The sequence below is a fragment of the Bidens hawaiensis genome, unplaced genomic scaffold, assembly GCF_021521415.1.
Source record: "Bidens hawaiensis isolate Kalapana, Puna unplaced genomic scaffold, B.hawaiensis_p1.1 tig00024994_1, whole genome shotgun sequence".
In the NCBI taxonomy this organism is placed as follows: Eukaryota; Viridiplantae; Streptophyta; class Magnoliopsida; order Asterales; family Asteraceae; genus Bidens; species Bidens hawaiensis.
In genome coordinates, this window is record NW_027493968.1 from 91892 (window position 1) to 145794 (window position 53903).

At 36.8% G+C, this 53903-nt stretch overlaps 3 protein-coding genes and 1 pseudogene across 6 annotated transcripts; 1 reads left to right on the top strand and 3 right to left on the bottom strand.

Annotated features, from left to right (window-relative positions):
* Nucleotides 1–30995: 30995 nt before the first annotated feature.
* Nucleotides 30996–33044, top strand: LOC143570493 (serine/threonine-protein kinase 52-like). Its single transcript, XM_077056130.1, has 6 exons — nt 30996–31403; nt 31601–31722; nt 31802–31998; nt 32098–32272; nt 32376–32510; nt 32593–33044. Exons 1-6 carry the CDS (start codon nt 31085–31087, stop codon nt 32797–32799), a joined length of 1155 nt encoding a protein of 384 aa, XP_076912245.1. The 5' UTR covers nt 30996–31084; the 3' UTR covers nt 32800–33044.
* A 124-nt stretch (nt 33045–33168) lies between these two features.
* LOC143570502 (bidirectional sugar transporter SWEET5-like) lies at nt 33169–34544 on the bottom strand (annotated as a pseudogene). The gene is made up of 4 exons (XR_013141941.1): nt 34320–34544; nt 34073–34234; nt 33574–33693; nt 33169–33493 (listed from the first exon to the last, which is right to left on the bottom strand). The product of XR_013141941.1 is annotated as a bidirectional sugar transporter SWEET5-like (transcript).
* A 7419-nt stretch (nt 34545–41963) lies between these two features.
* Nucleotides 41964–44244, bottom strand: LOC143570494 (protein DELETION OF SUV3 SUPPRESSOR 1(I)-like). Of its 3 annotated transcripts, none has more exons than XM_077056133.1 (3): nt 44138–44244; nt 43862–43983; nt 41964–42263 (listed from the first exon to the last, which is right to left on the bottom strand). In XM_077056133.1, exons 2-3 carry the CDS (start codon nt 43971–43973, stop codon nt 42133–42135), a joined length of 243 nt encoding a protein of 80 aa, XP_076912248.1. In that variant the 5' UTR covers nt 43974–43983; nt 44138–44244; the 3' UTR covers nt 41964–42132. The 3 variants fall into 3 exon arrangements, with proteins under 3 accessions (XP_076912248.1, XP_076912246.1, XP_076912249.1); XM_077056131.1 differs by having other exon boundaries at nt 44117–44202; XM_077056134.1 differs by having other exon boundaries at nt 44134–44152.
* A 909-nt stretch (nt 44245–45153) lies between these two features.
* Nucleotides 45154–49226, bottom strand: LOC143570495 (aldehyde dehydrogenase family 2 member B4, mitochondrial-like). Its single transcript, XM_077056135.1, has 11 exons — nt 49017–49226; nt 48356–48490; nt 48136–48278; nt 47897–48050; nt 47589–47818; nt 46766–46855; nt 46509–46680; nt 46275–46414; nt 45777–45914; nt 45618–45679; nt 45154–45530 (listed from the first exon to the last, which is right to left on the bottom strand). Exons 1-11 carry the CDS (start codon nt 49111–49113, stop codon nt 45257–45259), a joined length of 1635 nt encoding a protein of 544 aa, XP_076912250.1. The 5' UTR covers nt 49114–49226; the 3' UTR covers nt 45154–45256.
* Between the last annotated feature and the right edge of the window lie 4677 nt (nt 49227–53903).

The following is a 53903-nucleotide window of genomic DNA, read 5'->3' on the forward strand; positions in this document are numbered from 1 at the left end:
ATCATATATCATTGTATGTGCTTATTCTACTACTAAAATAGTTTTAAGACAGATTTCTAATTACGAAATGTTTTGGATTTAAATTGTGTTTCAAAATAAATGGTAAGTGTGAAATTAAACTTTAGACTCATCATCATAAGTTGACCCGTACTAGCATTTATATGTTAGAAGATGTCAATGCATAGACGACTATCATAGAGATACTTTACGAGTTTTATTTATTAGCCAAACTCTTATTTATGTGAGTTAAGTTTGAACAAATGTAGTCTTGAAAAATAAGGTGGGACGCTAATTTAAGTATAAGTATATATATATAAATGTATATATGTGTGTGTGTGTGAAGTTTTAGTATGAGTTTATAAAATATAGTAAACATAGAATTATATAAAAAACGAATTTAAGAATTTAGTTTGACAGAAAATTGATTGTTTACATAATTATATTTCTAAATAAGTTTCGTTATTAAAAGTTATCTAACTATATTCTAATAAAGTAAAATAATTGTATACACGTGTCGGTATATGGTTAATCCTTCAAAGTTTTCCCTTCAAAAAACTAATATATGTCATAGATTAATAATTATTCACTTTACTTTTACACTTCATTTATATTATATCTAAAACATGATTAAATTATTAACTTTTTTTAAACTCTATTTATATTATATTTATACACTTTTATAAAAATAAAATTTTACATTTTATAATCTACTATACATTGTTAAAATATATTTAACAACATGCTTGGTGACATCCAAAAATCAACAACAAACCGCGTTTGTTAAATATTGAAAATAATATAATTTTAAATGATATCAATATGTTGTTATACTCTATATGTTGTTGAAGATTGTAGACAAAAAAAAGACAAAAAAAACTCTAATATGCTTTCAATTTACGAAGTAATTTTTTTAATCATTAAATTATAAATACATGCTTAAAAGTTGATCCAGTTTTTTAAAAATAAATTCATTTATCTATTGCTTTTTTGTACATTGTCATATAAATTTATAAATTATAAATATATGATTTATATCTATCTATCTATTTTTTCGGTTAATTTGGTAAACTATACATATATGTGTTAAATTGTAAGAATAGTATATATCAATCAATTTAAAATATAATAAAGTTTATCATATTTAGTTTATTGGGTTTTTTTATCAAGGATTGCTTCGGGTTTTGTGGAACTTAAATTTGTTTGTTACGGGTTAAAAGTTGGTAAATAGATCGTTTGGTACAAATTAACTCTATTTGGTTCAAATTTCTTACGGGTAAAAAGGGGAATCTAAATTTTTAAAAAATTTTGAGAATGCAAATAGATTTATCGTCAAACTTGTTACGGGTTCAAAGTTCTGACTTGAAAATGTAAAACAAATGAAAGTTACTATTTTAAATGTGATTGGATTTCGAATTTATTTTTAAGGACATTTTTGAAAATAGTCAAAAGATCGGGATTATGCATATTGAGTATTTTTCAGATGACTATTAAAATTTAAGAAAAAATGACAAATACTTCCGACATGCCACCTCTAGACTTATCAATGCTTCTAACTTTTATAAAATTAGAAACATCTGTGTCAGCATTTACTTTTCCTTGAATAGTGATCAGAATGTTATATGTGAAGAATGTCGTACAAAATTATGCTAAAGTGAAGCAAAACATTGAACGGGTTAACCTGATGTTTTTTTTTTTTGTCAATTGACAAGGTTTATAAACCCCTCAAACTTATCAAAATCTTTTTCATTGTGTAGCTCAAAACTATTATTATATGAGAAGTATTATTCGAAATTAGTTTAAAACCAAATTTCTTTCAATTATACATATATGATACTGAGAATAACTTTCAACAGATGGAATGTTCTTGTGTATGTTTTTGCACGTGTATTATTTTTGTTACTAAGTTTTTTTTTTTGAAAAAAATATTATTTTGTGATATAAATAAAACCAATTTATATATAATGATACAAGTATAGATGGAATTGTTTTTAGAAACGAGGTATATATGAGATTCCTAATCACTGGGGGGGGGGGCTTTGTTTTTTAATCACAAATAGGGTAAAAAAAACTCGCCATATGTAATACATTTTTCTATATACATGATGTATTGCTTTATTTGTAACTTAAATATTTAGATAATCTCGTGTGTTACACGAGCTCTAAAACTAGTAATAAGTATAAAATTAAAATTGTAGTATAACTAATCAATTGTATTGTTAACTAATTAGTATTCAGTTATTTATTTATTTTTATTTAATCACATAATTGATAAGTGTGTGTGAAAAATAAGTAAGATAAAAGATAAATTTACCACGACAAGCATTTTAAAATTAATGTAAAGAGATAATTTCATTCTCGTTAAATGTATTGACTATTGAAATACAGAATAGAAAACTAAATTAAAAGGCAACGTTTTTATGTAGATTTTTTTTGATTATAGCGATCGGTACCTTTAAATTGTCTATGAAAAGTTATAACATTATATCCAATACGTGTCAATATCATTTTGAACGTATTTTGTTTTTTTTTTTATTCTTACAATTGTTGTAAAGAGTGTAAATATCGTAACAAACAAAATTAATACTGATTAAATTAAGTTCACCCACGGATGAAATTTATATGATGGATAAATAGGTAAAAACTAAAAAGGTAAAGTGAGGACAATAAAGGAAGAAATCGAGGACCAAAGTAGTGGGACCCATAATGTGTCATGGGTGTGTCGGACTCCTTCCGTATACGGTCTCTCTTTTCTTTTTTGGAACTAGTTGGGGCCATGCTCGTTGTGTTCCACCCTTCACATTTGGTCAAAATCCACACATTATTAACCCACCGATTTAAAACACACGACAACAGAATCACTTTTGTAGTGATATCAACTTGATTGATAATGTAATGCCATTTCTTAGAAATTAAATTTAAGAGTTTAGAGTTTTATTGTGACCAAGTGAATAATAATGTAGATTTTAGAGCATTCTCATCTCATTTCTCATTCATATCTCTATAATTACATTAAAAAATAATATATTTCTCTCTCCTGTTCAATTAAATAGTAATTTTTTATACATTTATCATTACAGTTTTCTCTCTCCTCTACTCACAACCAATTCAATAAATATTAAAAAATAAATATGGGCAAACAATGTTCCCCAAATTTACAAAAAAATCACTACATTTCTCTCTCCACCTTATAATTTACACTCACAACATCACCCTATAATTTATAAACTCCCCACACATAAATAATTTGATGTTTGTTAGAATAAAAAAAAATTAAATCACTTTTTCTCAAATTTAAAGACCTTTAAATAATTATTTTTTCTGTTCATTTTATCTTTAAATGATTTAAAGAAAACGGATGTTTTGTAACCTTTTCTTCTACTTCTTGTAGTTGTTTCTGATTGTTTTATTGTTATGTTATTATTTTATTTATGATATAGATTTATATGATGAGGTTTATTAGTATACTAGCTTTAGAAACCCGTGTATTACACGGGATTAATTAATGTATAAATTACAATAAATAATATAATACAAATAAAAAAAGATAATCAAATCTCTTTATATTATGTAAAACATGTATTACAAATATAGTCGTTTTATATCATCAAATATATTTGAATTTTAAATCAAGAATGTGTTGTTCTACTATCGGTATACAATAATGAAGCAATGCAATTGGAATCAACATTTAAAATAATGAGGTCTTTCGATGTGAAAGATGTATCTAAAGTCTTTCACAAAAATGTTTTAAATTCCATACCCAACCATAGATAAAAAAGACACCATATTTCCTTTTTGAACATATTTCATGTTGTCCTTATAAACACACGATTGTTTAACTATCACAATATCTTTATAATAAATATAAAAAATAGAAAACTTCTCTATAATTTTTAAAATGAATATTTGTAAAAAAATAAAAAAAAATATTATAGTTTTCTTTAATATGAAGATATCTTAAAAAGTAAATGTTAATGTACTATTTAAATATAAATTCTTTTATGTATACATTTCAAATTTAAAGTAAATATATTTATGACACATAATTATTATATAAATATTTTTTATATTAACTACGTTTAGAGCATAATTTATGGCATTAATAATTCAGTCAATGGAGATTGACCAATTAATACGGTATATTGAATTTATAATCAATACTATATTTAAAACCAATATTTTTTTCTTTTTCATCAATAGATGAGAAGTGATTTTGACGAGAATTTGATAATGAGAATTAATCTCAGAATGTCATGTCAGAATTATTTTCTTTTATTAGTATATATGTAGATATTAAAGCATTACGAGAAGGAAAAAAAATAAACTTAAATTGTTTAATATTTTTATAAATCATTTTATTTTTCAAATACTAATGTGTATGTTCTGTACATAAAAACCACCAAACTGATTTGTTCATATTTGCTTACTTTTAACCAATAATCTTGATATGCATAGATTCTTTATATATATGAATTTGCACAAAAACAAATAAGTAAATAAATAAATATTGCATTATACTTGGATTTTTTTAAAATATTATAGATATATGAAAAATGAATGTTTTATTTTGTTACGTGTGTTCTTGAAAAAAAAAAACCTTTGTATTGCCTAAGACTCTCACATATATACAAAATCATGATAAAGGGGAAACATGAAGAGAATGAAATGAAATATACACTAACAGATATGCAAGTGGTAAAAATACTAGACTTGAAACAAAAGGCCCAACTCAATGAGTCATGGAGGATACGAAAATGCCAATTTCTTTCATGAGATCATTAGAAGTAGTATACGACTAAGTCATATAGACTGTTCGACAAAAAATGGTGTGTGGAACTCCTACCCATTGTTAAACCACACAAAACGTAAGACTATGGTGAAATTATTCTCATTTAGGTCAGAACTAGGTAGCCTTACACTTTACAGTTCATCCCAGTTAAAAGCATCATCACATGTTGAAGAAATGAAGCAAATAACTCAAACAAAAATATAAGTTGGGTGGTTTGGAAGAAAATGGCTTCAAAAGAAATGGGTGGGATGGTGGTGGAGAGTATCAACAACATGAATCTTGCGTAGTTGTCAAATGGTTTCTCAAGTTTATAACAAAAGGATCGAATCATTAGGTGAATATAGTTGCCACTATTAACAATATTGAACAAGAGTAGGGAGTAGGATCGGTTGATCTTATAGGACACTTGGAAGGAGACATAGGTCAAGGGATTGCGGTTTGTTTTGGTTTGAGTACCTTTACAAGTTATTTTATTTCGGAATGAAGATCAATGCTAAACAATTATCAACAACGAAGGGATTTGTCAGGAGGTGGCCCGAACCAACTCCTCCCTATGCGATTTTAGCGGGGATGCGATTGTAAGAACATATCATTTGGTGCTTTCTTGTTCCTTAGCCAAAGATTTTTGAACTCGGATTAAGTTTTTATGCAAGCTACCATCTACTAGTGATAATTCAGTGAAGCACATACTTCTCATTCATTAAAGACTCAAAGTTCTCACCAAATCCATTCAAACTTAGGAAAGTTTTTAAGATGATTTCTCTCGTCTATATACTGGTTTCTTTTGAAAGCGTGAAACGGTACATTATTTAGTGAAAAAACATCCAAGATTACCGTGAAGGTTAAATCTAATGTATTTTCATAATTTTTTGGGACTAGCTTATTCCTAGTGGCATAATAAAATCGATTACTAGGTTAAATCTTATTTTATGGAAACGTAGCATATTTAAATAACTATATTATTATTATTATTATTATAACATTATGATTTATATATACTTACAAGTTAACTTTTTGTGTTGATCAAAATTTAACTACGTATTAACTCATGAAAAATTTATGAATTGGTTTTAATTTAGTATATCCGTTATTTATTTATTTATTTTTAAATGACTAAACATCTGCATATTGTAGGGTTTGAACCACTGGCATCCTTACTCTCTAACTATCTTACCACCTTATCAAAGTGAGAATGACGGTTGTAATTTAGTTAATTGTTAAAATTAGTTTTCGCCCAATTTTATCTTGACATCATAAAGTGTTCGCATGCCTAAAGCTAAGAAATTATTGATAGAAAAGTTGAATGTGCAACTATGAGAACCAAATGTTGAAAGATATGACTAATCGATACCTAACATATTAGTATGTTGTATCAAAGTCTTTGAGATTACACCTATATGTATTAAAAAGTCAATAACAAAAACGAACATGATGATTTGTGAAAGTACGTGATTAAAATCACGATCAAGAAAAAATGACATGTCAAATTACTTTGTTCACATCTGACGTGACTAAACGGATGCGTTGGAGGAAAAGTGTGTGGTTGTTTGTTTGTCTTTGAATTCATCTGAAGTTTTAAGATGAAGATGCGTGAGATATTATCCGCCGTTGATGTTTGTGGTGTCTTGCATTGTTTGGAATACGATAAAAAATAGTTTATTATAAAATTATGTAGTTATAAAAAAATAAGTGGGATATTGAAATATAAGATCGTTTTGTGAATTATGCAAATGAAAAACAAAATATTTTTAATAAATGAGTGGAAGGTTGATATAAAACCGAACTAACATGTTTGTGGCGTTTATGAGTTTAGCTATGCGCATGCTCATGACTAAAGAGGTTTTCTCTATAACGACTTAAATCACACAATTTTTTTTTATCACATAAGAGATTTGAACTATCATTACATAAAAATGCAAGCCTTATTCAACGATATGATTCTTCTAAAGTCAAAGACAATTTGGTAATGACCTTATGTTTAAAGAAGTGAAAATGGAAATTCTAATTTATATTTTAACTATTATTAATGGTAACATATAAATATAAGTAATATAATATAAGCAATCAAAATATTTGTGATTTTTCTTCTTGTTATATATTTAAAATAGCATACTACGAGGTTTTGCCCCAATGGCCAAGAGCATGATGGATGACCCGAGTGTACCGGGTTCGAATCCCGATTCCGGCCGGATTTTTCCAGAGTATTAAAAACATGTCGTGCCTTCGGACGGGGAGAGCAAACTGGGTTTTTGATTATGAGGTTGTATGTCTTATATTTGCTATTAGAAAGGGGAACATATAACAAAGTATTCATCGACAAACTTTTGTGTGGCTTTGCTACACGACCGAATTCGGGTTAAGCATGAATGAGGTGTTCAAGCCTTCACGATCCGAATTGATTGCTATGGAAAGAGGTTCGCATAACGTGTTTGCCAAGGACACGTGATGCAGCGGTAAAACGATAACGGAGATAGGATCACGTTGATTCAGTGAATTCCCGTGATGATCTTCCAAAAACCCCAAATCCCACCCAAAGGTCAGGGAAAATGAAGAGAAAAACAATTATTATTAAAATTGAAGTTTAACTTTTCAGATTACATTCCCAGCATATAAAAAGACTTCCTAAAACGAAATGGGCCCAAAAATGGCCATGGGCCAAACACAAACCCAAAAAGAAAAACGTAAAGGTGACGAAAAAACAATAAAATGCCCAAAACTTTATTTAGAAAATGTTTTTGGGCTTTGGACAGAGGCCAAACCACCGTAGGCTGGTAATGAGCTTGAAACGGAGCTTCGTGGGCCAAGTTATGCCCATTTTCATGCAGCCCCATTTGAAGCGTGATATTGGGCCTCCAGAAACATAATGGCCCGGTCTTCTACACTTGGGCCCATATCAGCACGACTTTACATTGAACGACAACATATATTTCTTTACTTGTCATGTACAAATAAACAAAGTGAATCCATTTATAATACCATGTTATTTCGCTGGTTGTTTATTTGTTTTTCAATATGTTGTTGGCTATTTGTTTTTCAAAAGATTACCAATTAATGACGACATGAGTTATGAAATTACAAGAGTTTATAATTAATATTTCATGTCTTTTTGTTTAATTATTAGAAGCCCAATAGTTTTCTATTTCTTTTAAATAGTTGAGATTTTGTGATGTAAAGAAATAAGATTTGGAATATATAAAAAAATCATTTCCTCTCTATCACAGTGTGTGTTAGTGTGTGAAGGACCTAATTATCGGTATTCTTTGTGAATCAACGATAGTTGGAAGAATTGATCCTGGTATTCGTGTGAATCAACAGGTTCAATTATTTATCTTATTTACGATCTACGTCTTTTTTTGAGAGTTTTGGGAAGTACTTCACGGGTATTCTTAAAATCAACGTGTTTGACTTCCAAACTTTATCACCATGCTGCATCAGTTTTACCGGGAACGCCAAACCAAACTTGGACGCCAGCGTGGATCCAAATCATGTCAACATAGCTAGCCTGAGTGGGGTGGTGGGGCGCAACTTGGTCACGCAGTGCTAGCTTAACCTTGAAAGTCACCGTTGGAAAAAAAAAGAGTAACATCATTCGGTACGTCACGTAGTATTTATTAGTTAACAACAAAATTGACAGTATTTATTTCTTCAATTGGGCGTGTTTATTACTAAAGAAACCGGGACATTTTGTCTTTGGGAAACTTTAATGTCTAGACCACAAACCGATACGCAACATTCAATCAATGCTCAACTAGACATGTTTTATGTTAGGTTTCTGTTAAAAAATGATTCATATATATGTTTTTGCATAAGAATATAAATATAAGAACTCGCTTGTAAAAAAATCTGTAGTATGTATAACATATTTGTAAATAGTTCAAGCAAAAGATACAAAATATTTGTAAATAGTTCAAGCAAAATATACAAATAATATGTAATTGGTTTCCTATATAAGAAGTCTATATTAAATGCCACTATATTGTATCTGTAACTTAGAACACTTAATGCGCTAATTGTTGGTTATGATGGTATGTTGTTTATAATAAGTGTGTTATGTTAACAACAAACACCCGGAGCCTCACAATGGAGATTACTTTTGGTAAATTTTCGCAACCCTTCGAGAAAACCTCAAAAACATCCCTTAACCACTCCCACCAGAAGGGGATACTTTATGTTCACATGTATATCATTAGGCATGTTTGCTTATTTATTTTATGTAAATGTATTATTATAAACGTCTTAAAATGCGTATAAAATTGATCAAGTTTTTTCAATGTTTTAAAAACTGATTCTTACCGTACATGATTTTGGTAAGGCAACGGGTGTTTAGAGCCCGTTATATTTGGTTTTGTTTGCTAAAATATCGTACCGCTGGTTTTTTTATAAATACCGGTTTAAACCCATAAATTTTTGATATTTTTTTGTAGCCTATATTTTTAAAAATTATTTTTAACCTTGCTGATAAAATTGAAGTAACTAAACAAAGTAAACGACGATTTGCTAATAAACTAATTTTGTATCCTGCAAATCTAATGTAGGTTTCTTTACATCTTTTGTAACTGATTAAGTTTGTATATAAAATATAAACTTTCTATTTGACTCGATCATTGTTCATGTGATGTTTAATTCATGTATGATGTTTATTAATGTACTTTAGATTATTTTTTAAGTTGAAGTAGTATTTATTTGGAATTACTGGATAAATATTCAACCCGGTTAAACCTCCCGATACATATCCTGGTTAACCGGTTGTACTATTATTAAACCAAATCCCGTATGAGTAATATACCGGTTTTTAAAACATTGGGTTTTTTAGTGTTTTTTTTTTAATTTTTACATGTCCACTTTATATTTTAGAAAGCGAGTCACAATCAGTGTGAACTGTATATAACTGCAAAATATAATTTTGTGATATATACTCCTATGTATAACTGTGACATAAAAGAAAAGAAATGTTTTGTTTATTTCTAAATTTATTAATATTAATATACTATACTAGACAGAGGGAACTAGGGAAGGGGCCTAGGCATGGGATCATATGAGTAACCATAAAAACCATAATTGAGATCACATGCAGCCACGTGACGTACGATATGGTACAATAACAATACTGTTACCTTTATTATTTATAGTATTATTTAATTAATTAAGAAAAATAAAAAGAAGAAGAAAAAGGCTAGTGGAGTTGCTAACAAAACACAACCAAACAAATCCAATATGAAAACATCACTCAAGAATTTAGATTTCGGGTTTCTACTTTTATTTTATTCAAAACTAACTAACTAACAATTATAAAGGATGCAGTAAAAGATTCCGTTGAGATTCTAGTTGTTGGAATATTTTTATACTACATATTTTCTTTCTGTTTTTAACTATTAATTTCATTCAATCAAAAACATCATACAACACTTAGCAAGAAGCTGATAAACACACCAACGAAAGAAAAAGAACCAAAACTAACAAAACTACACCAAGACCACTAACCAAAAATAATTGCTTAAACCCCGGCACAAGACGAGCCCTCTTGAACTACCAACGAAACTGATACGGACCCCCCATGATGCACAACTATTGGCTCCATGTTCTCTAGTCAATCCCATGTTTATTTGCATTAGTTAGTTAACTCCTTTATTTTATTTTTAGTTATTTCAATTCTAGAAGTATTAGTGGGTAGTTATACCACTAACCTATCTTCCTTATTTCATGCATATCTTACGTTCTTGTAAGCCTATAAAAGGCATATTTGGTTTTTGATGGAGAACATGAACAATTTAATCAAAACAAGTCTCTTTACATTTAGTATTAATTTATTTTAGAAGGAGATTAGCCAATCTCGAACTTGGCCTCTATCATTTGGTGCTTTCATTCCTCGAATCATGCCTCCCCGCAAAGAAACCACATCTACCGACGATCCTCTGCAGGCTCTCCTCGAGAGGTTAGATCAGTTCCTTTCAACTAATGCCCAAATCACAGCACAATCTTCTGCTCAAGCCAAAGCTCAGTTAGAATCCTTGCAAGCAACCATGAACAAGCAATTAGAAATATCTAACAAACTCCTAACTTCCCTTGTTAAGGACAAGGACGCATCCTCCTCTTCAGGATTCGATTCTTCGTCCTACAACCCACCACCACCACCACCACCCGGCAACAGCTACCCAAGCAAAACTCACTGTTTCTCCAAATTTTTGTTGTACGGATTTTAGAAATTACAGCTCGTTGAGATTCTCAATTTCGCCACAAACCACCAATTTAACATGATATTCATGTTTCTTTAGATTAATCCCCAGGAGTTCACCCAATTTGACCGTCTCATGAGTCTCGTTTTCTACTAATAGTTCATCTATAACCGAAGGATCCAAGTCTATATCTTCATTTGTAGCTCCGTCTTCGATACCACCAACATGCTGCCCACAACTCGAGTTTTCTTTATCTGATCAATCAAACTTAAAATTTCAAAGAATGAATTTAAAATTTTATTTTAAACTTCTAAGTTGGGTTAGCATCTGAACATAATATCGAATCCGATTTTCAGAATGAATTTATAATTTCAGAGCGATTCGACCTTGAATATTCAAATTCAATTTATAGAGGACACACGTTTTGTATTTATTTTTTATATATTTCTTGTAATTCACTTTATACGAATCAATCCAAATTCGAATCATTCTTGAAATTCTAATGCCACCAGTTTTGAAATTTTCAAATTGGAATAGTCTAAAAACCAATCTAACAAGCATTATGGTACAACTAAAAGGTGATCATAATTCGAAATTAAAACCGAATGAATCTATAAATAAATAGGTTTCTAAGGGTCTTATGCATAGAATTATATATTCACCTTTTTTCCTTCTAGTTATAAATACTAGACTATCCATCATGGAATAAGTGAAAGGTGGCAAGGTGAGATGGGCAAATCACGAGTTCACGACACATTAGCCATGAGATGTCAAAAGGTTTTCAATTTCACGCTCTTTAGAGAGTGTTATGGGAGAGGTGAGTGAAATGGACAAAACACCATTGAGTGGGGTGACTTGAGGATGTGTTATTGGTTATAATTAATTGAATAATTAAAAAGAAAAACAAAACAAAAAAGAACAAAACAGTGGACGACGCCCTTTAGTGGTACATTGAAGGACGTCGCGCCCTTTCACCTGCATGGTGTTAACTGTTTGTCTGTTATGATGTTTGGCGCCCCCACTTTAACGCCATGATAACGGATGTTCTAACACATTTCTTTTTATAGTACTACGATATGTCGATGTTAAGCCATTAAGGTTTGAAGTGACCTCACAGGCTAAGGCCCATCAAAGGTCTGGATCCAACCCATTCATGTGGATGCGGTCTTTGTCAAGGCCCAAGGGTCAAAGAGCCTCATAGCTGTGAGCAAAGATACATTCAAGCTCTCTCTTGTTTGAATCTAAAAGCATTATTACACTTAAATAAATAGTTTGTTGCTTATTACAAATTTTGCCACAAATCCTCACTCATTGATCATCAATTTGACACTAATCTTACCACTAATGATTAGTTCCAACTAATCATCATTTCCCACTAACCACCAATTTGCATGTAACCTACTGTCATCCATGCAATTCCAAAACATATTTGATTAAGCTTCTTAGTGCAATCCGCCATAGGCTCAACTCCTTGGACTCTGCCACGCTTTGCCCCTTCACCCTTTGGACCCATAAGTGTCGTCAAGTTATGCTCATAAATAATTACATACCGTTAACAAGACATGTGTAGGCAGGGGCGTGCCACTCACAATTGAGGGGTGTCCCCCGTCCCCTGTAAAAAAAATAATTTTAGTGTTAATATACCGAAAAATTCCCGACCGAGCCTGTAAAATTCTGGCACCGACCCCTGTGAAACTTTAAAGTCGTACCCTGTATAATTTCGAGACGACCCCCATGAGATTTTGAGACTAACCCTAACAAAAAATACAATGACAGTTTTATAAATATAATTATATGAACGTTATATAAACAATTTTTCCTATTAAGTTTGACTTTAATATTAACAAGTCCATTAGTCCAATATCTAATCCAACTTTTAAGTCCAAAACCCAATTCAAACCCTACTCAATTTTTAGCCCAAACCCCAAAATCTCATTCTAACTTATAAATTTTTTTTACCGTCTCTACTGTCTCACTTCGTCCTTTCGATCGATGATGACTACATTAACATACTAACGCCAAGAAAAAAAAACAAACATGAAAAATCGCCACTATTATGAGTATGATTGCTTCAATGTAGTTCTAGATTTGCAAATCCAAGAGTTTGGGGACCGTTTTAACGAGGTAACATCCGACTTACTTGTTTCGTTGAGTTGTTTGACTCATTGTGATAATTTTCGGGCATTTTCTATTCCAAAAATATTACTAATAGTCGAGTTGTACCCATATGATTTTGATGAAAATGATAAAAGAAGACTCCCGGTTGAACTCGCGACATACATCGATCATTTGAAAGGAGATAAACGATTTAAAAACTTGAATGGTTTGGCAAGTCTTGTTCAATTGATGGTTCAAAACAAAGAAACACCATTCCTTTGCATTGGTGTATCTTTTATTAAAGTTAGCTCTCGTATTATCCGTTGCAACCGCAACCGTTGAAAGATCCTTTTCGGCGATGAAGCATGTGAAGTCCGATTTACGTAATCGAATGGTGATGAAAATTTAAGCGACAGTTGTATTTGTTACATTGAGAAAGACTTGTTTGTCAATGTTAAAGTAGATGATGTAATGGTTAGATTTCAAAAAATGAAAACTCGTAGAGAACAACTTTAATATATTTGTTATCTAATATTTTGTTTGGTAATATTTTATATATATATATATATGACCCGACTCGACCCGACCCAATTTGACCCGACAGTTGTATTAGTACCGACCATAAAAAATCCCGACCCCTGTAAGAAAATTTTCTGGATCCGTCACTGTGTGTAGGTAATACAACATACACATATATATATATATACATACATATGCAATTTATATTTATATCATTTTCTTTCATTTATTTTAAAATATTAGGAATAGAAGGATAACTATGTGTGTTTTTGGTATGTAGGTGTCTATATATATGTATGTATGTGTGTGCATGTATGTGAGTAATTCCTATGTTCACTATCCTTGATTATCATAATACACTAGTTTTCAATTTATGTAGGTTTTAGTGATTTAGCATTGGATCGATTTTAAATAATTTGTATACCTTTTCTTCACCAAAAGAGAATTATAATAGTAAAGAGAGGACAAGACCATGTTTGATATAAACCTATCACCCAACATTAATAAACCCACGCGAGGTACATTCAAACATCACTCACTCTAAATTAGATTATTTATGTTTAAATGTTTATCACCGTCGTCACTATACCAAACTCAAGTTGCCGACTATATTTATTGTTAAACATTGACATTTACGGATCAAATATTAAATGATCACTAATTGATACTTTTTAATATTTATTGCTAATTTTCCATAAATCACCACCCCTCAATATTTTTAACATGCTGGACAGCTAAACAAGGAATGATGACATCTTTTCTAACAAACAAATTTTTCATCTAAAATCCTTCAAATCTTGTATAAGGATTTGAACCTATAACATCATATTTTGTGAGGGGTGTCCATTTAACATATTGCATATAAATATGTAATAGTTTTATGTGCATTCATAACCCGTTAATACGAAGGTTGCACACATTAAACGTTTTTGTCTTGTTTAACACAACTTCGGTAGCATATGAGTTGTCATTCGGAAAATTCAGTGTTAATCTAAAAAAAAACCTTGACCCTAGTTGAAGCTAACTGAATCATCCAAACCAAAGCAGCTCACTGATATTAAGTCATACGAACCGTTTATATTTTTTAAAACGCTAATACTAACTAGTTGTTATTATTTAAAAACCGGTCAAACCGTTTAACATCAAAATCGAATCGTTAAACCAAACGATTAGGTATGTTGTTCCCGAAACAATAGTTGACGTGGTCAACTTTTATATCCCTAGGTTTGATGATGGAAATTGTGAATAAATACAAACATGGTCAACTTTTATTGTTCTTTTCATTTTATCTTGATGAAATTAGTTGCTTCATGGTTCAACACTTTCCAATATGGCCTATACCATAAGAACCTTAACCATATAGAGGAACCCTAGTCTAATGCGTGTTGACCCAAAGACATGTACATACTTCCCTGGATAAGGACATTTTAATGTTTATCCATTTTATATCTTCAAATACAAATAACTAAGGCTTCTAGTCGTATAAATCATAATTATGCTATACGATGATCAATATACTAATGATTGATAATTTGATTTGAATTGTCTTATTATATTACTTATAATAATGTTATTTAATTAGAGTTGAGTGACTCATAACATGATATAATGTGTGTTTGATTTTTCTAAATTTCAAAAGTTTTATATTTGACAACCATATCTAGACGTCGGAAGTTAATCAGTTATCATCTGAATCCGAGTGTAGTATAAGTTTATGTATATAATTTTTTGTTTACTTAGCCTGTTTTTAGGCGCTGTTTAGTTTGGAACGACAACTTTTATTAGAAAATAACATTACTTGTTTTCGGACACTATTAAAGGAAAAACTGTTACTTGCTTGGCAAGAGGTCTGTTAAGACTTTTAAGAGTTCTTACATCTAATATAAAAAATAAAAAAAAAGGTGGTATTATCATGTGTGCTTCAATAATACATTAGTCTATTTAAAGCTTATTAATATAAAAAATTAAGGTGGAATATTGAAAACGATTAATATAGCATAAAGGGGAATATTTTTTATTTGTATATAGAGAGAAAATAATAATTTAAATAAGATAAGATGATTGGAAGAAAGGTGGGCCAGGAACACACGTTAGGTTTCAGGCAAGAGGCAACCCCATGTGCCCACATGCAGTTCAACATTTCACACACAAATGGCAAAATCTTATCATAAATTTATAAAAGGCGGCAAATATAGTGTAAGAAGTATACAAATGAGTTTTGTCTTTCAATTGCGAAAATGATTTTAAACCAGTCAATATTTATGAGTTTATAACTTATATATGAAAGCTGAACATATAACTAAATGATTATGAGGTTGTATGTCTTATATTTGCTATTAGAAAGGGGAACATATAACAAAGTATTCATCGACAAACTTTTGTGTGGCTTTGCTACACGAACGAATTCGGGTTAAGCATGAATGAGGTGTTCAAGCCTTCACGATCCGAATTGATTGCTATGGAAAGAGGTTCGCATAACGTGTTTGCCAAGGACACGTGATGCAGCGGTAAAACGATAACGGAGATAGGATCACGTTGATTCAGTGAATTCCCGTGATGATCTTCCAAAAACCCCAAATCCCACCCAAAGGTCAGGGAAAATGAAGAGAAAAACAATTATTATTAAAATTGAAGTTTAACTTTTCAGATTACATTCCCAGCATATAAAAAGACTTCCTAAAACGAAATGGGCCCAAAAATGGCCATGGGCCAAACACAAACCCAAAAAGAAAAACGTAAAGGTGACGAAAAAACAATAAAATGCCCAAAACTTTATTTAGAAAATGTTTTTGGGCTTTGGACAGAGGCCAAACCACCGTAGGCTGGTAATGAGCTTGAAACGGAGCTTCGTGGGCCAAGTTATGCCCATTTTCATGCAGCCCCATTTGAAGCGTGATCTTGGGCCTCCAGAAACATAATGGCCCTGTCTTCTACACTTGGGCCCATATCAGCACGACTTTACATTGAACGACAACATATATTTCTTTACTTGTCATGTACAAATAAACAAAGTGAATCCATTTATAATACCATGTTATTTCGCTGGTTGTTTATTTGTTTTTCAATATGTTGTTGGCTATTCGTTTTCTATTCAAGGACACGTATTCCATTCATTATGAAAAAAACGAACATACTAAACTTATTTAGCGAGGTAATGTTTGTTTATGGGGTAGTTAACTAGCTAGACTTGGAAGTCGTTAGAATAATATCAAATGTGTCGTGGATCACATGTTTAATTGTAGCTCGTGGTTGGCTCGCAAGGTTTGGATAAACTATCACAATGCTGAGAGGCACATTATACTTTCTAAAGGCCATTTGACTACTTTGATTGCATTGTATTTTTAAGAGCTTTTCTCAATTTTCAACTATCTGAAGGGTGTAATATATGCTAGCAAAATGGTTGAAGATGATTAATCAATGCATTTTGGGCACAACTCATGATTATAAACAACTCAAGACATGTCCCTTTTAGTGTTGGAATAGCTATGTTAGAAGGTTATGTACCTAACCTTGTGATTGCCGCGCAAACATTTGACTTGCAATATGTGTGACCACCCTAATATGATCATCTCATGTCTATTGAGAACGAATCAAATCAGATGGATCATCACGGTCAGCATCAACATAGCCTTCTAAATTAACAGGTGTATGTGAAGCCGCAACATTTATTCACGACTAGATTTGGTTATGGAAGTACTTAATACTTAATACGTCGCAGTAATGTCTATTAAGTTGACCCTTGGGAGGAAAGGCAACTCACACATACCACAAAATGAAGTTATGGTCAAACTTGGGAAGCTATAATAAGACTATAAGGGTCCTCAAGACAAGACTAGGAGGAAAGCCAAACCTATTGCCGCTATCAAAATTGTATGATAGTACATGTCTGAGACTTATGGAAGATCATGTGGACATTATTAACATATCATATAACGAGAACACGAGACCATATGTTTTAAAGAAGAAGATTGTCTTCTTTCTCCTCATGGAAAATGGACACCGAGCACTTGAAGAGGTAGGTCCCAGCAGAGCCCAGTTGGACCCGCAAGACTCACCTTGAACAGGGACGTCTGCGCAATGACCAACTGCTCCAGCAGGACCCACCATGCTCAAAGAACCTTACGCGCAGTACGTCAGCTGTACCCGCAGGGAAAGCCTCCCAATGGTGAAGTACCCCGCCTGTTCCCGCAGCTGCGGATACAAGCCATCAGGGAAGGCTACCCGCACTAACAGCAAGGCTACACGCACAAGGCATTAGCCACTTCAGTAGTCACATGAAGGAATGAGCAAGGCGGGAATACTCCCGCCTAAATGAGCCAGTCCGTATGCTTCTGGAAGGTCTTTCGTACTATACCTACCAAGGTATGGGCAAAACAGACAATTTGACCAGAGCAGCCCATGAACCAATCACAGGGTGACAGCTCACCGACAACAATACGAGGAGGAGCACCCTCTAGTACTGTTTGTCACTATTAGCCGCTGCCTACTCACCAACCCTTACGATGGGACGTGCGCAGCCTGCAGTTGGTGGAACAGTGCGTAGCCGGCAGTAAAGGAACAGTATACAGCCGACCTTTACTGTTGGCCGTAGCCTATCCACCAACCAGCATGGCCTGTGCGTAGTCCACTGTTGGTGGAACATGATTACTATTCAGCCGGCTGTACCTTCTAGGAAACCTACCTTCGGCTATAAATACTCCAACACCTTGGAATTGTAAGGACATCATCTGATATCTCAATCTTATCTAGCAATCTCTTAATATACACTTATATTCAGAGCAATCTAGTCTGATTCTCACGCCGGATGGTGGTCACAAGGAGGAACCCCCCCCCCCTTCTCAGTGACGAGCTTACGGTGTCTGTTTTGCAGGTCTCCAGAAGAACAACCTTCTCTGCTGGACCTCATCCTCGTGGGAAACATTACTTAACCCCCGGATTATCTATAATCTGCCCGTGGGTTCACTTAGTGTTTCTTCATTGGCGCCATCCGTGCATAAAAGCTAGAACTAATTTAGTTTTTCAAAATTTCTGAAGAAATGGTTAACGTTACTCCGGTCCCAAGGCCAGTAACCGACCAAGAAACCCCGGTAACCACAACCCCAGCAACTGGGGGGAACACCGGCGGTTACACAAATCTTACGAACACTACCCCGACTACCCAAGCCGGGGCAAGTGCAGTAAATATTCCACTGGGGTTCACTGATGCCCGGTTGGAAAAACGAACGAGGGTCCCTCGCCAAACACTAGATCAAGTGAAGGCGTGGGCCGAAGCACGTCAGAGAGAGTTCCAAGCTGAATTGGATGAACGCTTGCGTTCAGTTCAACAGGCTGACGAATTCGGCAGTACTCGCCAACATCTCAATATGAACAGTGAGGGCGAGTACTCAGACGACGACAGGGAAGAATCCGATACCGACGCAAACCCTCGCCATAAGGCGAAAGGGAAGCGTAAGGAAACGGACTTCCAGCCGAAAAGGAATTTTGGGGAAGCTTTTAAACCAACGAATGCGGAGAGAAACCCGCGTGACTTCTCCAAAACCTTTAGGCCAACTGCTACAAATGCAGGAAAGTCAAAGTTCGCAAGGGACATTGCGGAAGCAATCGCCCCGAGAAGTGCCAAACAAATGTCCAACATTGGCACTTATGATGGTCTATCCGACCCAGATGACCACTTGAACAGGTTCATTGCGGGGGCAACCGTCAGTAATTGGACGGAACCCACGTGGTGTTACATGTTCCAGATGACTCTGGTCGGAGCGGCCAGGGCATGGTTCGATCGCTTGCCGGTCCACCACATATATGACTGGGCGGACTTTCAGAACAAGTTCAGCCAGCACTTCAGCCAACAGAGGAAATATACTGAAGAACAGTGGACGATCCTCAACTGCGTTAGAGAGGAGGATGAATCTTTACTAGACTTCATCACCCGCTTCAACTCCAAAAAGCTAAGTCTCGGCAACATAAGTGAAGATCTGGTTCGCGCCGCTTTCATCCAAGGCGCCGAATACCCAGAGCTTATCCGCACATTGACGGGTAAGGATTGCATGCCATCAACATGGGATGCCATCATGACGGCGGCCAAGCGCTTTGCCGAGACGGAAAAGCAACTGGGAAGGGATCTTCTCCAGAGTACACACCTCTACACGCAGAGGACAAGAGAGAACAATGTTCGGATCGCCCGGCAGAACAAAAAGAGGAAGCTAGGTATCTGGCAGTCAAGGGTAAACTTTGACACCTCATCCAGCTCTCACCCTCTTGTTGGCGGAAGAAATCACACACACCCTTCAAGCCAAAAGCACCGGTGGACGCCACTCACCAAAAGCGTCACGGAGATATTTGCCACTGAAAAGCTACCGTGGCCAAAAGCTCCAATGATCCGGCAGAGACCTAATGCGGATCAGAGCAAATCCTGTGACTTCCACGGGACAAAAGGTCATGGTACGGAAGAATGTACATCCTTGAAGGATATTGTTGAAGCATTCGTCAAGGATGGAAGACTGGCACACATGGTGGCATCAATCAAGAAGGGAGGACGGAACGACAACCGGTACCGAGGCAACGGACGAAAGCCCGTTGACATCAGCATCAACATGGTTCATGGTAAGATCAGAGGAAGAAAAAGGCGAACGCCAGAACCATGTGCGTGGAAGGAAGCTGAGGTGCGCTTCTCGAGAGTGCCAGGAGGACCCAGCAAAGAAGGTCCTATCGTCATCAAAAGCCAGCTGGGGCACTACATCACTTCCCGCACTCTTGCTGACAACGGCGCCTCGTCAACGGTGATGTACAGGCAGTTCTTTGACAAGCTAGATGACGAAGACAAGGAACGCCTGGAAACGATCTGCGCCTCGATGGAAGGGTTTGATGGCAGCACAAACACCCCCCTGGGTATCCTATCTTTCCCCGTCACTCTTACGGATGGGAAACACTCCCGCACAGAAGATGTGGACTTTGTCGTGATGAGAAAGCCACACCACACATACGACATCCTCTTCGGGAGAGACGGGATGGCAAGATTCAACGCCGTGGTATCCTCAGTCCACGGCATGATGGGATGGCCAACAGCTGAGGGTGTAGCGATGATCACCGGCATTCCCCAGGTATGCATCGCATCTGTCTCATCTAAACCCAAACCAAAGATGGCTAAACCAACCATCACTGAACCGGAAATATGGGCCTTCAATGGCAAGTACCCTGACCAGGCCGTCACCATTGGCCCGACAATTGTTGATCCCACACGCACCTTACTCAAGCGCCTATTACAAAAAAACGCTGACATCTTCGCGTGGACACCAGCTGACAAGACTGGTGTGCCCCGAAGTAAGGCAGAGCATAAGCTCAAATGCGATCCGGCTGTTACGCCGATCGTACAAAAGCGCAGAGTAATGGGGCCAGAACAAACTAACGCGTGTAGAACCCAAGTCAAGGAACTCCTTGACGCAGGCATCGTACGCGTTAGTAGATATCAAACTTGGGTTGCAAATCCCGTTATGGTACCGAAGAATAACAAACAATGGCGCATGTGCATAGATTTCAAGGACTTGAACAAAGCATGCCCCAAAGATTGTTATCCGTTACCCGAAATTGATCTTAAGGTGGACTCGTTGGCACCGTTCCGCCTTAAATGATTCCTGGACGCGTATAAGGGGTACCATCAAATACACATGGCCGTTGATGATCAGGACAAAACCGCTTTTCGGACGCCCGATTGCACATTTTGTTACCAAATGATGCCATTCGGACTTAAGAATGCCGGGTCCACATACCAACGCCTGATGGACAACCAGTTTCATGCCCAAATTGGGAGGAACTTGGAAGTCTACATGGATGACTTGGTCATCAAAAGCCCTGACCCAGAAGCGATGTTGAAAGACATCGAAGAAACTTTCAACACGCTCAGGAAGATAAACATGAAGCTCAACCCGAGCAAATGTGCCTTTGGAATGGAAGAAGGGAAGTTCTTGGGGGTCATCGTCACTAAAGATGGCTTCAGAGCGAATCCTGAAAAGGTCGAAGCCATTATCAAAATGGAATCACCTACTACCATCAAACAGGCTCAGACGCTGAATGGACGACTAGTGGCACTTAATCGCTTTTTGGCAAACCACGCGGATAAGTCGTTTCCCGTCGTGTCAACGTTGAGAAACTGTTTAAAGAAAACGCACTTCCGCTGGACACCAGAAGCGGAAGCAGCTTTTCAGGAGATTCGGTCACGCTTGATCGAACTCCCAACACTCACAGCACCAGAAGCGGGAGAGGAATTAATCCTATACCTTTCCGCAATAGATAGAGCAACCGGGGCAGTCCTGCTAGTAGAGCGAAAAGGCATCCAGATGCCAATCTATTATGTCAGCCGTATCCTAACAGACGTAGAAACCCGGTACTCTACCCTCGAAAAATTAGTCTTAGCACTTATACACGCTTCACGCAGGTTAAGACGATATTTCCAGGGTCACCCAATCACCATTCTCTCCAACTTCAAACTTGCAAACGTTCTAGGCAAACCCGAGTTATCGGGACGCCTAGCCAAATGGGCAATTGAGTTGGGAGAATACGCGATAAAGTATAAGCCAAGACCAGCCATAAAAGGCCAGGTTCTGGCCGACTTTATTGCAGAAGTGCCTGCATCGCGGGAAAAAGAGTGCCAGGAAGAGGCTCAACCCTCTCCAGCACAAAACATCAATGATGTCTGGCGACTCTACACTGATGGGGCAGCCAATAACGAGGGTTCAGGCGCAGGGCTGAAACTAACCAACCCAGCAGGCCAAGAATACACTTACGCTATTCGACTGGATTTTCCAAGTACGAATAACGAAGCCGAGTATGAGGCATTCTTGGTTGGGCTGAGAATTGCGCGTAAGATGGGAGTGAAAAACTTGGAAGCCCACGTGGATTCCATGTTAGTAGCCAATCAAATCAACGGGACGTACACGGCCGTAAACGACACAATGGCCCTGTACCTCGCACAAGCAAAATCCCTTATGCGCGATTTCAATGACTGCAAAGTCATACACGTCAAGCGAAGTGAAAACAAATCTGCGGATGCGTTAAGCAAGCTTGCATCATTAGCCTTCACCCACTTAGGAAAGGATATCCGCATTGAACTCCTCGAGACACCTTCGGTCCCGCACAAGGAAATCTGTGTCATCCAAACCGGCACGGAAACGTGGATGACACCAATAATAAAATACCTTGCGGCAGGTACACTACCAGAATCCAAAACACAGGCAAGAAAACTACGCTGTAAAGCACTGAATTATCAACTCATCGATGACATCCTTTACAGACGTAACTTTCTTGGCCCACTCTTAAGATGCGTGGACAACCAAGATGCTGACTACCTCCTAAGGGAAGTACACGAAGGCATCTGTGGAGTACACGCAGGTCCCCGCACTGTTGTAGCTAAGCTAAACAACGCGGGATACTTTTGGCCGGGGATGCATACGGATGCACTGGCATACATCAGAAAATGCAGGTCTTGCCAGCTTTACGCACCCAACACGCACCGCCCGAAGAATGAACTTGTTCCAGTCACTTCTTCATGGCCATTTCAGAAGTGGGCCATCGATGTGACAGGCCCATTTCCTACAGCAGCAGGAAATGTTCAGTTCCTAGTGGTAGCCATCGACTACTTCACCAAGTGGATAGAAGCAAAACCCTTAGCCCAAACAACCGCAAAACATATCAAAAAATTTATTTGGGAATTTATTATTTGTCGTTTTGGACTTCCACAGAATTTGGTGAGCGATAACGGCACCAACTTTGCTGACAAGAAGCTACAACAGTGGCTGAAAGAACTTCAAATCACCCACACCTTTACCTCAGTGGCACACCCGCAAGGTAATGGTGAGGTGGAAAGAGCAAACAAGAGCATCGTCGAAGGCATCAAGAAAAGACTCTTGGAACACAGATCCGGCTGGGTGGACGAGCTTCCGCACGTCCTTTGGGCAAACAGAACGCTGAAGAAGGCCAGTACGGGAGAAACCCCGTTCAGCCTCACTTATGGCACGAAAGCCATGGTCCCGGTCGAAATTGGTTTACCCTCACCAAGGATCTTGATTCAGCCAGAAGACAATGATGCGGAAAGACGGTTGGATCTTATGCTGACCGAGGAACGCAGAGACTTAGCCGCAGTCCGTGAAGAGAACTACAAGCGACAAATGCAAAAGTACTACAACACGCGGGTAAAACTCTGCAACTTCAATGTAGGAGACTACATACTGCGTAACAACGAGGCTTCGAACCAAGAACGCCCAGGAAAGCTGGCCCCGGTCTGGGAAGGGCCATACATTATCAAAGAAGTCCTGGGAAAGGGCGCATACCGGCTCGAAAGGCTCGATGGCACTCCCATCCCAAGAACATGGAATGGAGCTCAATTACGCAAATGTTATATGTAGATCAATTCCAAACTTGTAAAGAAAAGGCCTAGAGCCACTTCTAATGGAAATGATTCTCCTTTCATAATGTGTTAACTTTACCTTTATACTTATGAACTTCCCACACTGGTGCCGGTATTCACCGCATAAATGGGGGAAGAAGTAAGTCGTTACTTGTGGAAGGCGGCAAAACCCTCATAAACACAACGCTAAAAATAAGGAAAACCTACACGCAGGTCAGATGTACGTAAAGTTTAGCCATCCTTGTAAGTGCAAGTGACGGTCTTACCCGCACAATCACGAACAAGGAGGCAAAACTTCAACCTATCATCTACCACGTTCAAAGGTTATCCTAAAAAAGGATGAGGAAAACCTACACGCAGGTCAGATATGGGTAAAGTTTAGCCATCCTACTGTGCAAGTGGCGGTCCTACCCGCACAATCACGAAAGAGGAAGCAAAACTTCACACCTATTATCTACCACGTTCAAAGGTTAACTTATTCTAAAACACTTGGAAAATTGCTAATTTAAACTAAAGTATGCAAGTCATATAACGTTTATAAAGCAAGGAATCCAATGAAAGAAGCGGTCTTAGCCGCACAAAGATTTATATTTCATAAATATTCGTTACAAGAATGGCCGGGTAACTACCCGCCTACAAGAAAGTAAATCTATACAACTAAATCTATCCTAGCAGCGGGAAGGGATCTTCAGGATCAGGCTTCAGGGCCACTTCCACTTGGACCAGCGCCGTCAGTAGAGCGTGGCAGTTCAAGGAAAGCCTTAAGGATAGCTAGCCCATCATCAGCAGCAGCAACTTCATTCACCTTCTCCACCACCGGATGCGGGAAGGCAGCATACTGGTTCACTGCTTGGTCGTAAATAGCTTCAGTATCCACATTATACAAAGGGAAGTTGGAAGGCGGGACGCCTTTCTCAACGAACCCTAGACCAAGCAGGAAGCCGGCCCGTTCCCCATCCTCGTGAGAAGCGTTGAGGGCTGCGCTCATAGCATCGTCGTAAGATGTCTCTGAGAAGACCCGATGCACAACCTACAAAAGAAAATATACAAGTGTCAAAACCTTTTCTATTTACAAAGAAAAGCGTAAAGACAAGAAAAGCTTACCTGAGACAACGCTTCTCGAAGAAGCCATTCCTTGGCAACCAGAGCTTCCTGGAGGGCAGCTTGAGCTTCGTTACGGGCGCGATCGGCTTCACTCCTGTTAAGGTTGGCAAGCAACACTTCTTTAGCCGCAGCCTCTTCGACACCCTTTAGCTTACGCTCAGCATGGTCAAGCACCCCCCTCTGGTCCAAGATTTCTTGGAGCTTTTTGGCGTCTTCCATCGCCAAGGCATCATGAGCCTGCTGGAGAGCCTCTAATTTGGCTTTAAGTTCTTCATTCTCCACGCGTAGAGGCTCAGCAACAGCTTCAGCCTTGGTGGCCCTCTCGGTTGCGTTCCTCGCAGTTTCCTTAGCCAGCCGAAGCTGTTCATTAACAGCTTGGGCAGCCTTTGAACGGGCCTCGAGTCGAGCCTGAACTTCAAGCTCGAGGGCCTTGAAGGCCTTCTCCTTCTCCGCAGCCACAGCGGCAAGTTTTTGGTTCTCCTCCCGGACAGCCCGCGCCTGAGCTACTTCCTTAAGGCGAGCTGCTTTTAACTTGTCGTTTTCACGACAAAGCAGCTCGACGCGCGGCTGCATCCGGGCCAGGAGAACCCGAAGCTCATTGGTTAGCCTACCCTCCTGGTAGCTAGCCATGGCTTCCCCCAACGCACCACTGGAGCAGCGTGACTAGCCCATTCCACGCACTCCATAGGGGTGCGAAGGGTTGTTCCTCGGCGAATGTTCCATCGTGGAACATACACTTCATTGGAATCCGACACTGCAAAAAACACAAAGCAGTTAGGAAAAGATGATAAAATATATATATATATATATATATATATATATATATAAAATGGGCCAGAAGAACCCTACGCACCTGTAGGGTCAATAACAGGCCGATAGCCGCCGAACCCATCACCTGAACCCAAAGGAAATCCATCCAAGAGGTTAGGCAGATGGGAAGGTGGCAAAGATTGGCGAGAAGCCCCATGCGTACCTGATGGACCGGCCGTCGTTGCCGATGGCGGAGGCACGGTAGCAGCCGCCGCGGTCGCCGCCGCGGGATCCGCAGCAATAGTAACCGCCGGCTCGGTGAAAGATGCTGTAAAAATAGCACTCACAGCCGGCGGTGACGTCATCTCAGCTGGAACAGTCGGCTCAAAGGAGTGAGCAACTGGACCAGCGGAAGCAGGCGCAGGCGCCTGGGTCGTCGCCTCAGGTAGGCTGACCAAGCCTACCGTCATTGGCGGGGAGGTACTACTCGGCGCTCCACCCTGGAATGCGTCAACATCCACGCCTGCGTAAAGAAGAAAAGTGTTAAAAGATATTAAGCTATGAAGATAAAAGCTAAAGGAAAGTTGTACTTACGGGTTTTCTTGAGCCTAAAGGTACGGAGAGGCGGGGACGGACCCGATGGAGCCGGCCTCTTTGCGCCGGTCACCGTCGTCTTCTTTGGCTCTCCGGAGGTGACAGTCGCAACCTCCGGAGCGGTGGTCTTATCACCACCGGGATTCCCCGCCACCTCTTCGCTCTCGGTCTCCGAATCAGACCGAGGCGCTGGATCGGCAGTGGAGGCCTTCTCCTTCCCCTTCCCGCCGGCAGCCTTCTTCTTCCGCACCAACGGAGGACCATCTGCGGATTCCTCATCAGAACATACGATTAAAGGAATTCCAGCAGAGGTTTCAACATTGAGGGGTCGAGGGTCGAATAGCGCCTTACCTGGCCGACGGGCGCTAAGGATCTCATGGCCTAGCGGATAGACCTCCACGAACCGATCCGCCGTTTGTTCTAGGATGGGCAACTCGTTCTCGTCTAGAGCGCGAGTACCCATCCGGGCGGGACCGTCAGCCTCCCGCGGATTAAGGAGCGACTGCAGGTCATTCCCCTCTGAAATAAACAGGAAATAAGTTAGAAGCAATTCAGAATCAACAATAAGAGACAAAGCATACCGTAAGGAACAGAGTTCGAACCGTATTCGAGGACGATTGGGATCTTTTGCGCATCGGCAGCCTTCCACACCCGGCTCATCCCCAGCATCACCATCCCGGACTCCGCAAACCGGTAAACCGGAGATTGGACCCGAGATATCTTCGCAAACCATTCCGCCTCCTGGTAGTTGGAGGCGTGAAGGCTGAGAAGTGCTTGCCCGTTCTTGAATTTCATGGCAATGGGGATGGCGCGAGCGGATATGAAGAAGAACTCCCTCTTCCACGCGCGAAGACTGCGCTCGGTCGCGCAGATCTTTAAACCCTTAATCCGGGTTGTCAACGTGTACCACCCCTGGATGCACCTCCAAGTGTAGAAGGTCATCAGGCGGTCAACATAGGGCTCAACGCCCAGTATCCGGCACACCCACTCAAAGTGGCGAATCTTGGCGATCGCCATGGGGTGCAACTCGGTCAAATGAACACCGTGCCTCTCAAGGACACGGTAAACAAACTTTGTCAATGGGAACCTAAGATTCCCATAGACAAAGAATGCAGCATAAACCCCGATCTTGCCTCTGGGGGCATCGTATACCGTCTGGTGGGGTTCAGGAAACTCAGGCTCGAGAGACTCGAGCATGAACTTCCTGACGACGTACCGATACAGATCGCCAGGCAGAGCACACTGGCATTCGCCAGCAGTACTCTTGTCATCGACTGTAGATTCGAGATCACGAGACATCTTGCAAAAGAAGAAGAAAACGATTTCGGGAGAATGCTTGCCTGAAAAGGTGAGTATTCGCCGGAAATCGTAAAGAAGATGAAGAGGAGTGAAAGTGTGGATTACAAAGAACCCTCTCCCCCTTTATATACTAATCGCAATTAATGCGATGAAATTAATGCGGAAGAGAGAGAAAACGAAGGTGCAATGAAACTATGACACGTGGCAAAAAGCAAGCTGGCAACAGCTGTTGACAGGACGCATACCATTAATTTCGCGGCCACGCGCCCGAAAAATCGCGCCCACGCGCCTGAAAAAGCGTCTGGAATGACCATGTACTGTCACGTCACCATAACTTCCTGCACGTCCTGACACACTCAGAAGAAACCGTCGCACGACGTTTCAGAGGTTTGGACTGTTCTTATCCTTTCACCAACTCTTCGAATTTCAAAATTCAAAATTCAAAAAAGATTCAAAAGTAAGCGGGAAAATACCCCTTACCTTGGCAACCAAGTAACCGTAAGACGGATGCGGGTACAGTGTTAAGGCAAAACCCTTCACATACTTAGCACCCGCAGGGAATTGACGCCAGGAATACCTTGGAAATAAAGTAACCGTAAGACGAGTGCGGGTACAGTGTCAAGGCAAAACCCTTCACATACTTAGCACTCTGCAGGGAATTCAAACCAAGAAGGATCTTCTGGGCCATGCTTGCGGAAACGGGAATAACATCCCCGCACGACGGGAACGTCGAGAACTATATTGTTTGAAACTCCAAGATGGAATTGGTGGTTTTAGCATAATTGATCACTATGTTGAAAACTACCAAGACCCCATGGAGAATCCATACAAGTGGGACTCAACGCTCCTGACGTGCGAGGAGGTTACAAACCTACCCGCTTCACACCCAAAGATCAAGCAGAAAAGTCGGGAATTTCTGCGTGACATCAGGAAAACCGCGGGATGAATCACCACGGAAAACCGAAAAACTAAACCCTTTTCAAAACCCCATGCTAAAGTCCAAAAGTTCACCTCACTTATTAATAATTCATGAGAAGAACATTGGACTGGGGGGACTTGAAGAGGTACGTCCCAGCAGAGCCCAGTTGGACCCGCAAGACTCACCTTGAACAGGGACGTCTGCGCAATGACCAACTGCTCCAGCAGGACCCACCATGCTCAAAGAACCTTACGCGCAGTACGCCAGCTGTACCCGCAGGGAAAGCCTCCCAATGGTGAAGTACCCCGCCTGTTCCCGCAGCTGCGGATACAAGCCATCAGGGAAGGCTACCCGCACTAACAGCAAGGCTACACGCACAAGGCATTAGCCACTTCAGTAGTCACATGAAGGAATGAGCAAGGTGGGAATACTCCCGCCTAAATGAGCCAGTCCGTATGCTTCTGGAAGGTCTTTCGTACTATACCTACCAAGGTATGGGCGAAACAGACAATTTGACCAGAGCAGCCCATGAACCAATCACAGGGTGACAGCTCACCGACAACAATACGAGGAGGAGCACCCTCTAGTACTGTTTGTCACTATTAGCCGCTGCCTACTCACCAACCCTTACGATGGGACGTGCGCAGCCTGCAGTTGGTGGAACAGTGCGTAGCCGGCAGTAAAGGAACAGTATACAGCCGACCTTTACTGTTGGCCGTAGCCTATCCACCAACCAGCATGGCCTGTGCGTAGTCCACTGTTGGTGGAACAGGATTACTATTCAGCCGGCTGTACCTTCTAGGAAACCTACCTTCGGCTATAAATACTCCAACACCTTGGAATGGTAAGGACATCGTCTGATATCTCAATCTTATCTAGCAATCTCTTAATATACACTTATATTCAGAGCAATCTAGTCTGATTCTCACGCCGGAGGGTGGTCACAAGGAGGAACCCCCCCCCCTTCTCAGTGACGAGCTTACGGTGTCTGTTTTGCAGGTCTCCAGAAGAACAACCTTCTCTGCTGGACCTCATCCTCGTGGGAAACATTACTTAACCCCCAGATTATCTATAATCTGCCCGTGGGTTCACTTAGTATTTCTTCAGCACTTTTCTTTCCATCTTAAGCCAAGGCCAAACTTTCAATGTGTGAATTCTCCAATGAAAAGAAGACCGATTGCACTTTAAAGTTACACAATTTAGCACTTTCACCAATATATAAGAGGTTATGCTTGATCATGGACATGTTTACCTGAAAAAAGAACCAAATGTTGTCAAGTCCAATAAGAGCAACCTTCATTAGGGCTCAACTCTTTCAAAATATGCTCTTCCGAACCCTATGAATGTAGTTCCTGATGTTCGATAATAATTTGACCCATCCTTTGCAAACCAAGTATACCATCAAGCACGCATTTGTAGTAATTTGTTTGAAGGGCTACATTGAATCATTGATGGAACATAGAGGAACAACTAGGAACAATTAGTCTTGTCTTCATAAGAGGCTTCACACTGGTAAATCTATTGTTGGTCTTATATAGAAAGTATATTCGATAACTTGTTTCCCGAAGATGAAAAAGCGCCAGGTAGTATCCTCTTTCAAAAATGATCACATGCGTCAAGAAAACTTATGTTTGTACTAGAGAGACGTATGTTAGTTATTAATCATGAAAATATTGTTAACTGCAAATGAAATATTATTTGTGTAATATAGATTTAACGAAACTATAGTCTACGAATAAGATTTTAGCTGTAAAAGATTTGTTTTTTGTATCATGGATCAAGCATGCTAGCCGTGACCAGGATTTTATATACGTACTTCTTGATAATCATTTCAAGAAAAAAAAATGTTTCTTACATTATTTGTTGGCAACTATATACGTAAGATTTATTGTTTATAATGGTATGCAATGTTCAGTCACGAAAGTCGATACTCGCTCACCTCCAACAAGTAAAGAAGTAAGTGGTTAAGGAAAATGAGAAGCACCTTCTATATTCGAACCGACAAACACCACTGCCAACAACCTCAAATATTACTATGTATGACTGCAACCTAGTTATCTGATTAAAATATACTTTAATTAAAAAAGTAACGGTAGTCATTTTACGATACTAAACAAGTAGAATCCCAGACTATAGTAAAAACCTACCTGAGATGAAATTAATGTCAAATCTTCTTTTAATCAGCAGTAACAATAATTACCATTTAAAAAAAAAACAATTGACCTGCATTAGAAAATACAGTCGGACCTTTTAGATATCGCCACATGTGAATCTACTTTCGAGTTTTAACTGTATTATATTTGTACGTATATATTTGTATATTTATTTATATATCTCTCTCCATAAAAGAAATACTACTTGTGGATGGAAGCCTCTCAACCCAAACTCAAAATCACCCACAAAACCCCAATTTCTTCACCACCGGAATCTATAACACCGACGAGATGACGGAAAACAACACCACCACCACCACCACCACCACCACCAATAATAATAATGATGGATTTGTGAGAGCAGATCAGATTGATCTAAAGAGCATAGATGAACAGCTTGAACGTCATCTCACCAGAGTATGGACCATGGAAAACAAAAAGAACAACACCACACAACTCACCACCGCCGTCAGACCACCGTCTAAATCCGTCGTAACTAAGCGCCAGGACTGGGAGATCGATCCGTCTAACCTAATTATCAAAGGTGTCCTTGCACGTGGCACATTCGGCACCGTCCACCGTGGCATCTACGACGGCACTGACGTCGCCGGTCAGTTTTTCTCATTTTCCCCAATTTTTAATTAATTATTCCAACCTTAATTGTGTTTAATTATAATAACAACAACAACAACAACAACAACAACAACTAGCAAGTGGTTGAAATTAGGGTTTCGAATTGGGGGTTTGAGTTTTGACTACAGTTTGAAATTAGTTGTTTGAGTGATTATTATTTTATCTTATTATCAGTAAAGCTGTTGGATTGGGGTGAAGAAGGACACAGGTCAGAGGCGGAGATACAAGCGTTACGGGCGGCGTTTACGCAGGAAGTGGTGGTGTGGCATAAGCTTGATCATCCTAATGTCACTAAGGTCATGGTTTCACAGTTATGAAGTTGAAATGCTAGTCAAACTTAATTATGATGTTAACTGTTATAATTATGTAATGCAGTTTATAGGTGCAACAATGGGTTCTTCGGATCTTCAAGTGCAGACCGAAAATGGTCAAATTGGATTACCGAGCAATATATGTTGTGTGGTGGTTGAGTATCTTCCCGGGGGCGCTTTGAAGTCGTATTTAATAAAGAACCGAAGAAAAAAGCTGCCTTTTAAAGTTGTTATCCAGATTGCACTTGATCTCGCAAGAGGGTATGCTGTTCTAAAGATTTACTAATATTTGAAGAATCGAATGTTAATAATCAAGGTCCAAAATTATGTTGTTTGACTTGATCTGTTGACTTTGACTAGGTTAAGTTACTTGCATTCTCAAAAGATTGTACACAGAGATGTGAAGACGGAGAATATGCTATTGGACAAAACTCGGACCGTTAAAATTGCTGATTTTGGGGTTGCTCGTGTTGAAGCATCTAACCCAAATGACATGACCGGAGAAACCGGGACCCTTGGCTATATGGCTCCCGAGGTCTACCCTCCATCTTTTATCTTTTAACTATTGAAAGGCTTTTTGATTTATTTGTTTTTAGCTGTTAATCTAATGTGTTTGGTGGTTTGTTAAACGATTACAGGTACTAAATGGGAATCCGTATAATAGGAAGTGTGACGTGTATAGTTTTGGGATTTGTTTATGGGAAATATATTGTTGTGATATGCCATATCCCGACCTTAGTTTCTCAGAAGTAACATCGGCTGTTGTTCGACAGGTACATGTGCATTTAGTTATTTATGACATTTTTTGGTCTTGTAAAGATGTTGTTGGTCTAAATATGGTAAAAAAATGTGCAGAATCTAAGGCCAGATATACCTAGATGTTGCCCGAGTTCTCTTGCTAATGTAATGAAACAATGCTGGGATGCAAATCCCGACAAGCGGCCTGAAATGGATGAGGTTGTTACACTGTTGGAGACAATCGATACAACAAAGGGCGGAGGTATGATTCCAGGCGATCAAGCTCAAGGTTGTCTTTGCTTCCGCAAGTATCGTGGGCCTTAAAGACATGTACCTTCAACCTTGTGTTGAGGTGATTGTACATTGTTATTTAAATATTGGAAGATTCAACCCGGTTTTGCTACTTTGAAAAAACAAGTAAGAAAATTTACATATTCCTTAAATTGGGAATATGTTAGATGATTGATATTTGTATCATTTAAAGCGTTATGTTTCTGTTTACTGGTATTTATATTTGATGCGTAATTAAGAAGTATTGACGATATAAATATATAAAATTGTGTTTTGTTTTATTAATAAGATCACTTAATTATCGAGTATTCATGTTCTTGTATTCTTACTTTTCTTAGTACATTCATATCAAACTACTGAAACTAATAATCAATAAGAAAATGTTAGTTGGAAAGAAAATTTGCAAGAGTATGTAAACCCTAATCATGTACTTTTTTATTTCAAATGAATCATTTTTTTACCCTCTCAGAACATGACTTCTCAATAGTTTCAAAAATCCCCTGAACTCTATGCAGGGATGCATAAACAGCATGTTTAGATTCACAGATCCATAAACATCCACGGTTATTACTGAAAGAAATACGTCCTGGATCGATGCTTAGACGTTGGATTTTGACGACATTTGAACCTCACTTTGGTCATCGTCATCCCAGTTCGTGGTCCCGTAGTAAGTTGCATACAATATGAGTTGAATTATAGCTGATATTGATCCTAGAGCATTGGGGACCTATTTTAGGCATGAAATATGTCACAAAAAGAACATAAATGTAAAATCATACGAATTAATAACACGAAAAGACTGGTTACCAAGATGTAGGGATCTAACGGCATGAGAGCATACCCACACCATACGACGCTGTTGACGAAGCTGGCAAGTGATAAAGTAAAGGGCATGTATTTGACACTTCTTGTCTTGATCACCATTCTCTGTTTTCAAGTATATTTTTGAGTCAAGAATAATTTATATCTATATACCTATCATGATTCCTTGACATACAAGATTCTAGTCAATAGTTGCTTATGGTATTAAATTAGTTAAAACTTAAAATAAAACTTAGTTAGTTAGTTAGTTAGTTCCTTGACATACAAGATTCTAGTATAAATAAACGACCTATCGTGCATTAACATTTGTAAATTATCATCACATTTTCTAAGTTTCACATTCTCTCTACTTTTCGCTTATACAAAGTTTACATGGTATCAGAACATCTAATAGATCACGAGAAACAAATACTTTAGTTATGTTAACCATGTCTATATTTTCTTATATTAGATAGATTTTCGGTTAAACAAAATTGACACTTACCATGACAGTCAATGGAGCTGCATACATGAGTATGTTGAAGACGATGGCAATCATTCCAACGACCATAGATCTTGCCTGGTAGGTGTGGAAACACATTAACGTAACCACAACAAGGACAGCTACGAAAATGGCTTCAATAATGAGAATGATTATGATCTTTTTCTGCATTTTTAAAAATTTAGCTTAGATACAAGTGACAAAAATTTAAAAGTGAAATAAGATACAAAGTGGATAATTGTGAGCGTACTCAACCACCCCAAGTAGAATATGTGAAGAAGATTGCGATGAAGATGGTTTCAATGGTTAATCCAACACCGTTGATCGTGATGACCAAAAGACTGTTAGGATGGACAATTGGGAGAGCGTAGAACATCCACACCGCACAATTTAAAAGCGTGGCGACGTAGAGATCAGGCTTGAAAGCTTGAACTGACTTTGCTCTGATAATCCTTAGAAATGTTGGCCTGTAAATTTTTTGTTTCCAAAATTACACCAAAGTTTTGGTGATTAAAACTACTCAAAATTAATTTCAAATATGGGAAGATATTTTTTTTTCTTGGTATGAAAATCAGAAGAGAGGCTTTTTGATGTAAAGTATTAGGTGGGCATGTATAGTTACATAAACCTAACATTTAAAGGTTATAACTTGTATGAAGTTAATCTGTTTGTGGCTTAAAAATTATTAAGTTCATGTTGACTATTTATTTATTTTTCTATTTACATTTTGATATTATTAACGTAAATTTTTACTTTCTTAGTTCTTTATGCGTCCAATTCGTTTATGTTTTTTATTTTTTATTTTTAACAAAAGTTGAACAAAAAAACATAAACAATACAACTTTTGTACAAGTAAAGATTAAGTAAAAGAGATTAAGAAAGTACAAGGGGGAGAGAAAAAGAATGAGTGAAATGATGCTCCCTGCATACACGAAACCGAACAAGTTAAACAAAAACCACTTAAAATCGACTAATTACATTACTACATAAAATAAATTCAAAATATAAAATGTTTAAAAAAGATGTCCTAACGAACCAAGTATTCCAACAAGGGTTCTCATAGCGGCCGGATCCATTTTATCGTCTTTCAACCAATGAACACGAAAGAAAACACGAAGAGTGGATAGAGATGATCAACAACGAAGACAAATATTCAGAAAATTAGATCAAACCCGAAGCAAAAATGATTTAATGGAGAGTGTGTATGCAATGTAAAGGATCATAAGTGAGTTAGGATTGTACTTATACTAATAATAAGTTGTTTAAAATGAGTCTTAAATTAGAAACTGAAGAACATTTTCTTCGCTTTCTTCACAATTCTTGATGTGACATGTTTTCCGTACTATTAATATCCAGTTTTCACTCTATGTGTGTGTTTGCTGAGTGAATATAAGTCACAGATTAATATTTGCATAGATTCATGCATTGCCATTCACGTATTCTTCTCTTTTGGTTTTGGTCAACACCAAATTTCAACTTTCTTGACACTAGTATTTGTTAACATATATAACGCCAATTCATTATCAAACACATATATATTTGTTATAAATATTTCTCGTGTCATGATTTTTTTTATTTGGGCTTGAACATGGAATCTAGGGCTGTTCACGAGCCAAGCCGAATTGAGCGAAGGCTTGCTCGTTGCTTGGCTCGTTTACAAACAAACCGAACCGAATTGAGCGAAGGCTTGCTCGTTGCTTGGCTCGTTTACAAACGAACCGAACCGAACGGCTGAAATTCGAACCGAGCGAAAACCAAAACGAGCCAAAATCGAATCGAGCATTTTTCGAACGAACATCGAGCGATTTCGAGCATTATTTATTTTTTTTCACTTTAAAATTTTCAATAAGAAACAAGTTTAAAGGTTGTAAATTATATATTTTATAAATAAATTAGTAGTTTTTAGACAAACATGTAATAGATTGTAAATTTTTATTAAAAGTAAGTTTGAAGTGAGATAAAATGATCATGTAAACAAACTTCTAGTATTCTAAAAACTGGAAGGGGACAAATAAAACTATAAAACTGACGGAATTATGAAAATTTAAAGGATTAAAAAATTATAAGCTTATATTTATGTGTTTTCTCTATATATTTATATATTTGTTCATATATAATTGTATATAAAATAAATTGAAAATATTCGAGCCGAACCAAACCGTGCAGACCTTTTCTCGTTGCTTGGCTCATTTGCAAACCGAACCGAGCAGAGTGGCTTATTTACAATCGAGCGAAAAAACGAGCGAGTATTTTCCGAACGAGCGGCGAGCGAGTTCGAGCGACGAGTGGTTCTGATGGCCCTAATGGAATCTGGTAATGAGCTGCTTGCTTAAAGAATTGGGCTTGGAGCTGACTTGTGGGCTGGAAGCCTGGAAGCTTACTGGATAATGGGCTGAAGGTTGTTAAAGTTCAAGGCCCACACGGTTTTGTGAATTACATAAAAACTAGTTATTTACCCTGCGCGGTAAATTTAGTTGGTAAAACTCGGGCGTTGTAGCGTTAAGCTATTACAAATTAATTCGGTCGGTATTCTCTACGTTCTTTACGGCACCGTGACCAAACCTAAAAATAAATATACTTAACATAAAAAATAAAAAACAAAGTATGTGTCACGATGTTTATTCATTCGGTAAAGCCCGAACGTTGGTAAAACCCGAGCGTTGAAACTCAGGTGTTGGTAAACCCGTGCATTGGTAAAATCTTAGACGCTATGGCGGCGTGTCGACGCAAATTCGGTCAATATCAGTTACGTTTGTTACAGTATCGGAACTAAAACAAAAAATATATAAAAACTGAGGTGGAGCAACGGAGTGGTATATGTCAGTAAAACTTGGCATTGGTAAAGCAAGAGTGTTAAGGCAGTGACTCCACGCGAATTCGGTCGGTCTCCGTTACATTCGTTACGATACCAGAACTAAAATAATATAAAACAACAAAAAAACATGGAAAAACCCCAGCGTTATTAGTCCCCGGTATATATCAGTAAAACTTGGCATTGGTAAAGCCTGAGCGTTAAGGCAGTGACTCCACGAGAATTCGGTGGGTCTCCGTTATGTTCGATACGTTACCATAACTAAAACAATATAAAACAACAAAAAAAACATTACCCCCAGCGTTATCAGTCCCCGGCTTTAATACGTGAATTCAGTTAGATTTCATAATTGCTAAGGCCACCAAAGAAATGAACATAAGTTTAAATACAAAGCCAACAAATAAATGAACATAAGTTTAAAAACAAACATATATGAAGAGAAAAAAGCTAGTGAAACTGAAGAAGAAAGTGCAAAGACAGGATTCGAAATTGCGTTGCTAGGACACTTACCACAAACAAACCAGCCAACAAACCACCAAACAGTTACATATACTAGCGGTAAAAACAAATCCTAAATAGGAATCCAAGAAAATCAAAAAGCCAAGTTGTGACACTAAGTTTCACTTTTACTCTATATAGATAATGAGGTTAAAAACAAGTGGTTTATTCATATTCGAGGTTAATCATTTGGTCTCACGAATATTCTCTCCCAAATTAGCAGCTATACGATTGTAGTCGATTAGTCTTGTAATTGTTGTATTCCGTTTGTGAGAGTGTTTAGTATTTCATCTTGATTTCATATTGTAATTGAGAATTCTTGTAACCGGTTACTGTTTGAAGAATAATAAAGGTTAATCTAAGTTTTGTAAAAGTATTTGGGTCAATTTTTCTATGTTTATATATATTATTGGTATATTAAATAAAGATATATTCTAAAATTTCATGCAAACGTTACATCATCCACAAATTGATTTTATGCAACACCTTACCTACATTTTCTTGCAAAACTTCTAAATTGTTCCAAACATCAAATCAACTTATCTAAACACCAAATGTATCATTTTAAAGTTAGTAGAAAGTCTATATATATAAATAAACTTCAACAAGTATTAATGTGTTTTCTGTTTGATAGTTGTGAAATCACTTGTAATAATTTATGTTTTTTGGGTGAACGGAGTACTATTTCGGAACACAGAATCGGGATGCATTTTCAATCGGTATTGAAGGAGGTAGGGTGGTTTACCGGTGTTCCCGCATATCTTTGCCCATCCTTTCCGCTCCTCCAACCCGCCACGCCCACTTTGTATTTTGTTCTTTCATGAATTTGGTTGGGGAACATGCTTGGGAATCTTTCCCTCAGTACCAATGACATCTTTCCATCATCCCGCACCCACCCCGATCATCCTTACTAGCGTATATAAACATGTCCATCTTAACAATTAAATTGATTTTACTAGTAATTTATATTCCTCATTTTTTATAAAGTTTATAACTTTTATTTGATTCTTCTAATAAAATGTTTATGACCTAAGCAATTCACCATAGGTGGACAAGTATCTTCCTACATATGAAACCTGAAAAAGATCGGTTTTCTTCATAGACAAAACATGCCGTTTACGGGTCGTCAAGTCGTCGATTGTTTTCTGGACTAGTCCTTACTTCTTTTATTATTAATTATTTTTAATATTAATCTCAAAGTAATGATGACAAAATAAATTTCTTGTATTCTCGAGAAACCATTTATTAAACCAAAGAAAACAAATCAGAAATAAACAAAATAAAGGCTAACCACCAAGATTTAAAATTGCAAGGAATCTACATTTGCTGCCAAAACACTATTTTCCTAATTTTATTTTTATGTCTGCTGCAATTTTCTATGCATATTGTTTATTTCACCCGCAAGTTGTTTACTAAACAAATTTATGTTATTGGAAACATGTATGTATGTAAATGATTTTAAATTATAAAACTGTAAAATGTATTTGTATGAAATGTCTTTCTTTAAAGTAATGAAAAAGAGACGAAAACGAGCTAAAGTTTCATACCGTCTTATATATTACAGTTAAAGCAAAAAATTACAATTGTTTATATAGTTCTCATGATTGAAATTGTTTATGAATTCATATATTTCTTTATCAGATTTGTAAAATGTAGTGAAAAGCAGGGTGTAGATAAAACATATCAAGTTAAAGAATTTAGCGGGTTTAAAGTCATCTTAATTGCAAATGTTTATTTTTTCTAATGGCATTAAGTATTTATAAATAAGAACTTAATAGAATTTATTAATAATAAAAATCATGATAACTAATATTCATAGATATATTTATTCATGAGTATTCATGTTCGATATGTTATCAGCTCTATAGTTATGAGAAACATCAAATTATTTCGTTTATTCACTTTACTTTTTAGAAAGTAGATCATCTTGATTTATACAGTGAGAATTACCGATGTCACATGAAAATAAAGTAGATGTAATTCTCATAATTACAAATATATAACTTATTCCGACATTTAAAGAAGATATATACCGGTCAACAAAAATGTTCCCATCTAGACATCTATACTAAAATAATATCTATTTGATTAGAATCAAGCAATGAAGCAACCTATTTTACTACCACTAATTAAAACGTTCATTTAGACATCATAGATAATAAAATATTATCTTTAAAGACTTGTATTCTTGGATATTATATAAATAATCAATTTCCCACCACCGAACTTTATATTTAAACACTCCTTTCTTGTTCAAATGAGTTTCTAGTTCTTCACTTCAAGAACTTGCAACAAAGAGGGAACTAAAGAAGATCAAACATGGTGATTGAAATTGTGACGTCGGCGGTGATATTAGTTGTGGGTATTACTATTTTTATCCTAATACATATATGCATAGTTGGTAGGACATTTGGAGGCATGAATGGTGCTACTTTGGTGCAAGTGCATAGAAATAGTACCATGATGGTGATAAGTAGAAGTGGGAGCATGTCAGAAGAAGATATCAAGAAACTGCCATCTTATGATTTTAATATGGAAGCAGAGAAATCAATGGTGGAGTGTGTTGTGTGTTTGGAGAGGTTCAAAAGTGGTGAAAAATGAAAGCTTTTGCCTAATTGTAATCATAGTTTTCATGGTGAGTGTATTGATTCATGGTTGATCAAGACCGGTGCGTGTCCGATATGTAGAGCTGTTGTTGATTTGGGAAGTGGGGAGACTAGTTTTTCAAATGAAGTTGAGTTGGAGTTGGGATAATGATTTCATTATTTCAATATATCTTTCAGATTTTAATATGATCATTGATCAGGAAATGATGTCTGTGAATACCAAGAGTTGCTTCATGTATATATATTGTATGTTCAGTAAGAAAACGTGTATAAAAATCTTAAATGGAGTTAGTAATGATTAATAAAAGTTAGTCATGAGTAATAGTGCATTGAAACAAGCAATACAACCAGAATACAAGATTCCAAGGTTCAATGGGTACCAAGAATAAGTCATGAGTGATAGTGGCCAGTTTGCAGAGGTATGATATAATGTAAACAAGCCAAGCTAAGCCAGGTTGGGCTCGAGCTAGAGCTCAAACTTATACGAGCCAAACGGGATCGGCTCATTTGTTTTAACAAAAGTCAAGCTAAAGCTAGGCTCGTGGAAGGCTCTAACCAATTAGTGGCCTTGTTGAACATACACATAATACAAAATTTACAAACTAATGAATTAGTGACATTATATGTATTTTTCTTGTTTGTTATTCTATATTTTAAAAGACTGAGGCAGATTCAAAATATTATAAGTATAATGTTTGTTCTTTTTTTTTCAAATTTTTTATATGTTATTATAATTATTATTTTTTGTCTGGAGTCGATAGGTTCCCTAGAAGCAGTCCAAATGATACCTACATCCCTCGATTCATAGACTTTACCGATAGCTTTGCTATGTGTGAGATATTGTGAGTATGGTCGTTAGTCATAGTGTGGCATTTATTTCCAACACGTGTATTCGACTTTGAGCTACACTTGTACGCAAATCTACTCAAACCACATACTTTATCGAAGCTGGATTTGCTCAAGTTGACCTGTGTTGCTAAAGTCAAGGTATCATGATATTTATTTGAATACTTGTAGTTGTAAATATTTAAACTTCAAACCTAGCATCAAGAAAAAACTAACGACTTTCAACAGATAATGATGGTTATTCATAATCAAATGAGTTGTTATCAACCGTAAGCATTGATCGTGTTGGCCCATATGCAATTGGTAAACACGAAAACCAGAGAATATAAACAAAAACGTTAAAAACTTTCATTAAATTTGCAACAGGAAAAACACGCACATTAAAACTATCAACCAAAAAAATAATCTTATTTAACCTAGACAAAAGCCTAAACATGCTAGGACTCCACTTACCAACTAGATAAACATTAAAACAATTAAATAAAACTTTCAAACTAATCTAAACTTACTAGATAATTCAAACTATTTGTTACAATTGAAGTTAATTAGACTTGTTTTAGGATTAACTTTCAATAGACCGTCTGTATAAAATACTTGGGGTTAATTTCACCGCCATCAGAATACTTCTCTCGCTATGGAAAAAATAGTACAAGTGAATGGATCAGTACCCTCAACTGAATCATTTTATCTTGGCACTCTGTTCGATACTAGAGAAATTACATTTGTATCTTGTAATTTGACTCGCTGCGTTAACAAAGCATATCTCTACTAAAATTCTCAAGAGTGTACTATCCAAAGATCTCTGTGAACTTTGTAATCACGTTCTTCAGTAAGAATTTTGAAATATGAAATGGTGTTAATGTCGATCGAGTATTCAAACACCTTTCCTTAATTCCAATATCTAGGACAAACAAACATCAAACTAAAGAGGCGTGTGAATGGTCATTTGCAACTGATATTTGAAAATCAATATTTTGTACTACAGCATTATATATAAAGACTAATTTTTTTTTACCAAAAGCTTACTTATTCTAAAAGTAAGATGTATTAATTCTAAAATGTTCATAATCAAATAAATGTACCAAGCATTACAAAACTATCTACTGCAGATTTTTACTCCAAAACACCAAAATCACAATGATAATATGATGTTTTTATCACCACATGCAAACAACGTCACAAAACTGAAAAGAAATTCAAATTCTTGATTTGGTGAAAGCAACAGATTTAAAATAAAAAGTGCATGAAACTTATACCAGAACAGACTATCGATCATTAGTATACAAATCAAGCTACATATTTCACTTCTTCTCAGCATTGCTTTCCAGTTCCCTCCTCAACTGCAAAGAGAAATCATCGTTCACATCATCATCATCCCAATCATCTTCCCATTGCTGAGTTGCTTCCTTTCCTTCTTCCTTCACATCCCACTCTGCCAAGTTTCATTATGATATTAATATATTATCATCATAAATTCATAATCATCAACATACATATGATTCAAAAACACAAGCAGGCTGCAGGTTTGGTATATCAAAAAACCAGATTATCACAACATACGCTTCTTATAAAGGCTTAGGCAGCCAAACTGAATGGTTCAGAGCTAAAGTGTTCTGACTTGGATATTGAAAAGCAGGCACATGAGGCAAAGGTGTAAGGCGTGCTTTTGTACTAGGAATGTATTTAGATGTTGTACAGCAGGCTTTTTAGGTTGTACATATAGATTATTTACATATTAAACCATATATGGAGCTTATTTCTAAACTATAGGTGTGTTAATAACACAACTGTAACACTCAGCCCGGACTAGGGCTGACATGTCACTACACAGAAATTAGAACAAAGCATAATTCCTTATTTACTGAAGCAAGTGTTCAACAAAGGTCCAAAAAACCTAATTCATTGTTTATTACAATATCAATAGTCAGTACACAGCATATTAATTACTCATCTTCACATTCTAATTATGATACTTATGAGATCGATGAGATTGGCATTTGATATTCAAAAGTTTCTTCTTCAAAACCTGTTTGATTTACATCGAGAAAACCTTGTGGTTTAATGAAATCATGAGTTATGGTGGACGCCTGCCGTGAATCGTGAATCCCTCAGTAACAGAAGAAACAATACTTGTAATAGTGAAAATCAATAATGTAATCAGGTCTTTTGAATTTCTTTTGTCAAACACTTCATGAAATATAAAATTATTCTTCGTTCTGATTTCCCTATAATAAATCACCAGCCCTAGCGGGGCAGGGTGTTACTAAAAACTGTGAGAAATAAAAAAAACAAAAATATAGATAGCACGCCATGTACAAAACACGGTACGCTTTTGTGCTTGCACTTGGCTCGGACTCTTATCGCCTCGGCGTGCCCTTTCTAAAACCACTGCGCCACACCCTAACCTCAGAGCCAGCTCTTGGGCCAGCGAAATCAAGTAAGGGGCCTAAAATAAGTCCCGCAGCTAAGAGTTAAGATAGTGGGCTACTGGACTTACATTTTATAACTGATGGTCAACCAAATGATGGCGTTAAACACGGGAAGGCTGAAGCAGTTGCAATTCGCGAGATGGAGAACTGGTGAGGCAGTGAGAAACAAAAGCAACAGATAGGAGGTAATTCTTTGTTCTAACTTCTAAGATTGGTTAAATTGTTCGAACATTTAGCTCCTTGCCAATAACATCATTGACTGTATGCTTATAACAACTTCAATCGTGTATTCTAAGTTTTATGTGTGTAAAATGTCTAATAATGCAACTAATCTTGGGTTTTCAGCCTTTATAATTCGCTTTCGGCCTCTAAAATGGTCAAGCCAGCACTGGCTAACCTCATTAAGCTTAATCAATCACGTGAAGTCATTTTCTAGGGCAACTTACAGTAAAGATAAACTAAAGAAGATGAAATGCATAACTAGTAATACCACTCCTAGGGTTTCTAAAGTCCAAAACCTCAGTTTAATTAAACTTGAGCTGCATAAACACAAAAAACGCAATAACTTGTTATCCAAGCTAAGGAGGATAGAATAAATTACCGTGACCGATTTCAAACTCTTCGAACTCATCGTCATCTTCAAACAGATCAATTTTAGCTTCTTCTGTAGCAGCAGCAGCAGCAGCAGCTTTCGGTTGTTCAGTTGTTGCCATTCTCGCTTCACTTCAAAACACACACCTGTAATTTAAGAACAATTTCAAAATCCCCAAATTTCTAGCCCTAATTTATGATTAATTAAATGCATTTGATCTAAAATTATCAAATAGAAATTGAAGGTTCGATATTATTAACTTACGATAATGATCCAAAGACGTACCGATTGATAGATTAGCGAAGACTCCAGAAAGTTATGAATCGGGCCTAGGGTTCGGTTTTATATACAGCTGATCATCGGGTTTACACTCGGTGTCTCAAGAAACCTTCATCTTTTGAAGAGTTACTTAAAAGACCCTAGGTATATATTAAATGTTGAGTTAAACCCTATACTCTTTTCATGGTGACAAAAACGAGTCAAATTACACGTATCTCGACCTTATTTGGACGTCTATATGTCATGATACACGGTGGCGAAGCTTGGACAAAAAATGCGAGCAATAAGTCTCAAATTCTTGAATGAAAAGTAAATTGACATTAAGTATTAAACGTTTTGGACAAAATTGGGAAAATTACATAACTGACCAAAAGTTATTATTATTATTATTATTTATTTATTATTTTTTTTTTTTGGGGGGGGGGGGGGGCAAGAAGCTATGCCCTGGATGATACAAGTGTGGGCTAGTAGGGGATTAAAATGAAGTGAAAGAATACTTTTCAGTCTTTTATATATTTTACCCGATAAGAATTTATTGTTAAGTCTCAATGACATAAATGGTTAAAATTGTTGACAATTGGATTTATTTATTCTTAGCATCACAAGTTTTAAAGTTAAGCCACAAACATCACAACAAAATCGCTCTCAAGGTCATAGCCTTAGTTATCTGATAATCAAGTGGTTGCAGGGGGTAGATGCATAGTTATATCAACCGAGCAAAGAGCATACGCTCTTTAGGCCATGAGTTTATTTTATTTTTTTTCCAATTTAGCCAAGTTAATGAATCATTCTGTTCAGTATATGAACATCAAAAGTTCTAAGTAAACCAAAAAAAATATACGAATATACGATCAAGATTTAGGCTAAAAACTATATGCATCAACTTCACAAGTGGTCAAGTGGTCCTTTGAGCCAATTTCCAATCAACACCGATCACCCATTTACTAAACAAACAATCCCATTTAGATTTTAGGGTCCATGTTTTGACTTCTATCTCCAGTCACATTCCATTGCGGTCATCATTAGATACAAAAAGATAAAACAGCAAAAACAAACGAAAACGCGTTATTCTTGTTCTCGTTACACGACACGACTTATGTAACATACGATACCATAATCAGAAAATTACAACCAAGCCGGATTTTTCAACTTGGTAACAACAGCCTTCACCTGTAAATAATTGTTAAGGCTGTACACACCCTTTTCCCTACCAACACCGCTCATCTTGTACCCACCAAAAGGGATAGCGGCATCAAACACGTCAAAACAATTCACCCAAACGGTTCCAGCCCTCAATGCCCGACTCAACGTGTTAGCCACATCAATGTTTTGGGTGAACACACCAGCCGCAAGCCCATATCGGGTCGCATTGGCCCGTTTTATCACCTCCGGTAGCTCCCTGTCATAAGTTCAAATAATTAAAATAATGACATTAGTTATCAGGATTGGAGTACGTAATCACTGATATATATTATGGGATTTTTACTTGAATTTCAAGATGGATTGAACAGGGCCAAAGATCTCGTCTTGAGCAATCAGCATATCATCCTGTTTAAAAAGAAAATTTTTATATGTATTATGTAATGCTTGTTTCACTTTGAAGCATTATGGGAAAGTTAAGGTTTGTTGGTAAAACATTGCGTACCTTAACATTAGAGAAAACGGTTGGTTGGATGTAGTAACCTTTGGAGCCGATCTTATCACCTCCACATTCAAGGGTGGCATTGCTTTCAATTCCAGATTTTATGTAACGTAAAATTTTTTCATATTGCTCGGTGTCGATCTGAAAATTTTCATGAGGTTATCGGCCATACTCACTTGTATTTTGATACATTTAATATAAATGGGTCGATTTGGTTATGTTTATCATACATGGATTCTTTGCACTTGCTAATAAGATTAAACGTAAAGAAAACGAGGCATATGTATTGAGCAGGTCAAATGAGTCAAAAGGTTTTATGAAATGTACTTAGATGCATAAAACATTCCATATCCCCTTTATTAGAAAGAGTTTGGTTTAATGTTGCCATAATATATTTTGTAACTGTGTTTACGCATCAACATTTACAAAATAAAAATAAAAAAACGACCCCCCAAGAATGGCCCGCTTTATAACACGAACAAGTATTGGAAAGACATGTACCTGAGGTCCTTGTTCAATGCCCTTTTGGAAAGGATCACCGACGCTGCGTTTTTGAGCCCGTTCTTTTGATTTCTCCAAAAACTCATCATAGACACGCTCATGAACGAATGTACGGGAACCCGCACAACAACATTGACCCTAGAGTTGACCAAATTACCAAAACTCAGCTCTTGTTTTTGCATAGTTTGAGACCAAGAAAAAAACAAATATGACTGTGTAATAAAAAACACAATTGATTAAAGAAGAGAGCTAAGTGGGCTAGATCTACAGCACTATCCACGTCAGCATCTTCACACACAATAAAAGGAGATTTCCCACCAAGCTCTAATGTCACTGGCTTAAGATTGCTTTTAGCAGCCAATTCTTGCACAATTTTACCTGTTTCGGTTGAACCAGTAAAAGCAATCTGCAAATTCAAGCATTAAAATTAGATGCTTATTTTGATGCAAATGAACATGACATAACTAAGGATTAAGATATCAATTACTTACCTTATCCACATCCATATGGCTAGCAAGAGCTGCACCAGCAGTCGGACCATAGCCCGAAACTACATTAAGAACACCGGGAGGAAGACCCACCTACCCCACAAAACATTTATGAATTATAACCAAATTATTCTTACCATAAAAAATCTATAAAAGAAAGTTTCTAACAAGTCTCTCAGACTGGGCGGGCCGGGTGATGGGTCAATACAGGTTCTGAGCAAAGTGAGTTCGGGTCAAAGTGGATCGTTTTAAAAAAAAAGTACCAATTTGGTTCGGGTCAAAACCTGTCTGGCCAAAATGGATACAGCCATACAGGTATTAACGCATTCTGAGTAAAGTGAGCTCGGATCATAGTGGGTTATTTTATAAAGGTATCAATTTGGTTTGAGTCAAAACGGGTTCTGGCCAAAATGGAGTCGGGTTGAAATGAGTCGTTTTAGTGGTGAGCAAGATCCAGGTTCGACCAGAGAAAACGACCGGATAAACCCGAAAAACGCAATACTCAGTTATATAGATAAACTGAAGATGGTAATGTTTAATTTGGTTTGGGTAACAGGTCGAAACAGATATAGCTTGAAATTGGTAACGAAAAATATGTGTAACGGACTGGGCCGGGTTGGTTTATCCAAGAACACTTTTTGGTCCACTTTTATTATGACTATTCAAAAAATATTATCACAACTATAAACTCTGGATCTAGGAGATTGTATTCATATATAAGAAGACTAAACTTTTAGCCTGTTCTACCCAATTGACCCAAATTCTTGACCCGTTTAAGAACCCGTTGCCACCTTTAAATTTCACAACAACCAAAAGTTTGTATAACCTCATGAAGCAATTTCGCAGCATAAAGAGCTGTTAATGGAGTTTGTTCAGCAGATTTTAGAACAATAGTGTTGCCGGTAGCAAGAGCGGGTCCAACTTTCCAAGCAAACATAAGAAGAGGAAAGTTCCATGGAATAATCTGGCCCGCAACCCCAATCGGTTCGTGCAAAGTTTGCACATGGTAAGGCCCGTCTGCAGGAACCGTTAGCCCATGGATCTTATCCGCCCAACCTGCAAGTTTCACAAATATAATATGCACAAAATTTATCAAATATTGTATTTCAGTTGCATAATTAGTTAATTACTTACCAGCATAATACCGAAACAGACGCGCAAACATTGGTACTTCGGTCTCAGCAGACTGTTGATAGGGTTTCCCGTTATCCCATGTCTCGAGAGCTGCCAGGTCATCATTGTGTTTATCCACCAAATCAGCAAACCTTAGCAGGATACGCGATCTCTCCTAAACAATAAAAACCTTCAAATTATATGTCACAAAAGAATACAAAAAGGTAAAAGATATTATGAAATGAAACTATAATCTTTACATAAGCAGTCATTTTAGGCCATGGGCCTTCATCAAAGGCCTTGCGAGCAGCAGCAACCGCACGGTTGATATCTTCCGCATCGCCTTCCGCCACATGGGCTATGACTTCCCCTGTACGCGGATCCAAAGTTGGAAATGTTTTCCCTGAAATTGATTTATAAAGCTGTAAGTTACAGTTTTAATTAATATTATGGATAATTTTATAAAAAACTAAACATTACCTGATGCGGAATCAACAAACTTTCCATTAATTAGAAGCTTAGTGTCATGAATACGAACAGGTGGAGTAATCGGTTCCTCGAGTGCTGCAGAAGTAGTAAATCTTTGCACATCAGTTCCTAAATTGGTTCTGTTTCCTGCAAACAAAAAAAAAAAAATTTGTTCATGCATCACATAAAGATTCAACAGCTTCTAACTGAACCTTCATAGTATTTATATAGTGTCAATTAACAAGACAAATCACAAAAGATAAGGTCCTAAGGAGCCAATCATCACCAAGTTTGTATCTTTTTCAATCCCAACACAATCTAACAACAAACCCTTATATATTTTCCAGATTTCACCAATCTTTAAACCAATTATGTCAAATCTAGCACACAGATGAACATAGAAACATGATCAATAATTCAAGATCCAGATTCTGTAACAAAAGGGCTACCTTTTTTTTAACTATTTTAATATTAACAAAAGTAAACTTTATATAAATTATTAATATGGACATCAGTCATCACTCTGCCTACAACTTGGTATTAATCAACATGCATACAGGGTTATGTTTTCTTTTGAGAAATTTCATCGAACACATGGACTGCAAACTTAAAAAGATGGTAAAAAACAAAGCAACAAACATGCAGATATTAATAATATTATTGATGAACAAACCGTTGTGAGTGATCTGGTTTCGAGAAACGATTGAAGATGAAAGTGGGCGGACAGAAAGTGAACGGGAAATAACGCCGGAGATTCTTCGAGCGGCCATTTTTGTCGTCTCTCACTATCCCTATATGTACGTGTCTACAGTTGTGGCATATATATGATAAGATATATATATATACACTCACACTAAGCAAAGCAGCTGATAACACATGATCTTGTGCTATTGGTTGTGAATTATTATTATTTTTTTAACGTATTTGTAATTTTATATTATATTTATATATACTAAACGATGAGACTTTAGGTGTGTCACGCCAATTATTCAACTCCTAGGTGTTTGAAACTTGAATTTTTATATATTTTTGAAGTTGAAGCAAAAGAATAAATAAATGTAGCTGTTAAGTAAATGAGGTGTTTTCTTTTTTTATTTTAATTACACTAGTTAATATTGTATTTGATTCGGACCAAGTAGTTCACTCTTTCACTCTTGGGTGTTTGAGTAGTTTTGTTACTTTAAAGACAGAAATACATATTTTGTATTTTAAACATACTTGATTTACGAATCAAAGTCTTTTAAAATGTTTACTTTCAAACGGTGTCCTTTATATGCTATGTTTATTTGATTTTTCGTCATTTAAGCTAAATGTTATCCAATTCATCTGTTACGTTGTACCATTTGAGGACTTTTTTGTCTTTTAACATGTCAATTATCCCTTCTATCTCTCTCTTAAACCACAATAAACACCAGATCAATCACACCCATTTATCTTTAATATGTCTGCATGTAACCAGGGCCGGCTCTGAGAAGTCGAAATTTTTTTTGGGCCAAAGGCGAAATTTTTTTGGGCCTTAAGTAAAAGGAACATTTTGTTGTGTTAAAACAATTTAATTTTACGTGGGCTTATTTGATTATGATATATTTGAGTTGTGTAAAAAACTTTTGAGTAAAAAAAACTAAAAAATGTCTTAAATAAGACTAGAACCCACAACCTCTTGGTTATAAGCCATACCTCTATGCCACTAGACCAAGCTAGTATTTATGTAAATGTGTTTAAACATTGATTATACATATTTTTTTTTCATAAAAATACATATTTTTAAAAAAATAAAAAAATTCGGGCCTATCGGGGTCGGGCCTGCATGTAACTCACGTGCATCAACTTAACTTAGGAATTGGATTACAGTTAGTTTAAAAAACGAAAATAATATAAACAAAGAATGTAAAGTACACCGCCTGAAAATAAACATTTTAAATGACCTGATTTGTAAATCAGGTACGTTTAAAGAACAAAATTTATATTTCTATCTACTTTAAAAATTACAATAAAACATGTGATGATTAAGTTTGGTTGAGAGGGGCTTTTTTTTATTAATCATACCATAATATATGTCTTTAAAGTTAAGACAGTAAGATAAAGTAATTAACAAGACACGTGGAAAAAGTCATACGTTAGGTGTACTATAGTTTATTGTGCCGGTTCAATTAATCATTTAATAGGTTGTGAGTGCACTCTCGTGGTGATAATCATCCAAATTTGTTTGACAAGACAATTGACAAAATAAGATAACTTTTTTTGAACGGGTGAATGTAAGTGGTAGTCGGGGAAACTCCAAAAGCCTTATTTTGAGCCTACAATCACCTTATTTTAGTTCGAATCTTATAATAGTAGTGTCATATCTCTAGCAGTAACATACACTTATTGAAATCGAATCAGAGCTCCCAGAAGGTTTCCACAAAGTTCTTACCACATGCGTAATTCGAACCCCAGTACATCTCACGTTTAACCCAGCTAGCATTTAGTATTGCCAGCTAACAAAATATATATTAATTTTTTTTCTCAAATATAGTAATATTTAAATATATCGATTATAAAAAGCCAATAAACAAAGTGGCTAAAGAGGCTGAAACTTATCCGAAGTTTTTCCCAAAGGAATGTTATGGGAAAAAATATTTACCAAAAACTAGATTGGTAAATATTTTCGTATAAAACTATTTTGGTAAATATTTTTCCCCATAACATTCTTTTAGAAAAAAAAAACTCACTTATCCGTTACCAAAAACATTAAAAAGTATAATAGTTTCACACAGTGAATCTAATAATTACGCATGTAAAGTACTAGCTAGATGTTAATCTTTTAAGCTATCACATCACCACTCATATAATTTAGGGATAAGTTATATGACAACTAAAGTAAAAACCTAAATACTGGATCTCAGTTTTGATTCATACCGTATAATATATCAACTATCTCCCAGTTAACATATGTGATGTAACAAGACAAAAGAGAAAAAATAATAAAAAAAAAATTATGGATATGAATAGAGAGTAGAATGTGAAAGATTTTTGAGAAATTATAGACAAATTTATAGAATAATGTGTTTTAGCTAAATTATATGAAAAAAAATATATAAAATGGGTTGTTAATGCTCTAGATCTAATAGATACTTTACATATTTAATTATTATACCGTTGTTTTGTGAACCCATTAATTTTCGTGTCCAGTAAATTTCAATCTTCTTAATTGGCTTCGGTTATCGTCTTTATCTAATTTATTGATTTTAGTATGTGTTTTTAAAATGTATCATTGATTGTTTATACAATTTATCTATCAAATATTATTTATTTAACTCGCATATAAGTGATATTCTCTCTTTTTTAAACTAAAAAGTAAATAAAAAAACAAAAACAGCCTTTTATTAGGGGCTGTTTGTTTTTCCTCAAAAGCTCTTCCAGACCACTTTTCTTTTTGTCGCGCAGAACACGCGCAGAGGTTGTGGTCTGCATTGTGTTTGTTTTCCCGAAGACATTTCACTAAAAAACCTCTGCGTGCCCTCATCTCCAAGAAGTGTTGTTCAACCCACTCCCCACCTCTTCTCATCTTCATTCTTATTTTTTCATAAGACAACAAAACATCTCAACCCACCACCACCCTCCACTTCTGTCTGTCTGACTCTCCACCCACTCCGTCTCCGCCGCCCCTCCACCTCCTCCGGTCGGCTCTCCACCACCTCAGTCGCGCGCCCCTCCTATCCCGTCGCCTCTTCAGCCACTCCACCGCCGCCTTCCCTCCCCTCTTCAGCCATTCCCGTTGCCTCTTTCACTCTCGTTCACCATAACAAAACCGTTCACTATATGGGTTTTTAGGATCTGATTGGTTCCCTTTAAGGCGAATGGATCTGGGTTTTTTTTTCCGGGTTTGTTTGTTCATTGTGTTAAGTTTTTTTGTTGTTGATTAGGGAAGAAGATATCGAATTGTATGTTGGATGAATCTGGTATATTTTTTTCAGGTTTGTTTGTTCGTTGTGTTAAGTTTTTTTTGTTGTTGATTATGGGAAGAAGATAACGAATTGTATGTTGGAGAAGATAACAGAATTCTCTTCTTGTCAATTGTATTGATTGTTGTTGATTAATGGTAGTTTGATTATATGGAGAAGATGGTTTTTTTCCGATTATTTTTGGTTTTGTTAATGGTAGATTGATATGTGTAAAAGAGGTACAACGAGTAATAAAACAAACAGTCTTCTTGTTACAGACTGTAGAATTTTGGTCCACCTCTTCTGCTACAGATGTCTGCAGATGTGGTCCGCAAACTGCAGACTTTGAACCTCTTCAAAAACAAACAACACCTTAATGATTTTAGATGGGAAGTATGATTAAAAAAAACGCTATAGAACCAACAATGAGCTTTGGACGTCAACAACCAGCCGACTTGGATTTAACCTAAAAGACAACTCCGAGCTTCTAGCCTGATGGTGAAAATGATTCTACAACGAAAGCGCGAGTAGACACAACGCTAGAGATGCCGTTACCCTAACTAGTTTAGTTGTAAAGTCTTTTTTTAATTTTACTGAAAATTTTAATTTTTAATTAATGAAATTTATTCTAGTTTATATGTTGTTTTACATTTAATTTAATTTTGACTTAAAAAAATGTTGCATGCAAAAGAATGGGGAAGTGCAAAACCGTAAAAACTATGAAAATGAAGCAATTACAGAAGCGTGGCTCACCCGGTTTTACCGGCTCCTAGCTGTCGTGTCGTTTGGCGGACGTGGGGGTCGGGTTTTATCCGGTGAATCCCTCAACAGGCGGACCGCTATGGGCTCTGTCCGTCTGGACTAGTGGCCGGCTCGGGCTACCTTTAGCCAATGGGGGCCGCGTACGTGATACCCAGCGTTACTTAGTTGGACGTTCAAAAAAAATTACAGAAGCGTGGCATACAGGGAGACGTGAGATTAGTACTTGTGATCATTCTCATCTCTTCGTTTATCTACAAACCTAAACTTATATTAAAAATCAATATAATTTGTCTCTCATTTTCCATGAAATTATAATTTCTAATACATTTATCATTATTTTTCTTTCTTATTGACTCACAAACACTTTTAAAAATACTGAAAATTATTGAGTGAACGTGAACTTCTCAAATATAAAAATTACTGCATTTTCCCTCATCTCCGTTCATAACATCTTAAACAATTCCCTACATTATACAAATCTTACTCACATATTATTGGGGATAGGATGGGAATGCTTTAAGGTCATATGTAATGGGTCCATTACACAAGCATGGGAGGATACCATGGCGTTATGGTGTACTACTGAGGCATGGGCATTTTTACAATAACCGTTATATGTGACTTAAAATGATAATGATTGAAGGGACATTAACCATTTTTGCCTAAAAGGAGTTATAATGGCGTGATTAAACATGCCTTTTTATAGAACTCATAGTTGGTCTAGATGATTGTATGTTTGGGTGAAAGTAATTGAATGAAAGAAGAAATAGAATTAACAATGAAATGAAATGACTCAATGCTATTCCTTTGTCATGTTTGGTTAACCTATAGGAATGAAATGAATTATTATTATATGTTGTTTGGTAGCAATAAAT

Coding starts and splice junctions, on each gene's coding strand:
- LOC143570493 (XM_077056130.1), top strand. CDS start 31,085: ATGACGGAAAACAACACCACCACCACCACCACCACCACCACCAATAAT. Junction 31,723..31,801: donor ATCATCCTAATGTCACTAAG/GTCATGGTTTCA, acceptor TATGTAATGCAG/TTTATAGGTGCAACAATGGG. Junction 31,999..32,097: donor GCACTTGATCTCGCAAGAGG/GTATGCTGTTCT, acceptor GACTTTGACTAG/GTTAAGTTACTTGCATTCTC.
- LOC143570494 (XM_077056133.1), bottom strand. CDS start 43,973: ATGGCAACAACTGAACAACCGAAAGCTGCTGCTGCTGCTGCTGCTACA. Junction 42,264..43,861: donor AGAGTTTGAAATCGGTCACG/GTAATTTATTCT, acceptor GAAACTTGGCAG/AGTGGGATGTGAAGGAAGAA.
- LOC143570495 (XM_077056135.1), bottom strand. CDS start 49,113: ATGGCCGCTCGAAGAATCTCCGGCGTTATTTCCCGTTCACTTTCTGTC. Junction 48,491..49,016: donor AAACCAGATCACTCACAACG/GTTTGTTCATCA, acceptor TTTTGTTTGCAG/GAAACAGAACCAATTTAGGA. Junction 48,051..48,135: donor GGCCTAAAATGACTGCTTAT/GTAAAGATTATA, acceptor TTTATTGTTTAG/GAGAGATCGCGTATCCTGCT.